We start from the raw sequence: 61,887 nt of genomic DNA, 5'->3' as shown, positions 1-61,887 counted from the left end.
TTTTGTCACTGAAAAAGGAGCTCTGTGTCAGTTGTTTACAGACATGAAAGGAGCAGAAAACCGCTTAGAAGGAGAGAGGAGTGAGTGTTTTCACCAGATATAAAATGACAAATGAACCAAGCAACTTTGAAACTATCACAAAAAATCATTGGAAACAAAATAATTTTGTTGAAGAGAAATGTACCCTGATATGTCAGAGTGAGAGCAAAGAGCAGTTGCGGGTATCTTGAAAGACTAAAGTCCCCTACAGTTGCCAGTCTTGGTAATTTTTTCATATATTTCTTTAAAACTGCTGACCAAAATGAGTGTTGAAGAGCAGCCCAAGTCTGTGCATCTCTATCAAAACTGAAGACAAATTTCTGCATTATACTAAAACTTCTAGGATTGGTCACGCTGCATCTCAATGCAAATATGTCCATAACATTTTGAGCATTCTTGCTAATAAACTATAAAGAAACAAACAAATTATACTAAACATACAGTAGGTAAATGCTCAGTAGATGTAGTGGGTACGCTACCGCATCAAAAGGAGCCAGTTGAGGTGGTTTGGGTCTCTGGTCATGATGGATGCATCCCAGGAAGGCCTCAATGTCCCTCTGCTAAGACTATTGCTAAAGTAGTAGAAAATGGAGGCTGTTAGTAGACACATCCATATTTTTTCTTTCTAGCTACAACCCCTTATGTTTTATTCATGTAGGTTGATGCCTGGAAGTAAAAAAAGTCATCACAGTAGTAATCTCCACGAAGGCCACCTGCTATACTTTGATCATGTTCTCATAGTCAAACACTTGATGGAATTCAGTAACTCATCAACTAAAAAACATGTAAAAGGGAGTATTGACGGTGTAGCTAATAAATGTTTTGTTGTCTTATCACTAGGAGGCAAAAAGCTGTCACTGTGGATGTGTTGGTAATCTAACACAAACTTGTTCATCAAACCTGGCCTTCATGTCGAGTCTTAATTCTGACAACTGTTGGAAAGTCCAAAGTTCACTCTCTTTTTGTCTCCATTAACTCTACACAGGACTATCTGCACAGCTAAATGTTCACCAGCTAGTTGCAGACTAAACAAAGTTGATGGCTCCTTACTTTAAAGTTCCAGTGTGAAATATTTATGGCAATCTATGTGCAAAAATGCAATAATGTTCATTACTGTGTCTTCATTAGTGTGTAGTCGTAGCAATATAGTCGCAACTTGCAACTATTAGACACTATTTCTCCAATTTTTTAATTTTTTTTTGCTTCTTATTATTGTAAGTTCTGGTGAGTAATACATTGTTTTCAAATATTGAGTTTTTGTATTCTTAATGAAAAAATACAAAATAAATTAAATTTAAAGTGCAAAGAGAGAGAAAAGAAGAAAACAAAAACTGGCGAAATCGTTAAACTGTCCCCAGATTGCTTTGCCTTTAGCACTAGACCTTTAAAAATAGACAACTACTGCTGCGCTCCACAAAAATTAAATGTAAAGAGAGCATAGAGATGTGGCTGCAACTGAGAGAAGATAAAGGTTATTTTACAGAAACAGATGAAAGAAGTTTGACAGTTTGAATAAGACCGACAGCTGAAATGTAAGGATGTGTGGAAAAGAATAGTGAGAGGAATGAAAGAGGAAGGATGGGAATGCAGGAAAAGGACAGAGAATAGAAAGAAAAAGCAGAGGTGATGTAATGGACAGATGAGGATGAATAAAAAAGATTCCACATATGACAGGATGTGTTTATGAGGCTATGGACATTTGATGATCAGAATTCTGGCTTTTAATCAAAAGCACCTAATCCCCAAAATCGGTTGCCTCCTCTGTGGCTCTATATGAGGCTGATTCCTGTGGATTTGCTGCAGGTAATCAGTGATGGATTATACTTTCAAACTAACCTTCACAATCACCATCCAGCAGCAGAAACAAGGGATGGGGGAGGATTGGAGAAAAAAGAAAACAAGACAAAGAACGTATTAAGGCTGCCAGTTGGATACTGCAGCAGCCACTGTTTTCACCTCCTCTCTTTGCTCATTAAGGGTGTGTACTTAAGGAATATTCACCCTCACAAAACAGGTTCCTTCATTAACAACAGTTATAGAGCGTATATCTTTAAATAAGTCATCTATGTAATGACCGAGACCACACTGAATGAAAACACACAAAGTACAACACAAACACACTGTGGATTCCCCCCAGCAGTGCAGTGCTACCATGTGTTTTTTCATACATAAACCCGTTCCTATTAGAAGAAAATGCTCGAGGCTACTCTCTCATAATGATGAATGTGTCATATTGAGTCAAGCAGGCTGTTTCAGTAGAAATAATGACCACCATTTTTGTTCCTTCAAGACCACCGAGTTATTCACATTTATCTTGTGCTGTTTGTTAAGATAGACGGTCAAATTCTACTAGTTACTCCATCTGTGACTTTTTGAAAGACTTGTGCTGCTCTCTGTTCTGATTATTGTTACGATGAATTTAATATTGCTCTCCTGGAACAAACTGTCTCCTTTCCATAAAGTGATCGAGCTCAGCTGCAGATAAGCACTAACAAAGCTAGATAACTATTTGTGCTTTCTCATTTCTGTTTCTTACATTGTAGGTGTGGTTTACTTAGCTATTATACACAAATAGCCTATACTTAGCTTGGAAATCATGGTGCACTATTTCAGAGTGAAGGCCATTATGAATTTGTTGGGTCATATTCAACAGTCTCATATCAGAGCATGAAATACCTACAATGGCCTATGGTAAAATATGTTGCTGTTTAACTGTTTTACCAAACATTAACAAATGAATATGTTAGTCTGATAAAAAAAAACTGTTTTTTTTAAATGCATGTAAACATATTAGTTCATCTAAAATTGTGCTTCCCAAAACTGCACTAACACCCAGATAATGTGGCTGTGGAACAAAATTTAAGTCTAGCTGTATATGCTGAGCTAGATTTACATGGTTCTGGGTACTTGTTATGTGCTCCAAAGTGAGATCTTTTCTGCATCTTTTTGTAAAGTCAGTAAAGATAAAGTGAATATCACTACAGTTAAGTTAAATGTATTTCTTTGTAAAGTGCCCTACATTTTATTTATATTTTTTTGGATGCAATATAAATCAAACCAAATTTGACATCAGCTGGTTCTTGTTTTAAGGATGATTTATGATATATCAGCTATCCATGTAGTTTCCAAGTTTCCACATTTATCTGTTGGAATATTTGTTGCATATACAATAAATACAATACTGACCTGCTATTTTATTGAATAGCATGTGAAAACTATACATAATTTCATTCAACAGCCATTTGTTTGAAGATTGTGTTCTCATTTAGATAGCAATATCACTTGTAAGTGGAATATTATAAAAGAGTTTCCACTTTAGTGACTAAGTACTTGTTGTGCTGCAGTCTGAAACAAGTTTTTCTTGATAGTTCATTCCATTTGCTGCAAATACAGTAGATAGTATATAGATACATTAAACCTGCCTCAAGAGTAAAAAAGATATCCCTTTCAGTCTTCATCACAAAGAAAGACAGCAAACAGCAAAGGTTAAACTCCATAACAGGAAGCTAGAAGTTTATTACTGAATGTTCAGTCACAGACTTTATATTAATTAGGATGGAACAATAAAATATTACATCTGGATCAATGTATAGTATTCCCTTTATATCCAACAATCATATACACTACATATAGGCCTACAGTGTCAACAAAACCCACTACACATTTTGTCTAGTGTATATTGCATGCGGTCTTTCACTATCTGAAGTGTACACACTTGACTGCTGCTTTTAATTATTTCATCAAGTCCAGAAGTAAAACATGGTCTCATTACTGTGTGAAACTGGAAGCGAGGAAATGGGACAGTGAGGCTAAGAGAGAAAGAAGTGAAACGGGACATGACAGTCAGAGCCCTCAGGTTTGGCCTGAGGGAAACTAGTCACCAAATGTTTAATAAGGGAAAAGTCAGAGTATTTGTGTGTGTGACGCTGAAGTTTGGCTGCTGCGTTTGTTTGGAGAGTATGATATTGGGCACATGAGTTTAAATGAGAATTTCAACATATACAGGACAGAAATCACAGGTTAAAGTTCTTAGTTGACTTGAAACAACCCCAGGCTGCATTCTGGTTGGAAGGAAATTAGCTATCGCCATTAGCTATGCCTTTCTCTGTGTCTTTCTCTGTGCCAAAGAGGCAAAGACCGCAGTAGCATGCGTTAACTGAACTAAAACAATGGCAAAGCTCAGAAGGGATATTATTTTAGAGCCAAGTTCATTACTTGATGTCCAATTTCTCTGTCATAAACTTTCAAATTGCATTTGCACTAAATCTAACAGCAGTGTAGTAATTGTATGACTGGAAGATATATTGCAAGATGCACTTGCTTATCAGTTAGCATAAAGTCAAAAAATAACCTTTGTAGTTACACCAATTCACTTTCTACTCAGTTAACTGTACATTTTATTTTGAGCTACACATTTGTTAACAAGCAGAATAACGCTGAATTACCATGAGCTATGTTTAGCAACTTAGCATGTTATCAAATAATTGCTAACAACTTTTAGCAAAGACAACAGCTATACATGTATGTAACTGGTCATAAAGTGAGAATGAAAAAAAGGATGGCGGCACTGGATGGAAATCACAGAAGTGCAATTAATGACATGTGTGCCACATTTCATGGTGATCCAGTACTAGTTCTCAACCAACACTGTAGCTATGGATCGTTGAAGTTAAACCTTGAAATAGTTTCCACTCAGCTATGGCGCTGAAGATCATTTTAAATAAAGTATGGCACATTTTGTCTTCATTACCAGTTCACCAAGAGGATCACAAGGATGTGCAATCTGTTTTGTGCTTGCTAAACTGATTTAATCTCAAAGCCACCAGACATACCTATTGTAAATTATTCTTACAGGCCAGACTACCTATCATTAAAGCTATTTTACATTAAACAACACTGGATTGTTTAAAGTAAGAATTCATTCTTCATCTCCAAGCCTCAATTTGATCTCCTAGTACCTATTGTAGGTAAAATAAAATAGTCTACCTTTCTTCTTTTGGGAATCTAATGTGTTTGATTTAACCTTTGTTGATCTATAAAGACAAACCTGTGGTATGCTATCTAGAACCAACAATCTAGGCTACATCTCAGCAAGATCTATAGGCTGAAATAACTCCATATATTTATTTGAAGTACCTGTAGTTTGTTTAGAATTTTCCATAAATACGGCAAACATTCACTTAAAAGTTGCAACTATTAGAAACTATTTCTCCAATGTTTTTGGCTTCTTATTATACTTATTGTTACGCACAGATGCAAAGTGTTAAAGGCTGACAGCAGGTAATATAAACTCACTTTTGTTCAGAACTCTTTTGCCAATTCCTGCACAACTTTCATCACATGTTCTGATGAGTAATACATTGTTTTCAAATGTTGAGTTTTTGCATTCTTAATGAAAAAAGTACCAAATAAATTAAAGTTCAAAGTGCAAAGAGAGAGAAAAGAATAAAATAAAAATTGTCAAATCGTTAAACTGTCCCCAGACTGTTTTGCCTATACCCATAAGACCTTTAAAAAATAGACAACTACTGCTACTCTCCACAAAAATTGTCATTGAAAGGTGTTTGTATTGATGTCTACATTACAGGAACAAAAGGTTTCACAAACTTCAATAACAGAGTGGCAAAACTGCAGTTTAACAAGAGAAGATGTAAAAAAAAAATTTAAAATCCATGGAAAACCTGAAGTACCAGATAATCCTGTACAAATCAAAGTCAAGGACACCATGATGTTAATTTAAAACACCTGCCACTGGATATGACTTGGAGGAATGTGTCACGATATTTTTGGTAAAGCTTTTGATTTGAAAGGACTGGTGAGAGTCACACTTCTGAGTCCACAGTAAGGTTAATCTCTAAAAGACTATACATTAGTGCAGTACAGCACGCACAGCGAACGAGCTGACAATCTTCATCTGTTAATTTATCAAAGCTCAAGAGGTCAGGTCTTTCATTTAAAGAAAGTGTTGGCCCCCAAAAGCGTATGGTCTTGTGGCTGTCCGAAAGCAACAATTTTTAAAAAAGACATTGGCCTCAAAAACACCCTGTTGAAGGACAAAGAAGTGCTCAAGAAGGATTTCAGGCACATGAAAAACCTTAAAAAACAAACAAAAAACATGCACATACTAAAACATTTCCATTTTTCAGCAGCCTGAATGGACACTTTCTACCATCAACAGATTTCTATAACCATAATAGAAAAAGTAGTTAGAATATCGATTTAAACAAAAGACAGTTTACATGACAGTGTGTGTATAATAGGGGTAATCAGACAGACAGGCAGCCAGTGCATTGAAAGAAGGAAGGTGGGAGAGGACACCCTAATCTTTTTTTTGTCAAAATGTTAACATTAAGCTCACTTTTGTTTGTCCCCCCCAGCCCTCCATCACTAACCAGCACTAGTAGTCAGTAGTAAAATTCAAATATAACTAAACATCAACGTAGATTACCTATACGTAGTACCACCACTTTTCCCCCCTCACAGTGGATAACACAGGAAAGAAACAGAAAAAGCTGCTATGACATTGAGGAAAAATTACAACATAAATACAGGAAGCTTTGCTAGAGTCAAAGCTGGCATTTAATCTAACATGCCATTCAGTTTGTGCACCACAATCCCACATTCAATATCTGGCTGGACAGGAGTATGTAACATACTGAACAGAATGTGCAATATCTAAAAGAGCATATTAGACTTGGAATAAAACCTTTCCTATGTTCACTTACACAAATTGGAAAAAACAGGGTACTGGAATTTTGAGGCTTAAGTGAAGTAAAAGCAGCAGTAAACAACTACCATGAGACCAAAAGAGTCTCAGTTTATATTAAGATGTCATAGTGCAGCTTTAAATCATTATCAGAAGACTTGCTAATTTAGCAAATGTCCTTCTTCAGATTTCCAAAGTGGCAAACTAACTGCAAGAGGAGGACATAAATACACGGATACACACACTCATATTGAACAGACTCCATTTAGAGGGAAGAATTATGGTCCCTGAAAGCATATGTCCCATCAAGAGATTATCTTCAGGCCACCCACATACACAGACATCTCTTAGAGTTCAGTAATCTCTGAAATTCATAAAATTACTGAGGTTTGTCCCAAGAGTGTGTGCATATGTGTGTGCTTTCTGCTCTCTAAACAGGGAGTAGATTGGATGGGGTGAGGATTTCAGAGACTAAACCAATAAACTGCATCTGTCTGTGCATGAGAAAAGGGTGTGTGTGTGTGTGTGTGTGTCTGCTTACACTTGATTTAGACAGCAAGTGTTACGTCACTTGAACCTGCTGACACACACCCATCACCAATGCAACCTTAACCTGAATTGGAATCGAGGCTAAAGTCAGAGACTTAAAATATGGTCAAACGGGTGTGTCTCTGTATCAGGGTACAGTATAAATGGATTATCAGACGGGAAGGAAAAAAAAACATCTCAACCTGCCAATTCTAAAATTTAAGAAAAAAAAGTTAAGGTTGCAGCACCACTTGCTGGTCAGCTGCTTTTATTACAGCTAAAACTTGTGATTTCAAACCTTTCTGATAAATATTAAAATCTGAGTATTACTTCTCCACTCTTTTCTTTCATTTCCACTTCTCTCACCCAGATAGTTTTCACTAGCAAGAGTGAGAAAACATGTTTGCTTTTTTTTTTTTATATCAGTTGCAGCACATGTCTTTAAATTGTGTTTTAAATAGTGTCTCATCTTTCTCAGTGACAGAAAGCCATCATTAAGCAACATCATATGTGGCCACAAATATATGCCCAGCTTTTGTGGTGACCATCTCCATTCAACAATGAAGCCAACAGCATGTGTGTTAGATACCATGAGCTGTTTTCTAGCCGCTCGTCCCTCTGAACACTTCAAAGCTTTCCAAAAAAGTTGTAAATTGGTTAAAGCAGCTATAAACAAAAAGCTTTAGCAACAATTTTGTTACCGTAAAGCAGCAAAGCTTAATGGCCACAGACAAATGGAAATGATGCAAAAAGAAAAGATAGGAGAGATTAAAAGCAAGAAAAAAATACAACGTAAAAAAGAAAATAAATGTTTGATTATGAATCTTATGAAATATTCCAACAAATGCAACAACAAATGGCATAATAAAAAATAATACAGCTCTCTAGACAAAGACAAAACAGTCTGTAATAAAAAAAAAGAATAAAATTAGTATATAATCTTTATCATTACTATCCCAGATCACTATAGACCCCTGTTGAATGTATCCATTTTCCTTTTTACAAGTAATAAGTCTAACTGAATGAAATCTCAGCCTCTGACAGAACTGGTGTGTTGGATGACGACGTGGAATCGGCCAGCGAGGCAAGGCTATTGTCCATGCTCCTGTTCCAGGGGCTCCGACTGGGTGTTGATGGGTAAGAGGGTGTGGAGCAATTAGAGGCCGGACCCGAGCAGGGGCTGCTGTGATTGGACAGAGATGAGAACAGGGCATCTTTTCGCAGACCTTTGTTTTGGAGCTCCAAATGAAGGTGCTGGCATATTTCCTCAGGTAGTCGCCGCTGCTCCTCCTCCAGTTCTTTCTCCAACTGAGAGTGAAGCTGGACCAGAAAACACAGCTAAAATGAGTAAACTTGCTAACTTAGAAAGAGTTGGATCAGAAAGCTGTATGTTAACCTTGAGGCCAGCATGAGTTTTTAAGAAGTGAACACAAACAACTCTTAATAACCATTTATGGCTTTGTGTGTGTTATATGATATGTGATTTTCTTTCAAAGGCCAATTCAGAATGAAAACTGCCTCGGTTTATGACTCAGCAGAGATTTGCCAACTCTGAGAACTGCAACGTCACCAATCATTTATCTAATTTCAGGTTAATGAATGTGTGGCATTCCTGATGTTACAGAAACATCACTCGACCTGCTGATGACCTGTTTGTTGCTCAGCTGACAGAAGGAGTGACGGGACGCATAAACTGAAGCCACCTGCTGATTTGAAGTGGGTTTTCAGACATGGTGCAATGTTTACATAAAAACTACATAAAGGCACACAGGTGGCACTACTGAGCATTCAAATCCCTGAGAAATTAACCGTTTTTCCAGACATTTGGCCTGAAAGTTGAAGTGCCACAAAGTTTTTTTATCTAGCCAACTGTCATAAAGAATGGATAACTGAGATCTAATACCAAGTGGTCACTCAAGGACCATGCCGGCATAGATTTTAATGACAGGTAGGAATACAGAAGACATGCTGATATCAGCTCTGAACAGAGCCTTATAGGAACACAGAGCTTTTGGAAAGGTCTCTGACACAGCCTCGTACAGTGGTACTTTTTGTTGACTTTGTGTGGCAGAATGGACACCCTGAGCCTGTGTTTTACTGCTCACCAGCGGAAGCTCTTCGTCTATGTGTTGCAGCACCTCCCGCTGCCTCAGCACGAGCTTCTCCTGCCTCTTGGTCTGTGCCTCCTCCAGCTGATGGGAGAGAGAAGAGACAAGAGTCAAGAGTTAAAGGTTTAAGGAGAAAGCATCTAAAGATGAAGAAGGAGCAAAAGAAAAGGAAGTGAAGATAATGTTTGAGGGTAGTGGAGTAGAGATGATTACAAAAGCTGAAAAGAGCACTATAAATGTTATAAAGTGAAAATGGTCGAACTCTTTAGGGTGACAAAGGGTGTAGGTGTGTGTGTAGGTCCTTACCCTGCGGATTAAGGTGACAGAATCTTGAATATGTTTCCTGTTGATCTCATTCAGTTCCCTGGAGAACGAAAAGTATAACAGTTTAAAAGAAAAAATGTGGATAAGTGCAATGCCTGACAGCCTAAATACACAGCAATCACCTCATCGTTGGCTTAGAACACAAATAAAGACAGAAAAAGGAAAAAAGTTTTTACGATTCAGCCTTGTCTTTCTCTTTGTTCTTGGCTTCACTGATGCTGTTTAGTCGTTTCCTGTCCAGGATCTTCTGAAGCTCTTTCTTCTCCCTTCAAATAGTTGAGCATCAATATTACATCCAAAAGAACACAATTAACAGGTTTTGAAGAGAAAACTGAGACTTAGTAAAACCATATCAGGGACTATAAGGAGAAAGTCAAACCAGCAGGGGCTAAATATATATTGTCTTAACACACTGCGATAACTGCACTTACTTCTCACATGTCTCCCTTAGCTTCTTCAGCTGAGATGCTTGACATTCGTGGGCGATCTCTTTTAACTTTTGGAATTCCTGAAAACACACCACAGCAGAAAATAACCTGTCTGCAAAATACTGTGCAGACACACTGAAGTGCCACAGAGTTCCTTAGATTGCACTTTGCGTTTTACGATCTGTGTGAGTCTATATTTGAAAAAGGAGCCCCCGACTAATAAGACTTAAAGGCCATAATATGGTCTAATGCATTGCATGTTACCAATGTCCAACATTATGTTTTGGGCACAATACATTAGTTTGATGAGGATGTAAAATGGTAACCATTTTAGAAATGTTACAACTTTGCCCTTACAACAGCAGGAGAGACATCGATTCAAAAGCAAGGTTTTTTTTTATTTCTCTAAAACAAAGACATGTTTAGTCTTTTAAATATTCCATCAGTATAATCAAAGCTAATGTTAATCTAATAAGCCATGCAAGTCATCAGTCAGGGTTCCATTAAAAACTTGTCTTGTCACCTCTTGCAGATGAGTTTGTTGCTTCTCTCGTTCCAGCAAGTGCAGCTTTTGTCGAAGCTTTAGGAGTTCCTGCATCTGCCACTCCCGCAGCTGTACGGTTTGCTTCTCAAGTTCCTGATCCAATGCAGTCAACTCCCTCTGCACCGGTTCCGGCGGCTCACTGAGGTACACATGAAGTCAGGCTCGATCAGCTGCCACCATTATACAGACGTTCAACAGGGAGCTTCTCTCTGCAATTTGCTACCACTTCTTCTCGGTGTTTTCTGTCTTCATCTTTATCTTCATTTTAAAAACATCCAAATAAGTGGCTTTTTTTAAATTTGGAATTTCTTTCAACCTTACGTTATTCTTTTATTCTTACATTAGACCTGACCAACATGTGCGTAGAACTTTACTCGCTTTGGAGGTGTACCGAAGAGACAAACGAAGGTGGCTCCAGCAAAAAAGCTGAATAAGGCTCAACTGCAGCTGTCACAACTTTAAACACTTAAAATATATAAAACTGCCTGCTTTCAACCCCATCTGTCCATCAATCTGTACTTACTTTTTCTTAATGCTGCGTTTGAGGTGCTTCTCGATCTGACTGCGTCTCCTCTGGGTGTCAGACTGAAGTTGGCTGCTGCGGTTCTTCTGCTCCTTACTCAGATTCCACACCTACACATGCAAAAAAGACTAATAGTTTGTTAATCATGTTTATGTATCTTGAGCAGGAGAGTTTTCATATACAGTTTCTGGATTTAACCCAACACGTGGACTGTAAAATTAGATACAGATGGACCTAAATTTGCGTGTTTCTATTTTGCGCATACCTTCTTAAGGTGTTTCTTATGCAGCTCTTTGAGTTCTTTGTTCTGTTTCTTAACGAATTTCAAATAATTCTTCTGCTGCTTCAGTTCCTCTACAGATTGAACGAGGATTTCTAAAAGATTGACAGAGAAAGAGACAGACAGAGAAAGTAAAACCTTGCATAGAACTGCCCTCTTCTAGCCAGTCCAACTTATGAAAAGGATTGACATATTTTTTTCATGCAGCTCAATGCAACAAAATGATTGCTTCGATTTTCAGTATGGAAACGAATGTGCTGTGATGACCTCACCTGACAGGACAGTGGCTATGAGGTCCTCCTTCTGAGTTTGTGCTACACACAAGCACATGCACACACACACACACACACAGGAGAAGCGCACAAACAGGATGTGAGATGGGTGACGGACAAATGAAGCACACACAGAAAGAAAAATTATTTGTGCTCAGACTGTGCTATGGCAGAGATATGGGCTTCAATGTAAATTCACCACATGAGCTTGTGTTCAAAAGGGCACTTTTTAAAAAAAATGACTGAAACAAGATGCGCAACTAAAATCTCCTCCGGATTACCACAAGGCTTGGTGTTTTAATTCACAAAATGTTGGCATTTTACATGTATTTCCTAACATGGCCAAAGAAAATGTAATTAATTCATTAGAAGAAACTGTCTTACCAAATGCCGTTTACACACATAACACTTGTGTATTCCCCAATTACCTTTTGTATGAGGATAAGACATAAAAATATGCGCTGATAAGCGGAATGTTTGTGTTTGATCAATTGTGGATGTACCAACCTGGAGTAGGCAACTTGATGACGTCATTGAATTCATCTGAAGGGCACGGGCTAAGCTGCTGTACGGGGGAGGGGAGTTGATCCGCTGGAATGACTTCAGATTCTTTGATCTCTCCTTCTCTGAGCTGGCTGGTGCCAAGCTGACAAAAAGTAACATTCACACTTCATGAATTAATACGGACTAAATGTGGTACTTATAAAAGGAACAAAGGGGATGTCTTCCTTGTCACTCAAATGCTCTAATCGCCCTCTAAAATGTCAAGATTTTATTTTCTTTGAGTTAGTTTTCAGTGGCACACGGATGTGTCTCACCTCGCTGATGTCCACAATAAGATCAGCCAGCTGTCTCTCTCTCTTAGCCCACTGACTGATGTGCTTGATGGGGTTGGTCAGGGCCTCTGCGTAGTCTGAGCGTACAGAAAGATGCCTTAGTGTTGTGGATATATTAATAGGAAGGCTTACACAACCTTTAATGCAGGCTAGTGCCCTCTATTGTGCTTTACATATGCATGTACTGCATAATATCACATGGCATGATCTGTCTGCAAAGCTTGGCTGAAGGACTGCTGACTTCATATTTACCCCTGTCAACATGAGTGGCACTGTTGCATTTTAAATAGGAAAGCAAATAAGTGCATTTCAAACATATGCAGTGTTGCACTAGTGAGTAAGTGTGCAGAGAAGGCTAATTTCGAGCTAAAAGTAATCTATAACTTGTGTTGGTAACAGTAAATAATAAATGTTTAGTCTTAACTTTTGAGAGAAATTATATGCTTAGCTGAAAAGTAATTACCTTAAAAGTGAAATTTGGGTTAGCCTCTTGCACTTTACACCATGATAACAGTAGTATGGCCCAGCAATGACAGAAATGTCATTTGGACCTTCAAGGAGGGCATGTGAAACCAGTCATATAGTTAAAGGTTCAGGTCGTGTGGTGCACGGCGGTGCTGTAAATCTGGTGCTCTTACCCTGGTGTTCATTTGGGATGTAGTCCTGAGCTTCAATGTAAACCAGAAGGGAGGGCAGCATAAGTGGCTGGTTTAGCTCATTCTTCAGGTTGATATAGTGGTAGCCTAGAAGGAAGGACGAAACATGTAAATAGCTGTCTAATGGCCATCGGGCAGAAGTTAGACTATGAGTTATATTTTCACAAGACTTTGCTTCCATAAAGTGACTTCTGTAAATGCCTCGTGTTGAAAGAGTGTGTTATGGGTGTGTGTGTTTTTACCAGGTCTAATGGCCGACACAGGTAGAATTCGGTGTCCAATAAACTTGCCGTTTTCCTCAGACACAGCTATTCTCAGGGAGGCGAGTGTAGGGAGGACAATCTGGAAGAGAAGGGGGAGAAGTTTAAAGAGGATGTGAGACAGAGATGAAAGCAAAACCACGATTTCAGACATCTGAATTTCAGCCTTTTCTTCAAGTTACCTTATTGAAGACAAACATTTCATCATCCCATACAGGATCCAGTGAGTTCCCATTGGATGTTTTGGTTTTATACTTTCTCTTTGTATCAGTCGGAAGTCCAAAAACGTCCACCTCTACGTACACACCCACCTTTTTATCTGTCAGAAACTGACCTGAGATCACCTAGTGGAAGTAGAATTATGCATTGTTATCATAGAAACTCACAAAACCTGCATGTATCAGACAACTACAAACTTTTGTTCATCTTTACCTTTATTTTGACTGTATTGGCGACTATTCCATCAACAATGTTTTCTGTAAAAGGGTCAAAGTGTTTGTCTGTCCTTCTCATGAACTCTGGTTTCAGCAGGTAGCCACTGCGGCCATTGTATTCAAACACCCCCATGTTCACCTGCATAGGAAGGTCTGAGAGATGGCAGAAGGGTGATGAAGTATTGAAAGCTAAAGTGGCTTTTTATAGAATCTATTTCACGGTATCTACTAAGTTCAGAAACTAGATAGACACCATTTACTCTTTATTTCTAACAACAGGTAAGAATGATCAAAATATGAACAAGTAGAGTAAAAATACAGAGAAGTGTATAACAATTAGGACATAAATCCAATAAATATAAAACGCTGTTACTGTCATCTGGATTCTGGAAGCGCATCTCTGTACTTGCTATCAGATAAAAGTGCTTACCAAGAGTTTGAAAGTTTAGCGCCACCATCTGGCAACCGACATTCCAGAAGAGCTGAGGCAAGTAGTTGGAGCTGTCGACCCTTGTTCCCTTGGGGTAGATTCGGCTCAGCTGGTTCTTATTGTACCTGAAAGAGCACTGTTAGGGATTCACAACCTTTACACACATAGATAACTGCAAATGGATACACAAATTATGCGAGGCACAGAACAATATTTTTGGTAATATGAGCTTTCTGGTAGTCCGAGGAGTATTGACTCATAACATCTGGCCAGCACTTGGCTGCATGTGTGTAGTCATTTTGAGAGAAAAAGACCCAATTAGTGCAAGAGCAACTTTAAATCATCGCCTGATGCTGATCTAGCTTATTAAAATCTATCTCCATTTAAAGGCTATCTGGATATCTTTTAGGAAGCCAAGACATACTGGCGCACAGATCAGCACAAAGCCATAAATAGTACTTTTTACAGGCCCGACTTCTCAAGGGGTGACAAGCCTTTAAGGATACTCAACAAACTCGACCGGAAAGCTCTTCAGGGTGTCCATGCCTTTGGTTTCCACAAATGACGACATCTCAAAGAACTTCCTCCTTTCTGGAGGATGGAAAGAGAGAAGAAACAGAGGCAGCAAGTCAAATTGGACATATACAGTTACAGACATCTATCAAAATAATCTACCATGTGTATGACAAGAATGATGATTATCTATCCAGTGAGAACACGTTAGCTATGTTCGAATTGTTCATTTATTCTGTTGAGAATGTGAAGGAGATGTCCGAGTCGATTGACTTAGACACCATGTTGTACTCCCTCCTGCTCTGGAGCTGTATTTTTTTATGCACAGCCTCTGAATTCAGAAAAAAAGACCCAAACACCCAAACAATAGGACCAGCCTCTGAAATAAAACCTCAGTTCATTTCTACTCTTCATAACCAACAGCTAAATATATCCGTCCACTACAAGCTGGAAAAACATTTCTAATGAGATTAACAGAAGCTGTACACTACATTGATAAAAAAAAAAAAGATCTTGTACTGTGGCCAGGAGCAGACAGAGCATGCTAAAGCCAGCAGAAATGTTCATCACTCGTAATGTTCTTACCCACTGAGAATGCCTGGTAAGCATAATACGCTTCAGATGTTTACAGAGTGAAGAGGCTCATCTCTTTTTCTGCCCGAGATGCAGGACTTAGTAACTTATCATGAGTACGATATGTACAGGAACCAGATTTGAAAGGCAAAACAGTACTCATGTAATGTAGCTCCCTTTTAAATATTAGCATTCAAGCTAAGACAGCTTGTCCACTGTGGCTCTAAAAACAATGGTTAACTAACAGTTGTTTTTAGATATCTTACTGAGTTATGGGGGAAACTAAATTTAGGAATTGCGTATTTATTGCTGAATTCAGTTCTTGTGTACGTAGATTTGGTGCGATTAAAAAAGAAAAACACACAAGTATGCAGAGATTTCTGTAAAAGTTTTATGAAACTGTTGTGGAGACCGATGGTAATTTAACACGTTCTCAACCAAAAACAGCAAATGTTCGTCCATCACCTCAGATTTGGCAACGGTGCAATCAACTACTGTCAGAAATGTATCAGCAGCTGTCTGCTCCTACGAGTCCAATGAGTCCTCTACATAGTGAGCACTATATGGTGAAGTGGGCAAATAAATGAATGGACTGAGCACAGCCTAAATGCCTGCCTGATGATTCATGGAGTAAAGATGCTTAAAGTTAAGGCCTGCCTGCTTGACCTCACACATACGCACAGAGTTCTTGTCTTACAAATGAAAGCATTTTTCAGTTTTCGTCTACCTCCTCATCATGAACACACACACACTTACTAGTTGCAACCTCGAAGCTCTTGAATTTGACTGGTTCAATGTAGTTGACGAGAGTTGACATCTCTTCCGTGGCGTTCACCTCACTGCTGGCGGTACCCTGAATGAGGCAGATAACTTTAATCTATAATTCAGCCCATGAGTCTGACAAACAGTCCATTCATCTATCCTCTTACCTCATCAGAGTTGGGCTTTTTCTCGGGTTCATCCTCCTCATCATCCTCGCTTTCTCCTTCCCCTCCTGTTAGGATGAGATAAAGACACCTAAAAACGTTACAGTGTTCAACATGTTGGTACGGCTTCTAGCCATTCATTTAATTTTTGCTGAACCCACCGATGGACTTGCGAGGCTCTAAGTCTTTGACCATCCTCTCAGCCAGCTTTTCCTCCCCATTGGACAGGGTCTGGCTTCCATCGCCGTCTGTCAGAGGAGAGTCTATACAGATAACAAAAATCTGTCAGCTTTCAATTGGTTCTGGATATATACACAAACTTTGAACTTGACCATTGCTCACTGACTTGTATCAACAGTCACAGATAACAGTTCAAATCAAGTCAATTCCTACCGTTAACAGGTGATGACTGCTCCCCTGGATCTTTGCGTCGTATGCTGCTGCTGCTCTCGGAGGGTCGGTGATGGTGATGCTTCTTTTTGTTTTTAACAAGTATCTTCCCCATCATCTCCTGAGGCGAAGGAAGTGGCTGACCTGGCACCAGCTAAAATCACAATGACAACAAGACCAGGAGTTTAAGTCAGATGAACATTTTCTTTAAGGATTTTAACATGGTGAGGAGAATAGCAACTAATATGACCACCTACAATAATAAGAAATGTGACTAAATCCAAATTTGATGTCATAATGTCGCAGGACTCACAGTGCCAGCCACAGTGTTTTATAAATAAAGTAAAAAATCCCTAAAACCAGCCTAAATCAACAGTTGTGCTACCTAAAAACAAAAGATTAAAAACCACTCTGCTCTGAGAGCCAAACCTTGTTAACTTATTTAAAGCTAGGGCTTCATTAGTTTTTTTCAGGACCATCTGTGATTTTGCATGTCCAATTTTCTCGGTTTACATGAGTACAGTAGTGTCAAATTAGCCCTCTGTGCTTGTGTAACAGGGCTCTGTCATCTGAGTGATGTTTTATCCCTGGATAAAAATTAATCAAGACCATGAGCTCATCTGCATATCACAAGACATTTGATCAAATTTAGTGGTCAGCAAGTTAATTACTACCACAAATATAGAGTCAAAAGCAGCCTTTGGTAATCATACCGGATATTTATCAAGTGGATCAATGAGCAGAGCGTCCCCGAAGATTGTCCTGCAGTACTCTGCCATCTTGGCCTGCTGTTTAGATCTGAAGTGATAGAGGACAAAGGTCAGTTTCAAACTCTAACCCTATGTGTATTCAATTTCAGAGCAAATACTTGGTTGATTTTAATACCACGGGGGCAAAAATAAAAAAAAAACTGAGATATATCGATAACCACTTACGAATCCACATGGTTTTCAAAAGACAGAATGACGGGGTAAGGTGAGGTCTTAAAAGCGCTCTCTGCTATCGCTTCAATCACTTCCTGCAGTAAGGGAGAAAAGACTACAGTTAAAATCTGAATATTTGAACTTAGATGAATTACATGAAATAAGCTAGGATAGTCTCATAGTCTATGGATAGTCTCATGGATAGTCTCATGTAATAAAAGCCATACAGAAGATAATCAGGATTTATATATATATATATATATATATATATATAAGCTGATGAAAAAAAAATCCTTCAGATGTTGCAATTTCACCTACTGATTTCTAAAACTACTATACTGTAAATATTACATGGCACCAAACTTTCACCTAAATCTAATCAAGCTGTCACAGCTAAACCACACAAACTCGAAGAACACCCGACAGCAGCAACCCCCACCTTAAAGGGTATCTCAGTGGTCATGGTGAAGCCATGGGTGATGTAGGGCTCCTCGTCCGGCAGTCGGCCTTTCCAGCAGTCCAGCTCGACGCAGCGACAGCCCGTCAGCAGCACCTGCCTGTACATCTCCACTGACGACAGACCTGTCAGCTGACCCACTAAGGACACACAGACACGCAGCTACAGAGTCAAATCTGAAAGACTGAATACAAATCTAGAAATGAAAAAAAGCATTAACTAAGACATCAGTGTCTTATTCAATAGCTAACGAGAGGCGCTGCAGTAAATATCAGTATAACAAAGTAATGCATTTTGCTTTTAAGATAGACAAGCATGGGAACTCCAGGATAAAATTATGACACTGTAATCGAGTGTAATATGGGCTCTAAACTTTTGTGAGTGCCAGTTTATATGCTCTCCAAGAGCCTTTTACCTGTGAGGTATGTGTTGTGTGAGGAGTTGATAAAGTAGTGAGACAGAGGCTGATGCATATCATCAATGATGTCCAGCTTCTCCGGGGGTACAATGGTGTTTTCCTCTCCTCCCAGATACCGAGTGAAAGACTGCAAACTGATCTGGTCTGTAAAATGGAGCAAGAAAAAGCATGTTTACTTTGATTATTAAAAAATTAAACCTGTCAAGACAAATGATAATTTCATCAACCAGCATCCCTCTGCTCCGGTGAAATTGACATAATCTGCTCGACTGTAAAATTGTCAAAGAGCACAAATTTGTACAGACAACAGGCTGAGGGGGCAGCTCCAGGTTAGATCTGAACACTGTGGGCTGGAAGTGGGATCATCTTACAGGTTGCAGCTTAGAGGACTTTTGGCAGAGCTGCTCATAGCTCCATTTGTTCGCAGGTTTCATAGATTTTATGCAGAGGGGACCAAAACAGAAAACATAGTGGGAACCTGAATTATTCCTTCTGCTGCTCATAAACCTGCTTTTGGACGTTGGAAACAAAAGATACAGCAGCATATACCTGCAATTCTTTCTATCAAACTAAATGACACTATATTAGTTTTCATGAGTTCCTTTTAGTGTTTCTCAGAATCTTAAAAAAGGGAGTATATCAGAGAAGCCCTTAAAGAGAACTTATGGCAACACAATGAAGCAAAACAAGCAGGACTATTTATTTTTTTTGTTGGTGCCGTTGTTGATTCGCAGCGTTATTTGGTCAAAAATGAAGATCCCACACTGTAAGCAGCTCTGCATGTAAGCATGCATGTTGGCTAATACATAAACAGAATAACCAACCTCGGTCCAGCTGGCTGCTGTTATTATCATATTTCTCCATGATCTGGCGGACTTGCTCTCTTTTCAGTGGGGGATAAAGCACCTCATTCAGTCGGGAGTCTCTCTGCTTGTAGTTGATGAATTCCATGAACTGGTCCAAAACAATGAAAGGCTTCCTCTTGGAGCCACTGGATCAAAGACAAAAGTGTATAGAAACGTTATATATATACTAAAATTATATCTATAGGATGACAATATATTCAAGGAGGGGAAGGTAAATATTTATTCTAGCAAAAGGGAAAGGTAATAAACCTAATGAAAAATCACGGAAAGAGTTTATGAAAGTGTAATTTCAGTGTCACATACATCTCCTCAAAGATGTTTTCTATTTCAGGCCGGAGACTCAAGCTGTCGAGAAACTTCTGGAAAGCCTCCCATGTGAAATCATCTGGCTTTATTCCCTCTGTCTGCAGACAGATGACAAGTAGGATTGTGTAGAAATGCATAAAAGGAGAGAGAGGGAAAATAGCAAGAGGATACGATGCAAACATGAAGTCAAGTAAGCATTCAATCATTTCCTGTAAAGTACAAAAAAAACGATGAGAGCAATTTCCCCTCGACTTTCCTTTGCAGGATTTTTGCACAGTGAAAGATCAGATTTTGTTGCTCTTTGAAGCTGTGAAGAGGTCGACAAAGTGACACAGCAGAGTGGTTGTTGCAGACTGATTCTGTGAAGAATCAGCCATCTGCTTTCACCAACACATCGACGACAAACTTACTTCTCATATACTTTTTAGAAATCTATACATAACAGCTAATTACTTTTTAATGAGCACCATATAACAATGATGTCAAAGGGAAAAGCTGGTATCCACTTACATTTGAAAGCTTAATTTGTTTCTTCTATGTTACCAGCAGGAGGCACCAGATGACAGCAACATGAGGAGAAGTGCTGACAACACAGTTCCGATACCTTATTCAGTTAGAAAAGTCTTGTGACTTCAAACTGATTTTCAGTAAAGATTGCACTTGTTCTTGAAGACACAAGACACCTTGTATAACCTAAAAACTGCAAGGCAGAGTTTCCGTATACAGCAAAGAGTAAAGATTTTCACAATACCAACAATCATTTCAGATTTGAAAGAATTAGGAAATCTGTGATTTTCAGTATCAACAAAAAATTTTCTCTTGACAAGTTTAACCATACCAAATTAACCACATTTTAGCAACGATTTCAGCATATTCCAGCTAACTAAGTAAAGTGTTCTCAGGGGCAACTAAAAGACAGCTTTGTTTGGTTTCTTAGACTTGATGAGATGATAGCGCACTAGTGTAAATATCCTTTTCACGGCTCAAAGTTAAATATGGCATCCCAACCATCGGCCAGGTGGCAAAGCTTAGCTTAGCGTAGCTAAACTCAGCTTATTTTAGCTAAACTCAGTTCATCTACAATGGGCACCATGGAAACAGCTAGCCTGACTCAACTGAAGTTGTTAGTTTACTATTTGGTTGCCACCATTTCAGAAACGCCATCTCAAAGTGCTGCACATTAGACTTTTTTTTTGTCCCCCACAATCAGTTTTGGCTAAGGTTTTAAGTTATAATCAATATCAACCAAAGCGAATATGCAAGGGATGTACAAAACTTTAAATGTTAATTAAAATGCTTTAAAATGACTCTTCTGTAGGCATGCAATCTTTTTGTTGTCTTTACACCATTGCAAACGCATACAAAGAATGCAACTGTATCCAGCCCACCCTGGGGTAAGTGATACACTATTTCATCTTATTGATGAGCATGAGGCAATACTAAGCACATTTCAAGTAGCCCTGTGATCAGTAACTGTATTTGATGATTACCCTGTTGTTGAGGAGGCCACACTGCTCCAGAGCCGCTTCCACCCGCTTTTTATCAGAAAATAGCTTGAGAATACTGAAAGACAGAGAGTTTGTTCATGTTACCAAACTGGTGATTCAGATTTGAATCAAGACTCTGTTAAAACCAAGAAAATGTGCAGAATTTTTTTTTTGATAGACAAGGGAAAGTGAAAGAGAAACAGAGAAGTGGAAAAAAAGAAGAAGTACAGAGCGCTTGCGTTTAGAACTCTGTATAGAGTTGAAAAAGTGGTTGGTAAGGGAGTTTCTCACTTCTTCACTGGGATCTTCCCATCCTGATTCACTTGAAGCCTTAGCTTAGTGTACCTGAAACACACAGACAGGCAGAGCGGGTGTAATGTAAAATATCTAAAACCTGCGTAAAGTCAAGACAAGGAAAAAAATGTAAAAATCTTACGCTTTTCGAAGAAACTTGTTCCGTGATGAATTCTGGGAAAGTATGTTTGTGGCCAAAGTGAACAGCTCGTCTGTCCAAATCTGGAAACGCACAAGAGTGGATAAAACAGTTTTGTTTTTTTTTAACTTTTAATCTGGTGTCCCTAAATTAAACAGTTGCTATATACAATGTAAAACACACAAACACACACAGGAAATAATCCTTCCTTACAACTCCTAAACATGTCCTAAACAAGTGAGCAATCAGCATCTGGCGCAAGAGAAAACTATACTGGAAGGATGAGGGCCAGAAGGAAGGATAAAAACAGAGGAATTGAAGATGAAATAATTGGTAATATTAGTACAATATAGGAAAGTGGTGTCCATTGTTACCTTTGCATCCTCCTCCTGCGTGGCCTGAAAGTTGAGGAAGGAGATGTTGACCAGGTCGTTGCCATGGACTATGGTTACCAGCTTCCCTTCAACGTTTTCTTTACCAAAGCCCAGCACTTCCCGCGCCTTGGAATCCTGATAAACACACATTTATGGATTTCTTTTTATGCTGACAGAAACAATATAATGAACTGAACATTTGTTTGAACACTGTGTAGACAAACAAAACTCTTGGCCATGCCTCTGTCTCTTGAGAACAGTAAATGTGATGCATGTGGTTTAGCACTCTGATCCAATTACCTAAATGACCGCTTCCTCCTTTAAAGCCCACCAACTCCCTTCGACATGCAGTGTGTGTCTCTCAATTATAGATCACTCTTCCTCCATCGTGTCTCATATTACAGAGCCTGGGAGTGGTAGTATTCCGAGAAAAAGGTCTAAGAACTTCATGATTCAAGTTAAAAATCTACAAGATACAAATGGCGATTTTCTCAGATTTAAATGGCAAGTTTGAGAAAATGCTGACACTGTTTATCTTTGCAAGGATGGATTGCATTTAGACAAAACTAGCTGAGATGGATGAGGTAATGTGTTTTGCATATCAGGAACTACAACTCATGGATAGATGTAGGGCTTGCTTGAGACATTTAAATCTGTGGTACCGTGGGATGACCAATTTGAATAACTGTGCTGATGCACCTGCTCCTGTGTAATGTTCCCTGTTTATGAGGGGTTGTGCGTGCAATAATGAGGTCAATCCAACAAGTTTTTGTCTATATAATTTTGCTACTATAATTTAGAAGAAGTTTTTCTCTTGAAAATGTATCACTTTGAAGGCCATGGCAACATTTCAGTTTTTCTTTTATCTCGTGTTTCTTTTTCACATAAATGTACCAGTAATCTGTGAAATTAAAATGTCTTTCTCAGACTATTACTTCCCCTCCCTCAGCTGGATAATCCTAACTCACCTTTTTAAACCTCCCCTTTCATAGCGAAAACAAGCAGAAGCCTGAGTGACTGTTTATAAAGAAACAAGCAGCCAAAGCTGTGCGCAAAATGTCATCTTTTCAAAAGGTTAATGGACTGCTCTTAGTGTTTTTCCAACTCTTACTGACCACTCAAAGTGTTCTATGCAACAATCCATATTTGTCTGTTCTCACACATGTATTCACACAGTGCAAATTATGGGGGTTCAGCAGGGGATCAAACCACAGACCCTCAAATTAACAGGCAACCTGCTTTATCCATAAAAAAAAAAGATGGTGTCCACGCTATCCAAGATACATCACAGACCTCACATAAAATATCTTTCATTGGGACCGCTTTCATCTGAAGATACCTTCCTTGTAAAACCGCTGACCGTGTGCTCTTGTGGAATTTCTAGATTGACAGAAACATTGCTGTTGTATGTAAGTGGTGTTGCTGAACTTTTGAAACCTGCATTCACCATCTCCGAGGCACGTTTCTCGCTGCAACTGTCTCGTTATGTCGGCTAAATATACAGCTTTGTTTACCAGCTAGAGAGTGAGAGCAAATCAAAAAAGTGCAGTTAAGGAACGTCTATAAAAAACAAGAGTCTTAAAAGATGCAAAAATGCTCCGCAGGGCTAAAGGGACCTGCCGTCTGTTGTAAGTTGTAAAGTTATATCAAGACTAAATTCTAAAACAGATATTCAAACGTGGGTAATCAAACAAAAACTATCTGCACTGTCGAATGCATTCAATACACAGTCTTAATCTTTCCTGACATACTCATTCAACCCATTTGAGGGGTTTAACCTGTATAAAGGTTTTCTTGCTTCTACATAGGCTGCGAAATATGAATTGTCAGTTGGCAGTTTTTCAGAAAACTCTCAGGTTTTAAAACAAAGCCTTAGGTCTGAGTGGGTTAGCATCTAGAGCCCTCTCTTTAAGAGTCTAAATTGCTATACATCAATTATCAAAGCTATGAATGAAATGTTAGCTATGTTCTTGGGAATCCTTCAGGGAATGACTGCTTGAAGTCTGGAGATCTCCTCAAAGAATGGGTTTCCTGTTTAGTGATGCTTAGTGAGGGCTTTACAGCTGTATTTACTGTATTAACTTGTTGTTAAATAAATATATATAACGATTTGCAAATATCATAAACCAATATGTTCTTCTCAATAAAACATTGGAAACATGTCAAATGTTGAAAGTCAGACATTTGACTTTTTCAGGAAAAATGTTAGCCCCTCTTGAATTTTGTGCCCAAAACATGTCTCAAAACAGTTGGGCCATGATTACCACCGTGTAGATTCCCTCTTCCTTTAACAACGGTCTGTAAGGAATCTCAGTTTCAACATTTGATGTTTCCCGTGTTCTATTGTGAATAAGATATGGGTTTCGGAGATTTGCAAATTATTCCTAATTTACACGGCATTCCAACTTGTGTGGAGGCGGGGTTGTAGATGCAAATATGCTCAAATAAACGCAAAGAATGTACACTAAAAGCCCTGATTCACGACGGAGAAAATATGTTTTGGTAAACAGCTACAACAGCAAGGAATAGTGTCAGTGTCCAAATATTTATTTTGGTCTGACAGACGGAAGTTGTGAAAAATCTGATAGAAAGGGACTTGTGACAGCAACTGTCAGTCTGAACTGCAGCTACATTAATCTCACGGCAATTTTTTCAAGCAGCAATTTATTTTTTTTTCCCTTTTTTCCCAGATCGATGCACTTAAATGTACTGCATCAACATCTATATGCCTGAATAGTGACACTCTAACTCGCTACTTTATCCCCGTCTTCAGCAGATATACGCTCTTACACAACGACTTCCTCACCAACAGTCATGGTTATATCACTTCCTGTCTGACAGCCCATCTGTCAGCAGACTCATTAGCACCCTGTCACCTTTGCACTATCATCCGAGTGAGGTAACATGCACGCACACACACACACAAATTGCTTGCTGGCAGTCACACTGGAGCATCACATTTGTGGTCTAAGGAGAACGTTATCGACAGTAGGAGGTGACAGCTTCTTTCTCCCACTCTCTCATGCTCACACAAACAGGCTGACATGTTACCAACCTTTGGCTGTTTGGCGTATTTTCCTGTTCTGGTGTCCCTGATGGTGCTGATGTCCAGGACCTCAACCTCCTAAAAGAAAAATGTAAAAAAAAAAATGTAAAAAATGGTGTTATTGTCGAGTGGAAGTGAGTATTAGACATGCATCTTTAACAGTCATTTTTTGGTGAAGCACTTTTACCGTAACAAGAGAGAGAAAAAAAAAAGAAGAGAATAAAGGAAAAAAGGAAATTATTAAACAGGCAACAATGCAAAGGGGAAAGTGGTTCCTCTCTTTCTACAAATGCGACGCACACGTATTTTCAGCCATATATGCAACATTGCTTCAGGGACTTTAAGTGCCCCCCCTCCAGTGTACCAGAAGATTTTGTTTAAAAAGAAATGGGCCAGACGGTTTGATACACAGAACCGACTGGAAAGACGCCAACGGTAACTGTTTGAAAAAAGGCTGTTAAAAAGATATTTCACTGACGACCGATTGAACCATCGATTATCTACATCTGCAAACTGAGTTAGTAAAGTTAAACTCCACCAGGAGCAAAAAAAAAAAAAAAAGTAGTCTCGTCTGTCTCTATTTTTCTTTCAGCGAACAAATGATCCAGTGATGCTGTAAGCATCACCAACACAAAATTTCAGCTAAAAATACTATTCGAATAGGGAAATAATTCAACCACCAACACACTTTCGACATTTTTTCAAAAGCCCAAATGTGGTTGAAGCCATCGCGTTCTTGTGTTCTAAATTGAATTAGACAAAAAGAAAGAAAGAAAGAAATGTACTTGTACTGAAAAGATGGAAGGGATGGCTACGCATTACTGCCGTGAATCACATAATTATTCAATATATTTTTATTACCATTTAAAATGATGTAAGAGGCAGAGAGCAGAAATGTATAAAAGTCTGCTTTTGAATGGATGGAGAGAGGACAGAACTTGAATAAAAGCTTGAACTGAAATTAATTCCCCGGGCTAAAAGCCAGTGCTTTGTATTGCCTTTCAACTCCTTCCATTAACTCTTTTATTTATCTTTTAGCCGCTCAAGACACAAAACACAACCAGTGACTTATGAACTTTGTGTGTTTGAGTCACACTGCCAAGAACACAAACACATATGTGGACCCATCTTTGGAGCACATTTGTACGCTCGATGCTGAGGCACTCAGTCAAAGAAGAGCAAAAGATAGTTTTTATTGTTACAGCATACACAAAACTTTGCTTGCAGAGCAAATGATCGTGTGTGTGGTCATTTAAGTTGGGAAATATTTTTAAAACATAGCCATCAAAGTCAGTCAGTCGGAAACAGCCAAATAATAACCAATATAAATGTACTATGTTAAAAGAGAGTGCTGTGATTATGTACTGCACTTGTCTATCTGGTGTGTGGAAGCAAGCTTCATGATTTTAGAAAGTCAGTGCTTCAAAATGTTGAGTGGGAAAAGACCATTAACCAAGAGGACGTAGTTAGCTTGAAGTTAAGATGAGCCAAAAAGGAGATGGCTGGACAGAAGGAGGAGCGTGTGGCCATAAACCCAGCCATAAACACGGGGGAGGACGCATGCATCGTCCTGTGTAAATATTTGTTTTAATCCCACACTCATTCCTCTAGCTTTCTTTCTTTCTATGTCACATTTTTCCTCCTCATCTTTGCCTTGTGCTCTGTGTGTCTCTGCGGAGGCCTTTTATTTATTTATTTTTTAATCATCAATTTTATGCTGAATTTTTAAGATTTTTGTTCTATTTTCAGACGTTTTCTTCGTGAAAAGTCAAATCAGACGTTTAGGGCTTTCCTGTGACTCTTAGGCTGATGCTGCAAATGTCACTTTGTCGAATCCTTGCCTCGTTCTTACGTGCTCTACCCACGATTCCTTTCCAAAAACAGCAAAGACACACTTTCCATGAGCATTGTTGTCCAAGCAGAGAAACTTGTGCCTTCTTAGTTTTTTTTTTTTCCCCTCTTTTCCAGAATTTCAGTCTGGCTCTCTGCAGGCTGTCAGCTCCCTTGAAGATTGGTTGTGAGAAATAAAGGTCGCAAATGTTGCGCCAATTGGATTAATCTCTGTCTCAGACTTTGACCTCTGATTGGCCTGTTGAGAATAACTTACTTCCTAGGAGAATAAACCACTTCTGGGTCTGTAGGACGCACACACACTTACATGCACACACCACCTCTCCCACAGGCCATGGTTTCATTCTGCCATTGCCATGGTGACTCCTTGGAGACCACAGAAATGAGACTACAACTTTGTCTTTTACATTACAAGAGGGTTAACAAGAAAATGTTAACCCTCAAACAAACACACACAGTCAAGACCTGGTGATATTCACAGACACATCCTCGAGCAGGTCCCGACTTGTTGAACATCCTGACCTGTTGAGCAAGACAGGGTGTATGTGAGTGTCTGCCTGTGAGAGCGGAAAACCCTCACAAGTCAGTGCACATTAGATGCGTGTGACAATGTGAGAAAATCCTCGCTCATGATGAGTGCAAATGTGTCACTGTGTGAGCAGAAAAGCGTGCGAGCATGCAGTGAAAGTGCATGTGTGCGTTTTGCTGAATAGTTGTGTATTCAAGCACATGACGTGATGCATGTCCGTGTGAAGGTTGTGGATCTCCGAAATCACATTCCTGACAAATCCCAGCTCTCTGCTCTGTTAGGATGTGTGTATCTGCGTGTTTCAGTGAGTAATATTTAGCTAGCTGTAGCGCTTAATTCATCTCCCTGTGTTCAACTCTCTTCATTCATCACTTCAGACTCCGCTGCAGGCTCACTACAGCTCCAAATGAGTCTAGGTTAGTTTTCCAGGAAGCACGCTGTGATGAAGTGCTGTCATTTACTTTAATTTACTGTTTTTTTCTGGACCAGAAAACTCCCCTCAGCCTGCCTTGTGCACCTCGGCCTCAGTTTGTGATTTCCTACATTTCTCAGATTGCAAATGCAGCAGACAGGTAGCATTTCCAGCTATGAAAAGTCCCACCCTTTACTCAGAACAAATCCTGTTTTTCCTCCCCAGGCATTGTGGCCGACTGAGTGGTTTCAGTTCTAAGAAAGTGATCTTAAGATTAGCTATTATCTGAGCTGGTGTAATGACTTGACAAACAACACTTTATGACTGAGTTCAGAAAATAACAATACCATAGCAGCCGAGCTAATGCGCAGACGAAGATATCAATAAAAGCTCCAGAAGAATTATTAAATAAATTGTTTTTTTCTTGCATCAGAAACCACAAAGTGACTTATTATTTCATTATTATTTCAATATGGACAGAGCTGTGTTAACAGTATAGGATGAAATCAATTTTATTGCTGCCACACTGCATTTGTACCTGCTATATTTAGCTTTTGCATCTTATCAGTTATTGACAGCCAGTAAAACATTACAGTTTATGAGCCACATAAGCTGTGTCCACTCATTATATCATCTTTCCATTTGTATGTAGGAGCTGTATTAAGCATATTATGGTCAAAACCACTTATCTAGCAGTCTTAAACTATATGGTCCGACATAAGGACACATACAACAAGTTGGACTGACAGTAAATCGGAGTCAATGGCGCAAAATCATCTAAAAAAAAAAAAGCAGACAAATTAAAAAGATATACACACTAATCAACACAACACTGAAACTGATTTTGTACAGGTCCCCCTTGTACCACCAAAATAAGAGGGTACCTGTTTTGGCATGAACTCCACAAGACCCCCACAGGTGGATTTAGCGTTAGGTCCTCCAACTTTAGAGGAAGCTGTTTTTCCAGCTCAAGGATTGAGATGTGGGGAATTAGAAGGGAAACGCCTTGAATTTTTTGTTGTGTTCCTGAAACCATTCCTGAACATTTTTTTTTTTTTTTAAGTGTGGCAGAGAGCAGTCTCCTTCTGAAATAGGCCACTGCCATCAGGGAATCCTGCTGCTGTGAAAGGGTGCATCTGCTCTTCAATGTTTAGGTAGGTGTTGAGCGTCAGAGTTGCATCCACATGAATGTCAAGACTCAAGGTTTCCCAAGACTGTTCAGTGCATCACAGTGCCTCTGCCAGTTTGCCTTCTTGCTGCCTTCTCGACACGTTCTCTCTACTATATCATATAAGTGATACAGATATATAAAGTAGGTTCAGCCTCATCAGATTTCTGTCACAAAATGTAATAGAAAGGCTCCAGGGGTGTAATTCCAACATGAAGCAGTGTACCTGGAGTAGGGCCTTAACAGATACTAACACCTCAGAGCACTGAAACTATCTTGGGAAAAGTGTAAAAACAACAAACACAGTTAATTTTGTCCACACAATGAGTTTTGCAAATAACCCTTTGTAAGAATTCCTCAGTTTTATATTCTGTCTCTTATGTGGATTTAATAAGTGAGATATACTGATACTTAAAACTTGGTGCTGCCATGTGGGTTACAGTACCTTTGCAAAAAGCTAGGCTATCCTTTATCCCTTGCTTCTCAGTCACAACACCAAGCTAAAAGCAGCCAACCATAGCCTGACCTTTTCACGTTCTACTACTTGCATGCAAAGGTGATTTTGATCCTGCACTTGCTATTAGGTCAGGCTATATTAAGGTACTAAAACAAGAACAGCCAATGTTGATGCATTATGATTATAACCTTGTGCACTAAATCCTTTCCTTCATTTCTTCATGACTTTCCACTTCCTCTCCTCCTTGCCACCAACCTCCATTCACTTTCTAAAGATTAGAAAAGCGTAACTAAACTGAAAGGACAAGTAAACAATAAAGACAGCACCACTCCTTTCCTGTGACCCGACTGAGCGTACGTTTGAAAGATCACCCCTGCTAAATATGTCTCAAATTACCAATCAGAGCCGCTATCAAATGGCACATGATGACGGCATATTGGACACTGAACCTTGTGAGTGCTCAAACGTCCACACCAACACAAACAGTGCTGGGGTGGCCCACGCCTCCACCCTGTACCGGTTGGCTGTGACCCAATTAGCCAGTTGGTGCAGAGGAGAGGAGAAGTGAGGAAGACTGACAGAAAACTTTAAAGTACACAGAAACAGCAGAGAAGCAGAACAAAGAGAGCCCCAAACTGTTTTATGGCTGCGATGGGAGAGTTGGCAAGGTGTTTAGAGAAAGAGAAGGAGGGGGACACTTAATACTCCTGTGAAGCATGGGACGACTCAATAACTCTGTCATCTCCTGAAGTTTCCTCTGTGTATATTAACTGGATCTTATTCTCCTATTTTCCCCTCATTCTACTCTTCTTTATCCATTAGAACCTCTGGTGCCTTTTCGCTCTTATTCACTCAGATGTTTCATATTTTTGTGTTTAATAGAGAGAAAAACAGACAATGAACATTAAGGTAAGTACGCTAACATTCCCATTTTAATCTTCAGCTGACAATCAGATCTAAATTGATTTATAATGTGTGCCATTATAGAATTAGAAGAGGGAGAAAAGCTGCTGAATAGATGGAAAAATTAAGGGACAGGGAACACTCAAAGCACAAGTCCATCCAAGTGTGCAAGGATGGACAGCAACATCTTTCACATGAACATACACATAAACAACATATTCATACCAAATGCCTCAAAGAGCAAATAAATAAAGTGTGAACTAAACACACAAAAACTCACACACAACCAGAATAGTTTCAGTTATCATAAATCTTTCACAAAATAGAAACACACATGAATCACTAGGGTGATCTTGTAAAACGGACCAACATGTGCAGCCTCCTGCAGCTCATTAAGACGCACACATGCGCTGAAATACAAAACATGAAACACAGGCAGCGAATTGGCTAGAAGATAGAAAAACTGCGTGCAAGCATGTGGAGCGTCACATGTTGGGAGCGCAGGTTTTCAGTTTATTTCACAGAGTTACTGCATTTAAAACTACAGCAGCAGTTAGTTTAGCTTAGCGTAAAGACTAGAAGTAGAAAGTGTACAAAAATAGCTCAATAGAATCAGAGTTTTACATTTTTGACAAATCCTTCCTCAGCCAAATTGTTTTTCATTCTTTTTTTTTTTTTTACAAAGTGTTCTGTAACTTCTGTATCAGACAGTTGTTTACTTTGTTAAAATATTCTCTAGCTGCAGAATGCAACACCATTTGGGAGTATGGACCATGTTATTCTCACCCAGTCCATTTAACTGCCTGAGGCGGAAGTAACATTATGTAAAAATCCCAAATATAGCATCCCCTTATACAGTTTTTGAGGTTTTAGGTTGTTCTAGATTGGCAACAATTCGCTCTTCTCATGACCCCCTTCTGAGTATCTTTAAGATTAGCTTCTTTGTCAAGAATACCCCAGGGGTTAGAGCACTCTCAGTTTGGAGAATCATGGAGGATTTCTAATAGAGGTGCTAAGCTAAAAGGTACCCAGGATGAGAATGAGGCTTCTTCAGCTGACAAAATTGTGACAACAATGAACATTTGTCTGACAGATAGGTGACACTCCCCTGTCAAAAGTCCTCCCCAATTCTCCAAACTGAGAGCACTCTGACCGCTGTCTAATGCAGGTAAGACACTTAGTACTCAATACCTCACACAAACAAACTTGATTAAATAAATAACCCCCTTTACATTTATTTGCAGTAAGAACAGCAACATATAGATAAACTGACCATGTAAACAGCTTGGTGAGAATATTGTCTTTCACAGGTTAACTACTAAATGTGTATGTTTTAGATTATTTTAGAAAAAAAGAAATAGCATCAAACAAATCAAGAAATTATATTTCCCAATTTCTGGATGTTAGAAATATTATTGCCTTTTCCGCTTTATCAAACTGTCATTTTGGCAAGTGCAGTCAAAACTGAAGCAAAGTCTAATATGGACTGTTTTAATAATACAGCTCTTATCTGATCTTGTTGACCACTCAAGGCACTTTAAAGTGTGATGCACTTTGCAGCGCTTCTTATTTCAAACACAGAGTATATTTTCTCCACCATAAGCTCATCATGGGTCACTGTGGTTTAGTATTTTCCCCCAAAGACACTCCAACATGTGGACTAAAGAGGCCAGGGATCATACTAACGGTTAGTGGATGAGCCGCTCTTCCTCCTGAGTTTCAGCCTCCACCAGAGCATGAAACAGGAGAGAGTACAATTCTTTAAACAGTTTTACCCCGATTCATGTAAATTCTATTTCACCATTTTTGGAGGTAAAAAAGATCAAAAATATCATTTAAAATACCTGAGCTGTTTCACCACTATAACCACTAAGATGGGTCAATGTTGAGCAGTGAGAGGGATCTTTTCTTTGATAACCATTCAACTGTTTTATTGTCCAATTGCTGATGTTATTTCATCCCATTTAGTTGCTTTTTTTCCCCTCTTTAGGCCATAACCATCCCTAGATCTTAATTACATTTATAAGTAAAATGTAATTAATTTGTTGATAAGCAAATGAATAATTAGAGATATCGGAAACTATGAGAACTGGATCCAAGTTGTACTAAATGCAATTACCATGTGGAATAACAAACATTGACATGCACAAAGGTCAACTTCTTTGACCGCATAGAGAGAACAAGTCACACAGGAACACACGCATTGTGCAGGAAGCATCTGCTTTGACAATGGATTCGATACCATGCAACGTCTCAGTTCTTCATACAGAGAAGGACAGCATTCCTATAATGTCTATGAATATGTGGATTTGTGTGCAAGTTCCACTTTGTGTTTATATGGGTGTGCGTCAGTATTTGTCTTCATACGGGTTAAAATGAAGACTCCTCTGGCAGGAGATGGGAAATAGATCAAACATGTTACCAGGCAGAGTTAAAAAAAAAAAAAACTGAAGGAGGAGAAAGACGGAGGAAGCTGTCACATTATCAACTGCCACACTCAACTTCCCCTGCAAACTGCCATGTGGGCGGTTGATCAAGAGCGTTATGTAAACCTCTTGTTCCAAGTAAATTCCTTGTGGATGTTTGACTCAGGCCGGAGAGCTAATCTTTATTAGATCTCTAGTTATACCTGCCAAAAATCATTCTACCAATTCATATGGCTCATTTACATACACAAACACACACACAGCTTAACGCTTTAGAAATGTAAGAAGCTGCTACTCAGGAAAAGTTACTTTAAGGATTTTGGATACACATCCCAGCCAGGCGTACCGGCAAAGAGCAAAAAAAACTGTTCAGGTGGGCTTGGATTTAGTGCTTTTATCATTAACCAAAGTCAGAATTGATAATGAAAACAAAAAAACATGTAACATGTAACATGTAACAAACTAATCTGAACTCTATCTCAGCCTTATTCACCCAGATCATATCTACTACTTGTCAAGTTCAATTTACAAAGCTCAAATCAATTTTCACACCTCAAAGGTGTTTGCTAAAATCTCATGTAACACCTGACACACCAGAGCATGTTTCCTGCATCTGCTCAAGATATGTGAAATCAATTCCATGCCTTCAGAGGCCAAAACGGGGGTCAATGACAACTCTGTTACATTCCTTGGGGCAAAAGTCTTGAGAGCTCAGGTGCTATTGACGTGACCTGTAAGATGTGAAGGAAGAAAAGAAATGACTATGGACAGAATGGGAGAGAAGAAAAAACTGTTTAATGGGTAATTTGGAGGAGGAAAGGTGGGAGGAGAGAAGAGGGGGGCAACTAAATTCCCCAGCACCCCCATGTCCCCGTCTGTGCAACTTCCTGCCCACTTTCCCACGCGAGGGAGATTAGAAGTGTTGTTGCAAGAAATTAAGAAGCAATAAATCTTAAAAGGAGGTGCCATGTGATAAAATTGATAAACTGGTGGGGAATGAAAGGGAAGATGGGTACACAGGAAGGAAAGGAAGACAAAAAGGTTAGGTGGAGAAAGAGTATGGATAGGAAGGCAGAAGGCATCGAGAATAATGTAGAGCAAAGGGGGAAGAAAATTCATCCTCCAGTTTAACTTAGAAGAACAACTTTTTCCTCATCTCTCTGATAGCTACCAGCTGCTCTGAGACAGAGAGGCATGAGGAGGGGAAAACGGGAGGAAAAGACAAATTGAAGGTAGATCAGCAGAGAACGAAAGCAACTAGGAGGATTAGCCGCTGTGCCAGGTGCATTTTATCTCTGAGGCAGGTGAGGCTCCACACTGCCAGCGGCAGCCTGGCCACACCATGTAAGCCCCTCCTGTTTATTAGAAGATGCATTTTACTGACAAATCATCTGTGCTGGCAGCACTAGTGTGAGGAATAAATACAGAAACAAAACAACGAGCCCAGTTTGAATTTGCAGTAGAGACCGGTTTATCAAACCACATGAATCATACGTGTTTTCTTTATCTTTTCTGTGTAAAACTGACATTTACTTTAACACGAAGAAAGTGTTACAATGGTAAATTGATGATAAATAAGAAAACGAAGATTCACTCCAAGGATGTTCAAATAGCACCACAATCTGAAATAGAAGTTTTACAAATTTTTACATCTGTAACCCTCTGAAAAAATTTTTAATTTGCCTTTCAGTGCTCAAAGATTGAACTTGACCATAGTGCAATCCAACATGTGACAACAATAAAAATAGTCCTCTACTGTTAGAAGAATCTACCCAGCAGAGCCTCTCTCATAACTGAATGTGCCATGGATATATTGGTCCACAGAATAAAACAAACTATGCCATGCCGAGGTGTTTTTTTTCTCCCTACTCTACTTAATATGTCACTTGACCTTCTGTACTGCAACGCAAAGTCTGCAAGGGCGGAGGCTGGTTGATGTAAAAGGCTTCCACTGAGTTTAAATCACAGTTTAATTCAGTCCCCGTGTGCCATCACTACTTTTTAGTATCATTGCTTACTTTAGTACAGTCTCACCTTACAGTTGAAGTTCCCGTAAGCATTTTTGTTTTAGAAATGATCCTAGTTTGAATCAAACAGACTGAAGAAAAGATGCATGGAGCCACGTTGGTATGTGAGCTGCTGTTCGAAGCCTCGACTTCGGCGCCAGCTGTTGCCATCCCGTTATTTCAGAGGTGACAATATTTGGACAAGCAGATGGAGCTTAACAGTGATACTTGATAGATAATTGAGGAGAAGCATCCATCAAATTATTAAATTATTATCTGAAGAAGGGAAAATGTACAGACGGCAGGATTGTTGCTTCACCTCACCAGTAACCGTTGCAGTCAAAAAGTTCAACTTTTTAAGCAAAAGCACAGGTGCGAGCTTCTGTCTTAAATGTCAAGCATGTCCACAACTAAGCATTACTGCAATGTAAATGTATGTAAATCCTGCCAAAGCGTTTTATGGGAGAAGTTGATGAGTTTTGAAAATATGATGTTATGAACCAAGTGGTTTTAAACAGTGAAGCACTCAGTTTCACATCCGTTTTTTGTCCCTCAAAGTCTGCAGATTCAAATAAACCTCATCACAGCTTTATCTTCAGTTCTTCAACATTTGAGACTGGGTTGCGTTATAGCTGCAGACGCTTCTAATAAGATGTGCTTTAATTAACAGTTATAATCCTATCATACTCCCTGACAGGTAGAGTATTAAGATTCAGAGCATCGATTCTGGAGGAAGATAGGATGAGGTAATGATCTAAAAGAAAGGATGCCTTACAGGGCACGATGAGTAAAGGTGAGAGCAGGGAATCTGGCCTTCACAGTCTCTGAATAGACCTGCAATGAAAACGCCCCAGTCTTCTGAAAGCTCTGCCTTCCTTTTGATGGTAATTTATCAGCCATCTTCAACACTTACTCCGGTGGCTCGAGAAGTTTCTGTGGACATTTAGCAAACTTTGGTCCACTATCTTAATCCAAAGAATCGATTTATCAAAGTGAAAAGGTTAACATTTCTAGTTTACCAGCAGTGTCGACATTCTTAGACGACTCTTCGAACGTTGTCATCTATCCACCTCAGGCAGGCTGCCAATCTGATACCCAAAATACCTCATCAAGAATACAAATTTAAAGAGGAGGAAGGAGGAAGGTTTGGTCAGAGAACAGAAACAGCAGGAATAACAGGAAGTTGCAAGCATATGTGTAGACTGGTCTCTTGTGTAACCCGCAGCCACTGGCATGCACTTTATGTTCAGATAGTAGGCTCAACCGGAGTCAACCCACAGACTTGCAGCGATAATGTTGAGGAACTAGTTACAGAATTGGAAAGTTCAGCAGTTAGAGGTAGAGTATGTCCTGAAAAGAATCATGACATGAAATGTGTTAATTATTTTTAAATAGCATTGGGAGGGGGCTCATCCAGTAGGTTCTGCTGCAAATCCTTTATCAAAAGGGCTTCTGTCTTAGGAGTCTATTCTGGGTTCATGCTGGACATGAGTTTCTGGTGTATTTTGCACTATTTGATGAAATTCCACCATTTCAAATAAACTCCTCCTGCTGTCACTGCTCCCGAACATTTTGGTGAACCCCCTTTGCACCCCACTCAGTCTAGGCCTGCAAAGCCAGGAAATTACTCATCGTTTACATTATCATGTAAAAATTTGTCACTGATCCTGATCAAAAAGATTTTAAGAAAGAGAGGTATTCATAGACAAGGGTAAGAAAACCAGTGCAGACTGGTGCACGGTGGGGTGTGTCTACACAGCCACAGAGTGTGTGTCTGTTTTTCAGCTTGTTGGTTGTTATCACCACTGACTCAAGCATTATGGGAAATTCTAGGCTCTGACTGCACATACAAACACACAAGTCAGATTTCTTGTAAGCTGACCCTCCAAACATTATGCAATGGGAAACGGGAGATAAGAGAAATGGAGAGGAAAGGATGCTGGGAGGGAACAGAGAATGAGAGCAAGATGTAAAAGATAGAACAGTTAACGGGATGAGAAAAAAGTTCTCAAGAAAAGTGTCAGCAAAGAGACAGGGGCAGATGAAATATTGGAAAAACGGAGGGAAGAGTTGAGTTATTTAAGGGAATGTTAAACAAAGAAAAGCTGAAGAAGAAGGTGACGTGAAACAGATGGGGACAAGATGGGATGAAGGAGGAAAACCTGGAGAAAAGTAGAAAGGATACAAATCAAGATGGATACACAAAAAGAGGTAAAAGGAGGACAGTTATGGAAAATGTTTAAAAGAAAAGGTGAGAGGATGGAGGCGTGGATTTTTGAAGCCCAGCTGAGAAACATTACAGAGTACTTGTTAACTTCACAACGTAGTTTCTGTCTTTATTTGGCAAAAAAGTCCGGTCCTCAGAGCAGAAACTAATTGTATGAGACAGACAAGCGTTCCAAAGATGCAGCAGAAAACATTCAAAGTGGTCAAAGTCAGATTTAAAACTTATGTAATTAATTTTTTTAAATCATTGTGGAGCTACTGTATGTGGAGCTGGGGGCTAAATAAAGAGTGTGCAGTGTCCTTAGAAACTCAAATCCACAGAGACTGAGTTTTTATGCCTGTGTGCCATGCTGCCCTAAATAAAATGCAATGTCACCTATATTGTACAGATATCCTCTTTTCTCTAGTTGTCCACTGTTAGAGAAGAGCTTTTGACATTTTTGGGTTGCAGACTTTTGAAAATGCCTGCATGAGTGAATGAGTGTCCTTACCAATGCAACACATCTTGATCGTGTCCAGTCGGAAAGATTCCACAAATTAAATCTGCAGATGTGTTTGGTTTAAATCTCCGACACTTAAAGTGCACTGGAGATTCAATATTTTGGGCGCCTCTATTCAGAGAAATGGGTTCCATCAAGAATACCCTTGTCATCTGTGCGAAAGTGTTATTATCTGCTCTCATTAATAATCGCTGGATATCCGTGTTGCTGTGTCCTCTTTCCTCTCAGCTCTGCCTGGAAACCTCCAGGGGAGCCTAAAAACTGAATTAAAGCTTCACTCTGGGATCACTGAAATGATTCTACAGTCACTCTGAAACATTCAGGTGTACCTAATTTCAAGTTAGAACTGCACACAGGAGCTTTGTGTGACCAAAAAGAAGTTTGCAGAAGCAAAGCAGCACCTTTTTTTTTTTTTTTAAATTTTTTTTAAAATTATTTTCTATTGTCAGTATTTTCTAAGTCAGAATTAAAACCTGCATCATTCAAACTCATTCAAATAAAGAAACAGATGTCAGGGCACTGACCAAAGTTTGACTGACAGGCAACTGCCAGGAAGAGCAGTTAAAATCCACCGCAGTGCTGTCTAAAAAATACATTTCACGGAAAAAAAAACAAACAAGAGAAGTCAATCAACATAAAATAACTGCGAGTCTCTGACCATCATGTCTAAAACCCAACATTTCCCTGTAATTAGCCTTGAGGCCGTAACTGCCGGCAAACTTCATTCCCGCGACTGAAATAAGAATGGAAGCCACAACCCAATGCAGCCATGCCAACACTGATAAAGATGAGAAGAAGTGATCAAAGATGAGACAAACATTGTGGCAACAAAAGGCAAATGAGGTAGCTCTGATGGCAGCCTGAAACTGCTTTGACTTAAGGTTTCATACATTCATACCTGAGATGTTTAGGAGAATGTACGGACAATTTGGCCTGGACTTTTTCAGCAGCTGCTGTTCACACAAGCACTTTGCATTGGGGTATTTTCAAGAAATAAATTTAAATCATTTGGATTTGGTTCTGCTCGAAATATGAACAAAGGTGTGCAGGGGAGCATCTGTCTAGAGTCCACAGGAGACACAGTGATGCAAGTGATCTGTGGAAATGGACGATGCAGCTGCTTTGTGACCACTTTTGTGTTGATATCGATACCACATGGAGCAGAATGTATGCAATACAGCAAGGAGGAAGTAGAGAGCAACACATTGGTCAACAGAGAGAGAATGAAGCAGAGCATTTTAGCAGCATACAGACTTGGTTACTCGCAGTAAATGCTTTGGAAGATTTGCTGCTATTTTTGCACATTGTCTCACCCACTGATTTTCCAGACATATTACTTGGGGGATGGCTGGAAAATGTCTGCAAAAAGTCCGGAGATTTGCTCATTTTCACATGCCACCACCCCAAAACATCTCTGAAGTCACCGCCTTAAACATGTCAGCAGAAAGTGAGGAATAAGCATGATGGTACCTCTGGACGTGCTGCTCTGGCACAGATACTTTTTTTCCTAACAATTCCCATTACAAGATATTTGGGACATATTATGAAAAAAAGCACTGTCTGTGATTGAGGAAAAATATATTTGGGTGTGTGAAGTTACTACCAACTGAAACGCTTTGATTGTACACACTTTGTTTGGGGCCGGCCAAGTCTGAAAATATTTCATTCAGGGGGGCGGGTGAGACTTGTGGATTTCTACGTCAAACTCCCAGCTCAGGGTGGTATTATCCAGCATCTCTATCTTTTGCCTCCACTCAAATTTAAAATTAAATTAAAATCATGCTGCATTTAATGTACGTTAAAAGTTGAATGTAAAAACTCCTTTGCTCTTGCTTTATGTTTTGCTGTTAATGTAAAATGAAATCTTAAATCCAAACTACAAAATTGACTTCTTATTGGCTTTTATTTCCCCACTCAGAAGCTGACATGAGTCTGACCATTCGCTCTTGCTGTTGGCCGTTATGTAGCCGCATCCATCCTGTCTGCTATTCAGTGTTTCAATAAACCAGAGCCAGTTCAACACATGACTCGTATTAAGATTTAGCCTAAAAGGTTGATCAGTATAAAGTGTAAGTGGCCGAACTGCAGATAAGGGAAATGTTGAGTATCTGAGAATAAAATCCTGAGTCAAGTATTTTCATCTTAGGTCTCATCATCTTTCGGAGCAGGTTGCTGTGTGCTCTCTCATGCAAGAACAACATGCTTTAAGGGTTACCGAGTGTAATTTGTGGCCAAATTTTGTATTTGTACGGCAACTCGAAGCCGTAACACAGATCTCAAATACGACACAACCCAAGACACAATAGAGAGGTAGAGTGGAGTTGAGTGGCTCACTCAACCATCAAAAACTGGCTGCTGCAAACAGAGGTGGAAATTCATGGTTGAAAAAGGAGCAGTGGTACTGGATCTCTGTGGTATTTTTGACCAAAGCATGTCACAGGAAACTGTGCCCGCTTGTGAGCTTTAAAGCTCTGCCACGACCGATGCGACAACTGAACGATCTCCTGTTTCAAGTTGTGCGCGTTTGTAGATCTCTCTGCAGACAGTGTGCAGAGCAGCTTTACCATCTTCATGAAAAAGACTCAATGGCTGACAGACTCTTTGCTAAACAGTGTCACAGCTGCACCTCAGGCGACAAATGGCCTATTATCTCAATCCCACAAGTGCACATGTGTGCAGACACATGCACAAGTAAGACATCAGGATAAAATGAGTATTTAAAGCTTCTATGCGTTATGTGAATGCGTGAACACATGCCGACACACGTGCAGATGACAGGGTGACGTGTGCTCTGGCCCCGATATGTACACATGTGCTCACAATCCACAACATGCAGACACAACACAGCGATGATATTTGCTATCAACAGGTCATTCCTTGCATGCCTTTGGGATAAACAGACAGCCAGAAATAAGGAAACAGAAGAAGTGGATGGCGTGTATGTGTGGAAGAGGGTTGATTGAGTTAATTGAGCTGTACCTAAATGTTTCCTAAACACACATTTCATACACAGAGGAGTTTAACTCAAGTAGGCCTGTCAAAAATATTACATAATCCCCTGACTGCAATTACATGAGCCGACTGGGATCATTTTGAATAATAATTTGACTTATTATATGCATGAAATCAGCTGTATTACATGAACAGACATAGCATAGTTTAATCCTTTTGTTATTTACAACCACCCGCACCTCCTTCTTCTGCTGTGATTTCATAGCACCAACTTTGTATGCGGTGGGGTTTAGCCTCCATTATCTCCCAGAACTACATTCTAATGAGCATCTACTAATATTAATATAGTGGACTTAGCTACACAGTTTCTTGGCACATCCTGATATTATGCAAAAAAACAACAAGCAGACCTCATTCATTTGGAGGCTATTCATCAGATTTGCAACAAAGCTACTGTAGGTAAACCCACATCTCTAAAACCGAGAGGGAACAACAAAGACATAATGATTGATTCCCTTAGATCACTGCAATATAGACTAAACTCTCTGACTATGACAGCCGTAGTGTCAAGACTCATAAAAGCAAATATTGCAATCAAACACCTTTAACACATCCATGCTACACAATCATAATTGAAGTCACAAAACAACATCCTGCTTACTCGCTGCTTATTACATCTGCCTAATTATGAGAGCCACATGCCTAAAACAATCTAATATTACGGCAATAATGGCCCAACAAACACAGCTAACCACAGATATGGAAGGAAGGATGGGTGTGCAGAAACACTGATGGATGGAGTGAAAGAGAGGCAGGACTGATGAAGACCACAAATACAACAGGAAGAAGGCGGAACAAGAGAGACGGAGAGACAAACAAAACCACGACAAATTGATGAAACCCATTTTGGCTGAATTAATGGACTTGGGGAAACCGCAATAAAGATGGCAGAGGAAGAAACAGCAGTTAAGAAGGACAAAATATCTGGAAGACGCGGGTGTGTAGCCATGCTGTGGTGTTCATAAGTGTTTAATTCATGCTAGCACTTATGTTGGTACATTAAAAATTCCATATAGCTTGCTTTAGAGTGGCCCTTTTTTTTGTGCGGCTTCCTTGTAAGATGGACTGTAACCCCTTTGGTTAAATTTGAGGTCAACCAGTGTGTTTTTGTTTCTCTGTGTGTGGGTGTGGATGTGGTTCTTACCAGGCTGGACCCTCCAGTCCAGTAGAGGAAGAATCCATCTGGGTCAACTTTCAGGGTTACCAGCGTGGGCAGACAAAAGTTGGGCTCCTAGGTGACAAAAGAAGTAGAGATGTTAGAGGGATGAACACACAAAATATCCACCTGACATCGCACAGCTGCAAGGAGAGATACAGACGGATCAGGTTTTAGAATCAGAAAATGCTACGATTTAGCTCTTTAAGAATGTTTCAGGCACAGTGTATCACAATCCAGGCGTTAGTCTTACAGATGTGGTCATCAGTTCTGCTGGGTATGACTGGAAGACACTGCTGTGGTAACAGTTGGGCAATAAAGAAAAAAAGAAAGTTGATATGATCAGAATGATCAAAAGCAATCTTTTGTAAACCATATCATATGAACATTTAACTAAGAGAATGTACGGCAAAACAGACAAAACTTCAGATAATCGTTGCACCAAAATAAAAAAATGCATCTTTTTAAAGCAGCATTCATTTTTTAAACAATAGCTGGATAACCAGCACCTGTAGGCCTTAGCTCCTCACTCATGGGACAATGAATCAACAGAGCAGGACATCTCAGAGCAGATTTTATAGGAATTAAATGTTGACCAGAAATTTGTTTGACTTCAATATCATTAGAAAGCAACATCACCAAAATGAGAACAACATTGTATGAAAATTTGAAGCAGCTTCAAGCTTTAAACATTATAAGCTGTATAAAAATAATGTGATAAGAAACATGCAGCTTATGACACCAGCTGTTTTATGCGTTTTTTTGGCCATTATGCCAGCACAGACGGACATAAAGACAGACAGGGACTTTGTGTGTTTGTGATACATGCTGTTCAAAAGGTGTTTTGAATCTGGAAACCACACACCTCGGCCAGCATGAAGATCTCATTCATGTGCAGCATAATGATGGCACAGGAGCCCGAATCAACATGTCATTAGCATCATTATTATGGAGTCATACACAAGATATAATGACAACACACACACGCACCCTCTGGATCTGTAAATACAGTCCCGCTCCAGTCTAACAGACAAACATGCTGTTCAGACATCCCAGGAAACAATGATGACAAAGTTTGTTATTAAGGTGACTGATGACTCAGTGACACCAGTCGTACCAGCATCATCATCACCATCAGATGGAAACGGAGCAGACCGACACAGAGACCTTCCACAAAGCTTCCAACAAAGTGAAAACAGAAAAAAAAAGCTGAATGCTGAACATGTGAATATTCGAGCACAGTCATGGCATTTATTCCACCATAAGATCAATGATCTGAAAATACTGGAGCAGAAAACGATCAAACTTTATAGGACTAAATAAAAGGACAATTAACCTCATTTATACCCATAATGCTCATGCCATACATGCAGAGATAACTCCGCAGAAGCTTTAAGACAGGTGGACATCACTCCTTTTGATTTTCATTTGGAGAGTAAAAGCCAAACATTTTCACTGATAAGACTATCTAAACATGATTGGATGTCTAACAATAAATGAATGTTCTGAACCAGTGCTCAGACAGTTCATCATATGCACACATATACATATATAGACATATATGTAAAACAAATTCAATCAAGCTCTATCTTCTTATCTCTCACATTATGTTGCATTAGTTTTCATGCCAAGATTCCCAGGTGATGTTTCTCAGAGCCTTATCTTCTACAAAATGCATACAGTTATTGCCTTTTAAGCTGAACGTACCTTGAGTTTAGGCTCCAAGGTTGGCTACAGAGGGGAGGGTTAGCAAGAAGGGTAAGTGTTTGAATTGAAGGAAGGATGGGAGGAGGAGTAGAAAAAGAGAGGAGTTTTGAGAGCGTAATGATCGATGTGGGAAGGAGGAAGGAGAAAACAAGTTGGGGGGGGTGGGAAAGAGAAAAACAATGTCAGAAGAAGAGGAGAGGTCAAAAATCGAATGCAGTGTTTAATATCGCCATTGATTCAGAGTACAGAAACAGGCACCTTCTGCAAGTTGAATGTTAAGAATTCAGAGACAAAACAGTTATTCAAACTGCTAACCGACTGCGACTGAAGGTTTTATTTCTTAATTTTAAATGCTGAAACTTATCTAGTCTCACTTTGCTGCTCACTATTGAGCAAACTTTGAGCGTCCATTGCATAGACAGAACTTTAAACAAACATGGGGTGATTTTAAGGACATCATTAGGCCTTATTCAGCAGCACTAAATGTGGTCTTTTCAAAAGGGTGAATCCTTAGCTTAGAAATTAGGAGGCCACTTCGATACAACAACACGCTTAAGTCTGTAGCACAAACCAGCAGGAATTTCTGCTGTGTCTTCACACAAAACCCAATGACAGTAATTTCAGTGCAACTGCTAAAATGCAGCCGACTCTGCTCTATAAATTACTGAACTTGTGACCTCTGTTTGCTAACAAATACAACTGGAGATCTACAAAGTTCCAACTGCATGCTGTGATTGCCATTTTAAGGCTGCAGATGCTCTGCTCAGCTGGTGATTGGATGCCACAAATGTCAGAGCTGCACAGTTCTTTCACTTACAGTGACGCTTCCTTTTTGTATGCGAGGCTGAATTTAACAGTTCAGAGACTCCAGCATAACCAAACAGGATGATCCCCAGCAGAGAGAAGAACACAAACTGGACAATTACAAGAAACAGGCGAGTTCGCCTGAAAGCTGGACAGATTCTTTTGTGAATGAACTAACCATTTTCTGTTCAACTTCAACTTTCTAACTTCTGTTGAACAATCTGAGCAACATCACATTAGAATTCGACATCTGATTTGTGCTTCTCTACCTCTGTTAAGCTTCGTTAGCACCAGGTATGCTCCAATCCCTCAGCTGGTAACCCGAATCAGCCCTTTTTCTGCTTCATCGTTAATAAAAAGCAGAGCAAGCGAAAAATAAATAAATAAATAAAAATCAACAACAAACTTATTACAACTTAACTGCACTGAACATGCCCAATTTTAAAAAAGTAAGCCAATATGAGAAAAAAAATAATGTAAATCTTAAATTCTTGGCACTCGATGACCCACTAATTTCAGTAGAAATATGTTTATGCATTTGGCAGAGGCTTTTATCCAAAGCGACTTACACTGGTAGGCGGGTGTAGGGTAAGGGGGTCTTGCCTGAGGACCCCTACTGGAGGTAGTACCTTTCATGCAGGGGATTTGAGCCCCGGTCACATGAAAGGTGGCAATCTTACCAGTACACTATCCAGTCCAAATACCTCTCAGAATTTATCAAATCTCATTTTATTGACCAAGAAATTGACAAAGAAAACTGCAGTTGTGTCTCTAATTATCACCACTATTAGATGAAGACACAACAGAAATAGACTAACTTTGTGCTACGAACACGTCTCATTTGTTAGTTTGTAGAATACACAAATAGAGTAAAGCATGGCCATTGTTTGGGATAATAATAAAGCAACTCCAAGATGAAATGCAAAGAATAGAGGGAAAAAAGGTGAGATTACTGTGATTAGGTTCATAGCATTAATTTATCCATTTTCCATCCATCTGTTCATCAGTCCATTTTCTATTCCCACTTTGTTTGATTCAGGGTCGCGGGCTGGGGCTGGAGCCCATCCCAGGCGCCTTTAGAGCAAGAAGCAGAGCAAACCCTGGACAGTTCACCAGTCTGGCACAGGGCCAACACAGAGACAAATGAGACAAACAACCATGCACACTCACTGCACCACTTAACTGTAGGAGGAAGCCGAAGTACGCAGAGAGAACCCCTCACATGTATGGGAAGAACACGCAAACCCAACACAGAAAGACCCCAGTAGGATTCAAACGGGGAATTATTCACTTTATTCTTTATTTTTTTCCACACTAGTCCACATGAGCATACTCAGCTAATTAGCAGGCAGGCACATCTGTTGCTGGTGTGGAAACGAAGCCAGTGAAAGACGTGAGTAACACTTGACATTGCTCCATGCAGCGTGTGTTCACGTTCACTGATGATCCTCATTGTGCTGGTGGTTGCTGGCAGTTACAACAGCTGTTTGAAAACTGGAAGAGACTGCATGGATCTGTCATGACATGTTCGTTTGATTGTTGCCGGAGTCAAGTCAGAGAGCCGTCATCCAAGAAATATTCAGTTACATTTATTACATTGCAGGTCACCAGGAAACCAGGGCAAGAAGAGGTTGTTCTCACAACTTTTTTTTTTTTTTTTTTAAATCACTAAGATCAATGAAGATTACATCAGGGGCCATATGCATGAAACTGTGTGTAGTCTCAGGACAAACACAGTGTGTACCCACAAAGGCTTGGTTCTCTTTTATGAATCTCAATCAGCATGAAACAATACACGTGCGCAAAATCCTGATTTCCACTTCCATTTTTAGCCATAAATGGAAGCAGATAGTCCTCTAATTAGTTTGTTGCGCCACAACAAAATATACATGATAAGGAAAGCAGCAGTATGGAACAAGCACCATTTTATCTGCCGTAGAACTGAGTGAAGTAGACAAACATGAATCTGGTTCATTTTGTCATCTCAGTTCTGTAATAACAAACAAAATTCCGTAAAGATCGCACAAAGGACCTGGCCAAGTCAGAAAAGAAAACAATAAAAAAAACAAAAAAAAAACATCCAGTTTTCCAGGACAGCACTGGGGCTACAGGTGGAGGACAGACAGCAACTTCTGCCTTAAAAGCAACACATTAAGGCACAGCCTGTACAGTACACAGCCTACGTGGAGATGATCAGGAGGGAGACACAGAGGCACAGATAGAGCATGATATTTTGCCTGCTTTCTAAACTCTTTGGAAAACTGAAGCAGAGCATGAGCCACTCATATGCCAGAAAATCTGAATGATCTCCAAATACGCATTTTCTTTTTAAAGCCCCATTAGCAAGATGTTACACAGCTATTACACGTGACCATGATGCATGGCTGCACCCACAATTAAATAGGAGCATGCTACAAAACCAAAGATGCATATAAAGTGTGGTGCATGGTGGTCGTTGACCTCTCTTTCCTGTCCTCCCAACCCCCAAACTGTGGAGGCAGATGGGCTGTCTTCCTGAATCTGGTTCTTGTAGAGGTTTCTTCCTGTTAAAAGTGTAAAAATGCTTTTCTTCCCACTGTCACCTTGTTAATGCTCAGGGTGTGGGACTGAGTAGCTTCAGTTTGTTCCGTTCATTTCATTAGCTGGGAAGATTTTTATGAATTGGTATTAAATGAACTGGACTCATTAGGATTTTAATTAATTTGATTTACTTGGATTATAACTGGATAACAATAAAATGGACTGAATTAGTCAGTTTCTTTAAAGTACCTCCAGATGGCTTTTTAGTGAATTGTTGCTTTATAAATTAAACTGAATTGCATTAAATTAAATGTTAAATGATGTTGCTTTTTTCACATTTTCCCTGCATCACATCAAGCTCCCAATGCTCAAAAAACATTTTTGAACTTTTATAAAAACCACTTTGTGTCCAGGAAAGGTTTTTGTGTGAAGCCATCCTTTGTGCATCTGGCCCCAGGAGAACCACTTTCCCCACAACACTGAAAAACCCATCCAAACCATTAATCATATCCTCTTGCTCCGTATTCCTCAACATATGTGATGCATAAACCTGAACTAAAGAACAAGCTTACTTTTACTACTGTGACGAGCAAGCAGGCATGCTTTTCCTTGACTTGTTCTTAACGTTACTTTATTGTTGCAATCCACTTTTTTCTGTCCATCTAGTTATCTTTTGTCTTGTCCTGTTTGTGCATTTCATGCCAAAAAGTCAAGCATACACTAAATCAGTATCATTCACGAACAGCGGTCCAGATTTCTAAATAATTCAGAAACAGAAAAATCCAAAGAAGTTGGATGCTGCAATAAAAAATAATAATAATTAATAATAATAATAATTAATAAAAAACCTGCCGCTATCCCATGCACCAGTGGGCATTCCTCAGTGTTCACACAAAGAAATAAAACAATTAAAACAGCGGCGATTTGATAAAAAATGAAAAAAAAAAAAGGGGGTAGCAAATCCCAATATCCAAATAATGGAGATGGAAGTACTCACATTCAGTGATTTTCTTCCTTCATCAAAGTCTTCATCAGAGCATGTTGACATATACAAGATAAAGCATGCAATAAAGAAAAAGCTCACAAATGCTGTGCACGTGTCAGCATCAGCTGATTAGTCACAAGCCAATCACCTTGTTGGGTATAGAAACCACCCACAACCCCAAAGGTAATTTATCTAAGATTAAATAGAAAACTTTATAAAGTCTCAATCCAGAAAATATCCAAGACTGAAGTCATCATGAAGTCCATCTGGCATCATAGCGTTAAGTGTATATATCCAAAACATCTCCCGTCAAGCCAGTTTTCTTAAAAGGTCGTCTCCTCTGGCTGATGTCGTAACCCTTTCAGTTCCACTAAACCACAGTGAGGTTGCATGTTGCATGCAAAACCATGGTTTGCTTCAGCATAGTGTTTTGCAACTGCATAGTCCACATTGCCTGTACGGCTTGCCATTTTGTGCTCACATATTCGTCGTTTCAAAAGGTTGTTTGGTTTATCCAACATATGCTAAACCACAGGGATGAGTCAACAAATAGATCACATGGGTAGATTTACGATTCCTAAAGTCCTTAAGTAGATGTTTCTTCCCAGTATGAGAATGACTTTAGTGTTTGTTGTATTGTTACAACAAGCACAGCCTAATTTTGTTAGTCATGAATACAGGGACATTTTTTACGCAACACCATCTTTGAATGAAAGTGCACTTCTAATGGAAATAAAAGGTGGAGGGAGTTCCTTCAGAGATTGCTCTGCTTGAAGTCCTTATTTCCTTATTGTTTCTTTAATTTGTAAAGCGCATTGGTCATATTCAGTAGAAAAGTAAACACGATCCAAAGTTTTTCTCTTCTCAAGATTTGACAGTGGTCCCAAACTTGTTGTATGGCTTTCTGGATAAAATTAGAGGAGTGACCTCTCTCCTTAAAACGATGAGCCATGATGGTCATCTTTGATAATCAGAGTTTGAACTGCTAAATCATGGAATTTATTTTGTACTGTATTCAAAAGGTAAATTAAAAAAAAATGTAGTTCTTTCTGATATATGTGTCTCTTTCCAGAATAACAAGCCCATCATTTTTTGAACGACAAGAGTTGTTTTTAGAATCATGTATAACAGCTTCTTCTCATTTTCCTACAACCAATCAAGCCAACAGAAATGTATTCGGATGACTTTGAGTTGATCTCTTAGATAGATAACAAGCAACAGCAACCAATGCATCATCAGGGGGAACACAACCCTACAAAGTCTTAACATCAAGAGTAACAAGTGTTCTGATTAAGATCGTGATCTTCAAATAATTTAGCTACAATTTAACTTCATCCTTTTGTGTCTCTATGGTAAGGGAGATTTTCCACAAAATCCTTCAAATAGAAATCTACATACTTTGATAGTGGTTCTGTTAACGAGCCACTTCCTAAGACAATTATTCTAAGTTGTGGTTCTGAAGGATGTTTATGAGTTTCATAAAGACTGTAGAGAATAGGAGTAACTGGATGATGATGACGACTCCACCTACAGCCCAAGGCAACCTTCAACAAACTGTCAATTTCAAAGGGTGCGCTTCAAATTTTCTACATGTGGAGTTATATAGATGTTACAATATTCTCTGATGGTAATATTCAGTATCACTGTCCCTAATATTCTCTGAATTCTTCTCCAGCTGTGTCAATGCATTACACTCCTCATTCGTACATCTGAATAAGCAAAAAAAAAAAAAAAAAAAAACTTAAGACAACTTAAATTTGAGGCATTCACTTTGTTCATCGTTGCAAATGAAAGGCCTCGACTCAAAACTGATATTTGAGACGAAATAAGTGAAACTTGAGACCGATTCACTCCTGGCAAATCCCATCTAGCATCAGGTATAGATAGAAAGATAGGAAGTTCAAGCCACCATTCCTGACAACTATATTGTCATCATACAGTTTCTCTGAGATAAAACACTTGCCAGCAGGATGCATCAAATCATCTTCAGAAATTTTAAAAAGCATTGACGACTGAAAAGGTTTGCTAAAGTGTAAAAAATATATAAATAAATAAAAATCACAACTCTTGCACCATAGGAATGCAAAACCGTTTGAGCTTGAAGCACTCAGCTGTTAAGAAGTAACTTGATCTATCCTGCTTTGGGTGGAAGCTTAAATCAGACTGGACTCAATTCATGAAAAATTCAAAAGGTAACATCCTACATTTGTTACCTTTCTGACTCTCTTGACAATCCACTGACTGTGTCTACGCAGTGTTAATACACATTTTTCCATAAATGGAGAATTCCAAAGGGAGCAGGCCCACATACACATCACAGAGAAGTGCTTCTTTGTAGGCCTCATATAGGCAGAAATATGATAACAACATCATCCAATCATCCATTTCATTTCCCACGCACTGAAAGCACACACGTGTGCACGCACCTCTGTGGTTAGCTTTATTTGCATATCATGTCAAAACATGTGTTTTACATAACTCTCAGTTGCTATCTAGTGCTGCCCTTCACCAGGAGATGTACAAAGCCATCCATGTTTTACCCAGTAGTTAGTAAAATTTTTGCTATTTGAATTTTGAAGAGAAATGTCAATCATTCTTTGCTTGAAGCTTCGAAGTTGAGAGCAGCTGCTGCTGCTTGTCCTTATTTCACATCCTCGTAAATTCTTTATAATTTGGTTTTGGTCTGTTGATTAGGTAAAGAGAGATTTATTTGATAACTGCATTTGGCAATTACACCAATTACTCTGTTTCTATATTAATGCAAGTAGTAATCTTTAAAATGTAGCTACCTTTTCTAAAAGTGTTACATGTGACAAAAGTTCATCTCAGTTTCCGACTGAAAACAAGGCCATTTGTCAGGAAATTCAGCAGAAAAACAATAGTGTATGTCCTTCTCACATACACATACACCTTGTCTAGCATAGACATGCACCCCCTAGTTTGTTTCTATTGGAGAGAGGGTGGAGGGTCTATAATTGGAACTCACCCACTCCCTAATTAACTGCCATATGTAGAACCCCTCTGAAGTCTTGTTTAGCTTTGTTCCTCTCTTTTGTTTCATTCTTTAATTTCTGTCTTTCTCTCTGCGTTACAATTCAGTTTCTCTAACACCTTTATTGCTTTCCTCTAACTTAATTGATTAAAGGCCACATCTCCTTCTCCAGACCCCCTCCATATGCCCTGACCCTCTGACAAACATTTTCATTACCTGCGTATACTGTCCAACCCACACAGAGTGGAAAGACCACCCCCCTGAGGCTGAAGTTGTATACGGATCAGCTAATGAGCCCCACTTGAAAAATCACAGCCATCAGGGGCTGCAAGTTAAAGCCAAAAAGTGGCTTTTCTGTTTCCCTTCTTACTGACTGTCCTCACCACAAAATAACTTGCGTGTGTGCGGTTGTATAATATGAGTCAGGAGAAAGCCATTAGTGGGAACCTGATAAAGGTGGCTGCTCCAAGTGCACCTTTGGTCAGCCATACTCTACGTGCGTGTATGTGTCCTCAGAAACAGCCTGTTACAGTTGTGGCAGAAGTAAGGCCAGTGTGCAGTTTGCGTGAGTGTGTTTCAACTGCTGCTTTGGCAACATGTCAAAGTTGATGACAGGTGGTGACCTTTGGACTCAAGCAGCAGGAGAGGAGAGAGGGAAGAGTGGGACTGGAGAGGTGAAAAGTTATACAGAAAGAAACGTATCATTAATGGCACTCGTGTTACTCTTGCTAATATCTTTGTTAGCATGTTCTCACCCAGATAACTTAGAGGTGCTATTCTTGTCCTGTTGGCTCATCAACTATTTGATTTCTTCACGGGGTTCATTTAACTTTCTTCTGATCATGCCATCAGTCTGCCACTGCGAGATGTCCTGCTACTGAACAGTATCTCTGCGTGTTAAGTTATTTCTTTATTCCTACATTTTTCAGATTGTTCTAATCATTGTTAATGCCAAATTCCCCTCTGCAGCCACAGCACAGCTAACAGCACTTTGGACCTTCAGGCTACTGCAGTTCAATTATATGTAGCATTACCCACCACTGCTTTTTAATCAGCAAATACTGCCTCATACCAATATAGGCCACCCAAACTCAAAATGTGTTACACTAATAGTACATTAATTCACGACACAAACCCCCTTGCGAAGGAGACTGCACAGGGTATTTAACCATTACAGTGTGATTCCAAATTATAAGGAGCAGAAACACTTTGTTGAAGTAACGGTTTATCATTTCATGTTGAGTTGAATGACAAGACTATACATCAGTTATTGCTGCTCAGTAGTGTTTTACACTAAAGATTAAAGAAAAGAGCATTAGGTAAACAGTTTACACGTCTTTTCAAAGTAACTAATGTTGCTGTATTTTAGGGGTTGAGTTAGTAAGATAATGTTGACATCAAATTGAGCTATTAGCAAGCTAAGCTGACTTTGGTTTGACTAGTTTAGCAGTGGAACTGTTAATTGTAAGTTTTTGAGTAATGACAGAAGCAGTGAGATCAACATAGTGTATACAAAGACTGCTGTCTGTGTTAGTGACTTTGTATGCCGTTTTAAATCGAGAAAATTTGAACAAGGAAGTTCCCTTAGCTGACATTCCTAGGGCAGGGAGCAGCTAGTCAGCAGCTAATGTCCACGCACACTGTGGAAAGGAACGCAGCTCATTATTTTAGGCCCGAAAGCAAGAAGGCCAGTCCTGGCCAAAGAACCCACTCCAAGTACAATATAAACTCATAGTTTTACTATAAAACTCAAAGCTTTAGCACTCTGGACCTATGTAGAATTTACACATTTTGTTGTGAAACTTGTCACAGAAAATGTGCATCGTGCAGAATTTTATCAGTTGGTTTGGAGTGAACAATAGAAAGCTGCTTAATGTCTTCTGCTGGTGGCCGCATGGGTCTTGTTGTGTATGGGTCTTGTTGCATGTGGGTCTTGTTGCGCGTGTGGGTCTTGTTGCGCGTGTGGGTCTTGTTGCGCGTGTGGGTCTTGTTGTGTGTGGGTCTTGTTGTGTGTGGGTCTTGTTGCGTGTGGCTTCTGATAACTAGGGCAGCGTGGAAAAAAAGAAAAAAAAAAAACAATTTTCCAATTCAAACTGATTTTCATTTGAATAATCCAAAATCAATTTAAAAAAAAATTACATTTTACATAACCTCTTCCTTAGTTTAAATACTTAGATCTTTTTTGAATTCCAGAGTAACTTGATGTGCAGCATGATAGTATCAGATTTCTTATCACTACACACTCAGGAAGAATCTAGTTATCAACGACATTTGCCTTTGTTAAAAAGGAAAAAAAAGGAGCTGAAAACTGGCGCATTTAGAGATCTGAACACTGATCATTTATAGATCCTCTAGGCATGGGAAAAAAAATTAACCAAAATCTGAAGATGTTGTAAGAGAAAGATTTGCATGGGCAGGGAAAAGAGAGAGGATAGAGGGGAAACTCATTTAAAAGTCAAGGAACAAAGAAAACAAAAACACAGAAAGGGGGATGAACAGAAGGAGGAAGAGAGATGACAAAATAATGAATGGGGAAGAAATTATAAGATAAAGAGAAACAGCAAAGCTGGGAATGAAAGGTCAAATCAGTAAGAGTCAAAAACAAGGAGTGGAGAGGGAGCAGTCCAGATGTCAGTCCCACACTTCACATGTGGCTGTGGTTGACCTTCCACCTCTCTCCCTCTATCCATCCAGTGCTCGTTTCTCACCAGTCTGTCAGTGTTTCTCGACATGGCGTCAGACCTTCACACCATCCTGTGCTTCTTCCTCTTTTTCCCCCTCTCATTTCTCTGCCATGATCTCCAAAACATCGACAATTTGTGTCTTGTTGCCTCCACATATACCCAGTATAATGAAATGTTTTATGAATTATGTTTGTCATTAAGTGTTCACCCCCCCTGTCAAATAAAAAATAGAAAAACATAGGACTTCATTGCTGATGATAGATGTCACATTTCAAAACTGCACTTAAATAAGCCTTAAAAAAAAATCTGACCGTCCTTCTACACTAAGTTTTCTTTTCCTCTGTTGCCTCTCAGTTTTAAAAATATACAATATACATACATTATATACGTATATACATTATACAAAGAGACTGGCTAAAGCCAAGCAGTAGGAAATAAGATGATAAAATGGGTTATGAAGGTCCCAACATCCAGGGGGAAAATAGCCAATAGGAAGAAAATTCACAAGGGTTCAAATGATAAGCATTTTGCTAAGATGCTTTGATCAAAAGATGAAGAGAGATGAGTAGTTAGGAGTTTCTTATTAAAAACAAAATTATCAAAACAAATGTTTGTCATAACCAAACAAAGGAAATGAGAAACCTTTTGTATGATTTATTGTGAAATTTATAAAACATCAGATAAGAAACTTGCCATGAGTAATTGGTTTTGGAACCAGAGAAAAACAATGCTCATTTGATTTCCAGAAACATTAAATTAGGCATGAAGTTGGAAATATAGCCCTCAAAATTGTTGCCATTTTGGAAAATAAACAACAAAGCTTTCTTGCCTATAGTTTCATTTCTGTTTTTGACCCTTTTTACACTGGTCTAAAAAGCCTGCCAACACCCACTAACATCTAGCTTTTGAATACAATGGGAAAGCGACTGACTTTGAGTCTCGTGTCAAATGACTCTGCATTAATCACAGGTATTTAAGGGGCTCTGGCTCCAATTGGTATTGATGGAAACACAACACCCCGGTGCAAACACTAATACTGAATGACAGGGATGCCCTCAGGGCTACAAAAGTGAGCACAGCTTACTTTTTCTTCTTTACAGAAACACATGTTTACTGACCGTACTGCCTCACGTGGAGGCTCTGAAACTGACAGCGCCAACAAAAAGAGAAGAGACTGATCGACTTTACCTGTCTGCAATACAGCTGGCAGATAATTCTCAGTCCTGCTGCGTGTGTGGGTTGACTTCCGCTGTCCAGTCAACAATGATAAACTAACCTAATTATCACAGAGTTGTGTTTATCAGAAACTGTGTTCCAACACAGGCTGCTGGATACAGTGCAATGCAAACCCCTCATGAGCAGTGATTTTGTGGTCCAGTTGTGTGTGTGTTGTCACACCCAGACCATTGTGGGTAAACACACCACTATGTGCAATGTAAAAGGGTTTATTCAGCTAGTTCTACCAGTTGTACCCATGTTTAAACCTGCTACTTCCAGTGTACAAATGGTATAAGTCTTCATGTTCAGCTCAGCTTGCCGGTTGCTTGTGCTTGCTAGAAAATTATTGCCCCTTTCATTCTAAACAAAAAAGAAACAGTAACACCTTCCAACATCTGTCCTTTGTCTGCAGTGAGAAAGGGTACAACTGGCATTTATACCAGTGCCAAATGACTCTGAGGTGGCCGCTGGTAGTTATCAACAACAGACCCAACAGGCATGTAAACATACCACCCCGGCTGACAAGCTCATTTGCACTTAAGTCATAGAGGCCAGGAGTCGTTGTTCACCCAGCCAACAAGGTCAACTAGAACTCATTATCTTAATATCCGACAAGGAGGTTATATGGCCTACCTTAAAAGAGATTTACTTACGATTTCAGTCTGGATCTCGGCTCTTTGTTTTTTCTTTTAACCTTGCCAGAGGCATGCAGTCTCAAACTGCTCTTGTTCTATGGTTTTCCGACCTCGAAGCAGGATCAACTGTGTCTGATCTTACAAAAGGGAAGACGGATGACTCTGATATCAGCTGTAAGATGTACATGTCAAGTTTTCCAGCATGCAAAGATTGTTGGAGGTGTGTTTCAGAGGTTTTCATTCTGGTAAGTGTTAAAATTTGAATAATCTTAACACTGTTAGCGCTGAAACACGTCACAGTCAGCATCCACACTGACAAACGCGGCTTCTGATGAAGCCGCAAGTATTTACTGGCACATGGCCAAGCTACACTTTAGCTTTGAGTTCCTGTAAGTCGGTTTTAAAGGTCTGATCCCAGCCAGAGTGGAGGAAACAACTCCAAAATGAAGCATTTTAAAGTTCATCAGGATTTATTCAACAAACACAGATTTAAGGGGAGGACAGAATGTTTAATCTAAAAAAGGATGTCAAATTCCCAAAAACTTGACTTGTGATTTCATGTGACTTTGTTTACAAGCCCTGATTAAAGCAAATCAAGTGATTACATTAAATTGATTAAACAAATCAGGTCTATGAATCTGGGAAAGAAGTGTACTTCTCCCATCTGGTTCTGGCCAAAGCAAACACACAGGAGTGTGTCCACAAATATAAAGTCTCTTTTTGTTTTTCTAAATACCAAAAAGTCTAAATGCAGTTTTGAACAGATACATACGGCATTTAAAAACCATCTGAATGTCCATCTGAAAGAACTCAACAAGCTGAGCAAAAAAGGCAAATGTTCATATAAGTTGTTATGGTAACGTTTGTGTACTTTTACATTTCACATCAAGACACAAACACATTGAGCCGAGCTGCTCTGTAGACAAACGGTCTCCCTCTGCTTTTTTTTAATTGGCTGTTAAGGAGGCATTTTAACTGAATTCTAGCTGGAATTTGTCTAAATTGAATTGTGGCTGAGATGCACAGGGCAGAGCAGGAGCACCGGGAGCAGAGACACAGGACAGAGGGAGGGAGAGGGAAGAAAAATGGTTTGGCTCTGGAGCCTCACAACAAGCTTGAACAGGAAGTCATTCAAGACGAAACGCACACCCAGAACAAAACAGCCCGGCGCACACATATACACGAGCACATGTGTACACGGGCCAAAACACAGAAGAAAGAGTCAATTTGGGATGCATTCCTACTCCTCCTCCCCCGTGCATGAGTCATTTGCTGTGTGTGTTACTTTGTGTCTCTGTAGTAAATTGCCCAAAGGCCATTGAGAAACAGGGGTTTTGTTGTGAGAACAAAAAGTAATTAAGCTGAAATGAAACTATGCAGAAGTAGCACCTGAAGGACTGACATGTATGGATTACAAGAGGTGTGAGTGACTGAAAGAGGCAAACTGTTGAATGGACTGTATCAGAAGATCCTGTGAGCAGAAGATAAAGAAATGAGGCATGTGGAAGGAAAACAGTGATGGAGAGGCGTGGAAAAGAAGGGATGGGGTCAAAAGTGGGGTTTTCATGTAAACAATCTGACCAGCCCTCTGGCACTTAGTGTGTGTGTGTCCCAACTCTTATCTCACAACATTAAGTCCTTAAAGAATAACATCAAGTTTTTGTGACAGCGGCTCATTGGTTAAAACTTCAAACTTTCTCAAAGTCTATCCCAGAGACAACAGATCTTTTGTCAGATTGTGCACATCTGAAAAATTAAACCTAATGAAAGTGGAATAAAACGAAAAAGGAAAACAAAAGCAACTGCTGTTGCTTGTTATTTCTATTGCTTGTTTGGTGTAAATTCATCAAAGAGCCAGACTGGGTCATGCTGAGTTTGAGAACTAAAATCTTTTAGTGCCCCTAGAGCCTCTAAGCCATACTATCAACATGATATAAATTTATTTTCTACATCACAACACCACACAAAGCCATCTGGCCTTGTTTTTCTTGGAGGGAAAAAAATGATGTACAAGCTATTTGAAGAAGAATTTCTGTCTGAACAAAATAAAATCAGAGGGAAAATTTAGCTGTACATCAGGGACAAGTTATTTTTTCACACAGACATATATACATAACAGAGAAAAACACTTTTTGTGTAAACGGGATGAATGATGATGCATCAAAACAAGGAATTTGACTTCCCCCCCAGGCTGCAGGGTTTGCTCAGCCTATAAAATGCTACAAAGTTGTCATTTAAGTTGCTTAATCGTATCAAACACAGCAAACCCTTGCGTTACAAAGCTGAGACCAGAGAATGTGTGGAATTTTACTTTTACTTTGATTTTTTTTTTAAAAAGAAAGAAATAATAACAGATCAATTGTTTCAGCTCTGCCTTGGAGATTAGAGTACTTTCATTGCATAATGCCAGTTTATTCTGGGTTTTTTTTTCATTTAGTTACTGAGAGTTTGTTAAGTTAACTTAATTTTTTCACATAGCATTTAAAATACAGTACAACGGGATTGAGCTTATTCAGAGACTTTATCAGGCTGAATAGGTGCATCATTTTCACAATAAGCACAACTTATGACAGATGTGGTTGATTAAGACGGATCATGTCTGAACAAACTATATGAGAATCTAATGGGTTAGAATTTCCGATCTAAGTGTTGGGTTACAACCATTCTCATAGATTTAGTTGAACTCGTGTGATCATATCATTAGTCGTGCATATTGCTGTGAGGATACAAAGTCGGTCAGTTCAACTCGAGTGTAAAGGCTCAAGTGATGAATATCTGCCTCCTGTTTTCACTGCGATGTTCTTCTGAAACTTCTGACAGGAAGTAATGATTTCTGTTAACGTACTTCTTCAAACGAGACTCCATAGGTCATGTGTGCGTGCAGGCCGATATAACCTAAAATCACATTTAAAAAATATGCCACCTCTCATGGGCGTGAAAGCAACCGTTTGTGAAGTGTAGAAACGGTGCTCATGAATGTGACGGATGCGCTGTAAAAGGAATGTTTGTGATGATCAGGATCGTTTTCTAACCCTAACCAAATTTGATTTCCGAGCCTAACCAGGAGATATTGTTGACTAAAAACAGCCAAAAATTACTTCATTTAACCACTACATGATGTTTGAAATGATTGTAAATGCTGTGTTAATGCCCCCTTTTTTTTAGCCACGGATGAACAGACTTGCAGTCCTTTAAAAAGTGAACATCCTACAGAGATGATGCTTTATGCTGATCAACTGGCTGAAAGTTAAATAAAGATAGGAGGGGCCAAGCACAACATAACAAAGAAGAACAAAACACCAAAAATCATAAACAGCAAAAAAGGACATGAAAATGACAGACAACAGATGCAGTACGCAAACTTCATCATTTGACATTCAGCTTCACTCCACTTGTGTTTTCCGGGGCAGAGCTAAGCTAAAGCAAAATTAGAACCAACAATGAGACACTGCAGAAGGCCCTCGCAAGGATGCAGAACTGAACAAAATTTATCTAGTGAAAGGAAAAACAAGGACACATGGGGGATATTTCAGCAGTAACAGCAAAGAGGTAACACTATTGGTGCCAAAAATAGGGGCACAGTCCCCCATGAGGAACTTTTTTGGCTTTTAATCTGAAGGCAAGTTACGAGGTGCCATCAACGATAAGCTGTGTTTTAGTATCATCAAAGCTGGAAGACAACACAAAGGTCTATACTTCACCAACAGCAGACCTATTGTTATTGACGTTCTACTATTTATGTTCAACAAATTTAAGTTACCCACTTTAAGGGGTATAAATTAAGGAAGAGACTACTTCTTTAGATGCAAGAAACCTTTTTGTTTTGTTTTTATTCCGTCATTGATCGGAAGTCTTTATGTTACCTTAAACACTCGAGGGCAAAAAATCTTTTGTTGAAGATTGTGTGACAGAATCATGATCTCAGTGCACGTGGACAAAAAAAAATAAAATTTTGCAAAGATAAGGCATCCTCATGGCTGTCCTCTGTTTACGAAACAACTTACACTTTAAAGATATGCCTGTCAGGAAGATACCAGAAAAGAATTTCATGAAACCTAATGGATATGTGGAGTCCAGCAAAGGAAGAAACCACAGAATTTTGATGCTGATCCACAAGTTTTCTTGAAACTGTGGGCCACAACATTGGCCTTGGTAGACTGTTCTCCAAGTTTATTTATTTGATGACGCAGCAAGTATGATTCCCTTGATAAGGAGGTCATCTATGAAATTACTCTTGTCAGACTGCCCACTCCTACTGGGAATGTGTATCATCTAAAAAAATATATTCTGAATAAATGCTGGAATTACGGTTTTTGACTGAGGAATTCTTCTGTTTTTTTGCGCAGTTTCACAGTTCATACTCTTTAAAACTGCTGAACTATGAGCTAGCACCTTTCGACATTTTCTCCAGCGCAAATGTGTTTCCGTCCCCTCTCCTGACATTTTTCGTTTGTCGACTCTTAAGGGACACGGCAAAGGGTGGGAAAGAGGGGCTGCAAGATAGATGGAGAGAGAGCATGAACATGTTTTCAAGTGTTCACACACTTAATCAGCAGCATAACTATTTCCTGGGAATTCCCTTTGAGAGAGAAACAGAGAGAGTTAGTGTGCGAGGGAGAGTAAAGAAGGTGAAATCAAAAGAACCAGGCATTCACTGTTTGCGTGACAACACATTCTTTGGATGACAATCAGAGGCGCAGATATTAGATGTAATTATTGTTAATGTGTTGTTCTCGGTTCCTTATAGGTTGTTCTACTTTTAAAAAAAAAAAAGTGTCAACACCACACCTGGCCTCATATCTGCAAATTACGCTTCTGATAACAGCTTGGCTGGAGCCACCTACCTCCCCCGGACAAGAAGATCTACACCACACACACATTCACACACACACAAGCGCCCATTCACACGACCAAACACTTTGCATGCAGTCGTTTTACGAATCCAGGACTGACTGAACTGCAGTATGCGCCCTTCAGCCGGCCACTCAGTTAATCATTGATGTGCACTGAGACACACGTGCACACACCTTCTCTCTGCAAACCCCAACTCCCTATCACACTCACTAAGGTCAGTGACACTGACAGGCGCGTATGTGGCCTGCCAGACACGCTGCTTAGGTGGAATAGAGAAGCAAAACCACGAGCGGGATTTTTTTTTAGCATTTTATGCAGTCTGAGCGTCATTTGTACCTTTTGCATTGTGCACCTCAAAATCTCACATCCCTGAGACACAGACACCTCCTGAGACAGGTGCTCTCTGCTCTAAGCCACTGAGAGAGAAGAGAGGGGGGGTAAATAAAGACTGAGGAAATAAGAGAAAAAGAGTGAAAGGGGGCGTTTGAATTGAACCGGTGCCCGAGAAAAACCGGCTTGACAAGAATTTAGCACAACACACACATTTAACACCAGCCGCTGCTTGTGACGGTTTTTTCCCACTAGAGTATCTGATTAACCCGCACTCACAGAACAGTGGGCTTCTGTGTTCGGTGCAGGACTACGAGGTCATGCACACCTGCACGCAAAACATTATGTCTGTGTTCCACTATCACACACCTCACAACAGCGGGCCTACTGTCACAAGCAAGCTCTCACATCAGAAAGCGCCCTTTGATCGAGAAACATTTCTTGACTGGTGCCGTTTGGACTGAAAGCGACTTTCCAATAGGTAATTCTCACCTCTTCCCATTTGATGAACTTGCCCCCCTTCTTTAGAACTTCGTGTACGGACACGGGTTTCAGTTGCAGCGCATGGACTCCCGGCTTGGCCCCAGCCATGACGAGGGACTCCCTGCCCGTGTGCCAACGCCTAAACCCCGGCTACGACGAGCTGGACTCCTCGGAAGGAACAGCTCACTCTTCCTTCCTCCTCTCTCTCCTCAAGGCGTCTTTTTCTGATCCCCCGGAAGAGTTGATTGAGAGGCCGAGTTGAAGGGGCGCAACTCACACACTTTCCTCAAAAGTTGGCGAAGAGTTTGAGGAACATGAGGAGTGAAATCCAGACAGAAAAAAGACAGGACCTGGCTTTTTCAGCGCGCACCGCCGCTTGTCTTGTCTTGTCCGCGTCCACGCGGCGCGGTTGCGCGCCTGCAATTCCTCTTTTAACAATCTTTTTATTACAAGCTTTGCAATATATTTGTTTATATATTCAGCGTCCTTTCATCGCGCACTTGAGCCCGCAAAGAGATCCCTTCCTTCCTTCCTTGCTTCCATCTGGTCGCCCCCTCTGCTCTCCTCTCGCTCCTCTACCAACTTTCTCTGCTTCCTCACTCTCTTGTCGCCTCTGAGGCGTTTCTTCTTTTCTCCTCCTCCTCTCCTCCCAGCATGTTTTCAGTACGGAAAAATAGGTTTTGTGAGGGGAGTGTAAAGGGAGAAGGACGGCGTCAGATAGCGCTGAGTGAAAGAGAAATTAGAGAGAAGCGAAAGGAGAGTCAGACTTTGTGCGACCTGGGTGTGTTTAACTCAGTTCCTCTGCCTGCCTGCGTCCCTGTCCTCGTAAGTGTACAGAATGCATACAATACAATTACCGTCAGCTGTGGATATATTCATATATACTTCTGTTATATTTCTTCCCCAGTAGCCCATTCTTGGTGGCAGAAATTTTCTTTATCTCTTTCCA

The 61,887-nt window shown here is 39.6% G+C and overlaps 1 protein-coding gene across 1 annotated transcript; it reads right to left on the bottom strand.

Moving 5' to 3' along the window:
- Nucleotides 1-3,525: 3,525 nt before the first annotated feature.
- Nucleotides 3,526-61,678, bottom strand: plcb3 (phospholipase C, beta 3 (phosphatidylinositol-specific)). The gene is made up of 34 exons (XM_072376833.1): nt 60,948-61,678; nt 41,715-41,801; nt 25,090-25,158; nt 22,035-22,169; nt 21,664-21,743; nt 21,519-21,572; nt 21,231-21,303; nt 19,738-19,838; nt 19,393-19,559; nt 18,566-18,712; nt 18,133-18,290; nt 17,706-17,788; nt 17,484-17,568; nt 16,774-16,924; nt 16,542-16,643; nt 16,384-16,448; nt 16,211-16,307; nt 14,875-14,959; nt 14,369-14,493; nt 13,937-14,091; nt 13,687-13,848; nt 13,487-13,586; nt 13,227-13,331; nt 12,571-12,665; nt 12,260-12,398; nt 11,753-11,794; nt 11,466-11,575; nt 11,201-11,310; nt 10,657-10,816; nt 10,137-10,213; nt 9,882-9,971; nt 9,688-9,745; nt 9,379-9,465; nt 3,526-8,593 (listed from the first exon to the last, which is right to left on the bottom strand). The coding sequence occupies exons 1-34, from the start codon at nt 61,044-61,046 to the stop codon at nt 8,288-8,290; spliced, it is 3,759 nt and encodes a 1,252-aa protein (XP_072232934.1). The 5' UTR covers nt 61,047-61,678; the 3' UTR covers nt 3,526-8,287.
- Nucleotides 61,679-61,887: the final 209 nt, after the last annotated feature.

This window comes from Leuresthes tenuis, unplaced genomic scaffold (genome assembly GCF_036924035.1).
Source record: "Leuresthes tenuis unplaced genomic scaffold, fLeuTen1.0.hap1 SCAF_22, whole genome shotgun sequence".
NCBI lineage: Eukaryota > Metazoa > Chordata > Actinopteri > Atheriniformes > Atherinopsidae > Leuresthes > Leuresthes tenuis.
The sequence above is the reverse complement of the archived record's forward strand: the minus strand, read 5'-3'. Positions and strand labels throughout refer to the sequence as shown.

What these genes read in the sequence shown, in the direction of transcription:
- plcb3 (XM_072376833.1), bottom strand. Translation starts at nt 61,046, where the DNA reads ATGGCTGGGGCCAAGCCGGGAGTCCATGCGCTGCAACTGAAACCCGTG. An exon ending in AAAAGCCCAACTCTGATGAG is followed by an intron (nt 16,308 to 16,383) that starts GTAAGAGGATAG and finishes TGCCTCATTCAG; the next exon opens with GGTACCGCCAGCAGTGAGGT. An exon ending in GAGAAAGACAAGGCTGAATC is followed by an intron (nt 9,746 to 9,881) that starts GTAAAAACTTTT and finishes TTCGTTCTCCAG; the next exon opens with GGAACTGAATGAGATCAACA.